Raw genomic sequence first — 72,089 nt, forward strand, 5'->3', positions numbered from 1 at the left:
GCTTGGGCTCATGCAGGGAGGAAAAAGCAATAGCCCATTTTTAAGCACTGTACTGTTAAAGTTTGGTGGCTATATGTTTTGCGTAAGCATTTGTGATAGATCATTAGTTATTTTACTGTCGTCGCAGACAGGTGATTTGTTTTAGATATACTGCACACATTAAAATTTAAATTTCCAAGGTTAGTTTCAAAGGACTAAACCTCACTGAAACCAACAACAAAGGTTTCCAGAAACGGAAATTTAGAAGTAAAGTGACATTGTAGTTTCCATTGCATAGCAGTTGGAAACCATCATTGATGGGAAACGTCAATGGAAACGAACGTAGAGGAAATTACTCCATATATACTCAGTATATACCGCATATAAACTGACATTAACCTACGCTTCAAACTGTCTATGTATTCCATAGTATATAAGTTTCCAGTTTAGTGATCTCAGTGTTTTGTACACCAGGAACAAATAAAAGATAATTGTCACATGAAAGAAGAATAATTTCAAGGAAAAGAAGTTAAACCATATTACGGAAACTTAAGATTCTACTTTGTCTCCCTCTTTAACGTGTTTGTTAGAATTTACACTCCACAGATGCCTTTAAATTACTGAGGGAACCGATAAGGCCTCCATTAGGTTTCAATGATTACCCATTGGCTTTCCATTTGTTTTCTCAAAGTGATACATACTAATACAAGCCTAACTGGGTGTGGTTATGTACCATAAATACATAACTGTACCTAAAAAAGGACAATAGTTTCCCTGTAAATATCCACACAAAGAAATATAATACAGGCTTCAACAAATTACACAGTAGACTTATAGATATAAACTATGTTTTAAGCTTTAACGTCATCTGCCAGTGGTGAAAAATGTTGGATTGAAAAAGAAAAATTAAGTCACTGAACGTTTTGCCTTTTAATTATAGTGCATTATCATTATTGATCCATTATCATATTTATAAGAACTTTGGAACTTCATAAATTTATTAAATATGGCTTTCGATATATGTCATAGAGTACCTAAATATAAGGGAATCAGTTTACAACCTGAAAAACTAAGAGATCTTGTTGGGTACGCCCTGGATTTGTCCAGGAAGAGGAGAGGTGGGGGCTTATAACCTACATGAACAATGTTGTTTGTGGAATAATTTTGTTGAATGCTACAAAGAAATGAAAACAAAATACAGATATCAAACTTAAAACCAACTAACGTTATAAACAAACCATAATGGGCTATTACCCTTGTTCGAGAAAAAGTATCCATCAGTATCCACATTAAATGGAACGATATGCCATTCATCGGCATAGCTGCCCCAAAACTGTTCCATGTCACGTGACCGGGTTTTACTCTGACACTCAAAGATAATATTAATCTGGATAAGTTTTACATGAAAATGTCACAATTCTTTTTAGAAACAGGTGCATGTTGTTTTAAAGGGGATTAGCTATCACAAGAATACCCACCATATAGCGAAATAGGTGACATCGAATCCCACCCCTTTGTTCACTTACATGATGAAAATCAATGAAATTGAACCTAATTTAGTTTGTTTCCTTTTGATTGATATGATTAAGCACCAACTCATCAACCTGGTACATAATACGTTGGCCATACTTTCAACACCCATCACTCTTTTATTAGTGGCAAAACAGCAGTTACATGTGTAAAGTAAAAGTTCATTCCGACTTCACGAGGGCTGTATGTATGGATGGTAATACTTTAGGAGAAATGCTACATCTTGGATGTCCTGGTTATGTTGTAGAGTCTCCAGCTGTCTCCACTGTAGATGACATAGTCACCAAACATCCTGACATACGTAACCACGGAACGTGTCCAACAATGATATAAAGGCATAATTTATAACATCCGGCTGTGGCAATAAATACAACATGTAAGATAAATATATTTTACAATACCCCACCGATGATTTGTCCCAACAGGAAGAACAAAATGTACTTGTGTTGGCATGAAAGCAGTTTCTACACTCTCTAATGAAACTGCAGTGTAGAGGCTGATGTGTACTATGTACAAGGTATTATGAAATTGTTTTACCGTTATGATTTACTGGAAATAATTTGCATGCAAGATGTCATTTTTAATGGATTTTATTCATTGCTGCCATGTCATGTGAATATGTAAAATATTATCCTAACATCTGGTATTTTCTACGGATATCACTTCGTTGTACAATTTATTTTGTTTCCAACTTGGGAATTTAGGGGTGTCACCTGCATGCCTATCATCACAGATTATGTCCATTGTTCTCCAAGTGCGGTCAACCTGAAAATCCCCTGTGTGTCGCCCTTATTTGTTGTTACAACATCACAAATGTCTACGTCACGGTACTAAACCTTTCAGTATACGCTAGGTAACTCTACAACATAAAGACTATCTTTTTGACAAAGACGTCGTGCAAGATAAAAGTAATAAATCAATTAGCGTGTTATCGGTTAATCCTTTCATCTGTGTTTGTTTTTTTTAACTCAGCTGATAATTCCTTTGCTGCACCTGCATGCATATATTACATAACATGTAGTACTATACCTGTTATAAGTTCACTAGATGACAAAAAACCGGGTAAAATCGTTCTATTGCATGCAATATTAATTTACTACAGAATCTTAGGGAACTACGCTGTGTGGTTTTAAAAACAATAGGTGATCAACCATCACATTGTTCTTTGATATGACTAAATATCAGGTAAAACACAGAAATAGGATCAAATTGATCAGTCATATACGATCAACGCGTCGGAAAAATCTGGAAAAAGCTTATACTGATTTCTGGAGTACTTTATTACGGGAAATACATCCACCGTCTTCATATTGTTTCACTCTTTAGGGTTGAGGAAATTCTGCCATGGTTGACAGCTGCCCAGTCCCTGGGTCCGTCACGGTCGAGGTAGCATGTGCTGCCCACCTGGCAGTCAGATCAGATACTAAAATTGCTTGTCACGAAAACCGGAAGCGCTTGATTTGAGAAATGAATGAGGCCTCGCGAGATGCGGGATTTGACATTGTAAAAACAAACAATTTACATAAACACATATTGCAGTTATCAGTGTTTTTCCGCTTGTGGAAGGGTAAGCAGACTATTGGCGTGGTGTTAACAATAGAAATGAAAAAAACAACCTAATTGACTATCCCATAAGTCTTTGTTTGAAATGTCGCCATCTTTGTTCAAACGTACACGCGCGAGCTTAGGAAAAACTTCGCTGTTGTTTTTCTAAGTAAGTCTATGAGAGTAAGGTAGTAGAAAATGGCAGTCTGTATATACTTGCTATAGTTTCTTGACACATGGCAACAAACTTCGACAATCGAAGCTTTGGAAACAAGGATCCGGGAACTCAAGCTGATCCTCAACGGAAACCCAAGACAGAGAGAAATTGGCAGGTAGGTTTCTAGATAAAATTAATTATTTACTTCTTATCATAGCAGTCAGTCTGCATCGAATTAAACGTTTTTTCGGTAGGAATCTACAGTAACGGTGCGCCTCGCATTTCGATTTCTCCCACGGTTATTACCGGATACATTGCATTTTGGTGTGAAATCTGTTAAAAAAAACAACATTATTGTTGATACCAGCTGAACATTCCGTTTAAAATATAACCATAAGACAAGAATACCCCTTGTGTTCCTGTAATGCTGAGTCTGATGTTTTATATAATTTTTAGCTCCTGTGGCAGCTCATTTTGTTGCTGGGGCACAACCAACACCATAACCAAATATTTATATTCTTCAGTCATTTTTCTGAGTGTAATTTTGTCTCAGTATTATTCCTTTCTTGTCGGACTATTTCAATTATGTATCCAGCTACATTGAACCGTGTACTGGAGCGGCGTTTATATAAGACACTTGGGCTTGTTCACCTTTCCAGGTTATTGATGGAATAAAATATATTTTAAGAAATTGTTATACATGTATCCAGCAAGGCAACAAATATAGATGGGGAAACCAGTAGTACATGATATTCCGGTGGAAAATATTACCAATCGACATATGTTCATGATCCAAAATGTAATTGTCTCATTTTGTTTTAGGCTATTGTGAGGAAGAATCATGGAAAAGTTCCTGAGTACCTTGAAAATCCATTAAAAGTTACTTATTTAAGGTAAAAAAAACTTAATTCCCAAGTTTTATTATTGCTCGTCGTCATCATAATCAAGATATATGTTGGCTCTTTATAAAGACTAGACACGTCAGTAATACAAAATACAATTAATTCGTTCTCTTGTTCACCATTGGGTAAATCAGCATCTAATTATTTCATTGTCAGGTATCTAGTACTAGCAGTAGAATTGACGCATAGCATACTATTATGTAGTGCATAATTTGCTGCATAATCATGTCTGTCATGTTAATAGAAAACTTCTACACCCTCGCAGTAATGCATATACATGTAGTTGATATACCACAATTACTTATTACTTGTTTTGATACATGATAATAATCAAACTTTATGAATGTTTGTGTCGGATTGTAATAATCTATTATTGGACGAATGAAAATTAATTTATTTCCATTTTCTTTTAATAGAACCTTTGGATAATCTGGAGGAGCAAGCAAGACGGACGATCGACGTCGGCAGATTACAGGAAAGAAAACACAGGAAAGATGCTAAAAGAAACAAAAGAATCTGATCTGTAAGTTCCTGAAACTGGATTATATAATATCATTTGTACCGGTTTATACACTTCCTGACACCAGTTTAAAACACCCTGAGTCACTGACATGATGTGCTGCATATTATCACATCGCTATATACCTGTAATAGAATAACTTTCCTTATCACATGTCATTACCCATCACCGTAATGTGCCATTATCTAATTAGAACAAGTGCTGCTCTCAAGAATAAATGTTGGACATAACTTTCGCAGTGCAAGAATTTCATTTTTCCCCCAGAAACTCCAACACCTCCTGAAGAATCTTAGCTGGGCAGAGAAAAGAACACAGAAGGTGGCTGCAGTCCTAACCTAGAATTGACATCGCCAGTGGTGTCTGAAGCTCCAGCGGCAAAATGAAGAACTTGGTAATTGCGACACCATCCAACAAGATGCTTTCCAACCACCTAAAGGTCTTAGAAATTGGATGGAATGTCTAAATGTACATTCAATTATCTCCTGTAGTCACCCCTGTTTAGGACAAGAACATCTAAATTTGTTGTTTCTGAGACAAAGATTAAAATTAATGTCCCTCAAATTAAAAAAATGTCAACCCCTCGATAATAGTTATTTGAACAAACTACTACTACTCATACAAAATTTCAAATCCATAGGGCCTGTGATGACCCACACACACACACAGTCCTCTCTCTCTCTGTGCTTTGTGTCAATGTTTAATTGTAACATTGAAACATAGATATGATATGTTTATGATGAATAAAGAGAAATCGACTGACATGCCTGATTTTGTATTTATTTATTTCTATGTCCATGTGGTGTTGAGGTAACTGTAGTTGAAATGAGTTTATTTTATATTTCAATGTATCATGAATAAAATATATGACCTAATACATTCAAAATATATAATACACTCCATTTTCAACTACACTTAATTTAGTTGAATAATCATAATTTAATATGGACATATGGTAATCCCTGAATACTAATGATTGAAACCAAATGAATCCATACAGATTCTGGATTTACTGAAACTTATGGAACATGGTAGATGTGATTAATAGAAACGAAATTCACAGGGAATCATAATTGAACTAAGTAAAATACTATCAACTCCAGGACAAGTCCTTTTTTGTGCTTCAGGTAGGTATCCTGGGTCTAGTTCCACGCATGACTGTTCAAACACAGGAGTCCATCTGTGGATCCACTACACTTTATTTCTCGATATAGCCTTACATCAACGGCCAGGCAGCATCCACGTGCTTGCTGTCCGAGGGTCAAATGGAGACTGATACAAAGAGTCCCTTAGAGTCAAATCCTGGTCAGACTGTCCTGTGTCACATGTATGGTAAGCCTGCGCTATTCCGCACCTCATCCACAATGTCATTCTTCTGGGGCCAATCGGCCATTTTCTAACTTTGGTTATGGACAGCAGACTTGCAAAAGTCCTTTGTGAGATTCTCGAGGGAAGAGTGCCCCCCCATACACACAAACATTTCCCGAGGTGTTTGTTCTGGAACTTACAGAACTTTCTGAAAACACTACGGGAGACCACAGCCACACGGAAATGTTTGATGTAACACAGAAATCCACACATATTGTGTGTTGCAATATTTTGGCTGCCCAAGACGTTTCCAATATAGTAACTATAGTAACCAACACACAACTACAGTCTTCAGAATCTTAAGAAAAGCAAAGCAATACAATTATATAATTGTTCCACAATGAATAACAACTTAACAATAAACAAGCAAAAACAATATCCCTCGATTTCTATGAAATATTCCATTTGCAATTAGTAAGCGCCATGTACAGCTTCCACCTTCCATCTGAGTCATCCCGACTTTGACATAGCAATAGTTCATATCGATGAGCTACCCAAAATGAATATGTATCAAAGGTACACTTTTGTATGCTGGTGATTTGAAAAAGCCAGTGCTCTTAAATAAATCAAATACAAACAAAAAACACTCTTTGCTTATTGATTGCATCAGAATGTTATGGCTGCCTTGATCTTCTGCCAGAACTCTTCTCTGTCCACTTCGTCTGCTGGGTATTTGATGTAGGTACCATGCTCAATTTCATCTAAGATATCCCTGCTGATCCTTCTGGTATCAGGTACATCAATGAGCCATACTACACAAAAGATGTCTCTTCCAGAGTGGATGCTCTCAAATTTGGCCATGTGGACCTCATACTCACACCAGGAACTCTCAAGGAAGCTCGGAGTTAAAAGGATGATAGTCTTCCTGCTCGACTGTATTGCGTTGACTACATTGGCAGTGATTGGCTCACCAACCATGAAGTCCCTCTGGTGTATACAGAGTCTTAATCCAAATCTCTTCTCCAGGATGTTCTGCATGTCCTGCACAACAAACTCCCTGTCCTCTTCTGCATATGAGACAAAGGCGTCGTATATGAAGTGTTCTTCTTCATCTATCTGTTTCTGGTAACCTCTGTACTTTCTTCTGGTTGTGTAGTACAAATATCTCAGCTTCCATCGGTAGCGATATATGACGCCACCTACTACCACTGACAGAAACAAAATGAGTCCCGCGGCTGCTCCAAATATCACTGGAATGACAGTTTTGCATCTCTCTTGAAGATCAAGTACAAGGTTGTTAAGCTTGTCCAAAGACGTCTCGGTTCCATCTGATAGGCTGCATTTGGTATCAGATGCGTCATCTATGGCTATATATTGTTTCAACATCCACTCCAAGTCACCCAGAGTATCGCATGTACACTTAAGGTTGGTGCCCTTCATTCTGATGTGAAATTTGTCTTTCCTTTCCTTCATAATTGCATCAATCTGATTCTGAAGACGTATTGGAACAGCTTCAAATCTGTTGTAGGACAAGTCTAACATCCACAAATGTTTCATTTGATGTATGTCAACAACCCAAGAACTCATCATATTCCAGCTCAAATCAAGGACTTTCAGTTTACCCATGCTTGCAAAAATCGAAGAGGGCAAATAACGAATCATATTTGAAGCAATTCTTAATGTTTCTACATTGCTTTGATTCATAAATATCTCCCCTTTTGTGTCATTTGCAAGGGATTCAGCGAGGTAATTCTTGCTGATATTCAATATTTGTAGACCACTTGCATGCTCCAGAAAAGTTGAGGCAATGATTTTGCAAAAGTTGTTTGATAGATCCAGAAATTTAAGGTTTTCAGTCTGATAAACTGGACCTACCCATTTTGTTAAAATGTTGGATGATATATCAAGAGTTTGCAATTTATTTGGCCAAAATGAAAAGTTCCAAATTTCTCCTTGCATATTCCTGTGACTGGCATTAACAAATAGTACGTTTGGAGCAATGGGTATTTTAAGAGTCATTGAATAATGAATCTCGTCCTTCGTTTGTTTCCTCCGGATTCCATTTGGATCTGAGAATAATTGTTTGCTTTTCGATTGTGACATTTCCACCTCAGTGACACTACCCTTGTAGTGTCTTTGAAAAGTATTCTTGCGTTTAACTGTTTCATCTGTTTCATCCACTGAAGATCTTCTTTGGCTTCTTTGAACAGTGCTCACGACAATGTTTCTCTCCGGATACAAACTGAAAACTTTATTCTGATCATACTCTCTGTCAACGCATGAACCATGGGTTACTATAATTCCTGGTAAAGGTCCGTTGAATTTATAAGGGTTATTGATATAGAGTTTACGAAGACTAACCAACTGATCTGTAGCAAATGAGTAAGCTCCAAGCTGGAGATGGTTATTTTTCAAGGAGATGACTTCAACTGAAGGTAAAACATTTAAAACAGTGTCTTCTATCTTCTCAATTCTGTTGCAGTCAAGATAAATCTCCTTTACATGTATTTCGGCGAAGAAACGGACATGTGTCCTCCGTATCTGAACACCAATGGCATAACTGCTTGTGATTTTATTCAGCCTAAGTACTCTTAACGTCGAGTTCACAAGGCCAAACATAGAATCACCAAATGTCTTAAACCCTAAATTATCATTTTCTGACATGTCTAATGTGTCAATGTTTCTAAAAGGAAGAAACGAACCAACATCAATATCTGATATTTTACATTTACTTATATCTAGGTTTCTAAGGTGAGGTGTATGGAGAAATGACTCATTTAACAAACGATTGATGGAACAATATCCCCTTTGGCCTGATATGTTCAGTGTTGTAAGGTTCTTTAATCTGACAAAGCCTTGTCCAAAGGTGCAGTTCTCGAGTCCATCAACCACCAACGTCTGCAGAGAGTCAAGATCTCCAAAGCTGTCATCAGGATACGATGAATTCGTGACCAATACGTTACTACTTATATCAAGGATTTCAAGCTTCTCCAGATCTTTAAACGTTCCTTTCGGGTATGTGGTCTTCTCCAGAGTGAGTTGGTTGCCATGGAGATTTAGACTCAGCAATGTTACAACACCTTTGAAGCTATCGTACAAACTGCTAATGTTATTCCTCGACAAATCCAGATGTTTTATATGGGAGAATCGGTGTAAGTCATCGGCGGGTTTGGTCAAGAGGTTATTCGTCATTATCAAATGTGTGACATTTGTAGGAAGAGAGGATGGTATTTTGTGTAAATGTTTGTTTGAACAATCAGCGTGGATATCCCCGTCAGTTGTCCTCGTGCAGTAGCATGGGGAACATGGTATCTTCTGAAGGCGTGCTTCTGTCTCTCTGTGATGTGTGCTGTCCCCAATGGTCAGAATGGCGAATACCACTGCAAATAAGCAAACACCATTAAACATAATATCCGCCGAGGACGTTGTTAGTACTGTGTGTTAGGACTACGTGTTAAGGGATACTTCTCAAATGACACTTCTCAACTGACCCTCTGCGGTTACACAACATATTATTGTGAGCTATTCTCAGGCTCCTTTGAGCTCAGTTCTCAGTTCCCACTGCCAGATTGCGTTGGTGTATATGTACATGTATATAGCTTAAGATCTGACAATGTTGCTCCTTTTCTTGAAGACGTTATAAGGCAACACCACATAGTATCTCGTCCACAACCTACATGCCTCTGCTGGCTGTACGAATGAAATGAGATGTCATTCCTGAATATCGACTCCCACCCCTCTGATAGGATTTCATATTGGCGCATGAACATCAGAACCACTTTCAACAAGAACGATAACTCTATTCTTGTTTGTTTCCTGTGGTACTTAATATCACCGAACACTCGTACATTGCATATTGCTGTTTTTGGTTTTATTTATTTTAAAGAATTAAACCTCTTTGAAACAACTAAAAGAAGGAGAAAAACATACCAGCTGTTCACCTTATATATTTCTAAATAGAGTTTTAGAATAACATATGTGATTTGTTTTAATGAATGTGCATTTGTTACATTTGGGAGTACACTTTCTTAGTAAAGTACAAATTCTTGTACTTTTTTGGGTTGAGTCCCATCCGGGATTCAAACCCACACCCTCAGAGTCAGGCAACTAATCGCCAGCACACAAAGTCAGACGTCTAACCCACTCAGCCAACGCTTCTTCCACAAAAATGAAAGTCGGACAACTGGTAGTTTAGAGAAATAAGAGAATTTGAGAAATGTAAATTTTCATGGCTCCAACGGCCGAAAGCTATGATTTCACAATGCCATTTTTAGAAAGTGGTCAAATGTAACGTTTGTTATATTTGGGATATTTGTGTGCTAGCGATTAGGTGCCTGACTCTGAAGGTTGGGGTTCGAATACCGGATGGGACTCAACCCAGTTTTTACTTTACAAAGAAAGTGTAATCCCAAATATAAGATATGTTACATCTGACCACTTTCTAAAAAATGGCATTGTGTAATCATTGTTTTTCACTACATTAAATACCAAAGTAGATACTCAAAAAGGACTATATAATATTTCTCAAACTGTCAGACTAAGAGACTGTGAAACATACGCCCCAGGCATGTGAAACATACACCCAAAAGAACGCCCAATTGACTGTTTGTACAGTAATTAACGCTCTCTAAACCGGCCTCCGGTATCTCGGCTCTCCTGTTGATGGCTGATTGGCTGAACGTGTATTAACAACACAGTGGATTACCATCGGCATTAAGCTCATTGGTGTTGCCTGATAAAAGGAGTATGGATAAGGATTAGGCCTAAGTAGGCGAGGTAAATTGGTTAGTGACACGTGTCACTTGTATTATAAATTAATTGTCGTGTCACAATTTGTCAGTTGCTCATCGTTTCAAGATGGCTAGACCAGTCAAGCGGGCTAGATTGGAATTATCAAAAAAAACAAACCAGATTGGAATAAACTCTTGAACAGAAAATTCAGCTGATAAAAGATTTTGATGCAATTCCTCGGCCTACTCAAAAAAGATCCTGCACTTAAGTACAAAATTGGCAGGCAAACAATTTCGGACATTTTGAAAGAGCGTCAAGTGGAAGAAACTAGATTCGAAGAAAACATCACTTCAAGAAGAAAACGTGTGCATGAACATAGTAAATTTGACAAAATTAACACACTGAAGCAAGATTGGTGTTTGACTGCCCGCAGTGAAGACATGCCCATTTCTGGCCCTATTTTGAAATAGAAACTATTCAGTTTGGTTCAGAATTCAATGTCATAGGGTTTTATGGCGCACGGAAGATCATTCACAGGTTGAAACGAGAAAAATTAACACACTGAAGCAAGATTGGTTTTGACTGCCCGCAGTGAAGACATGAAGACATGCCCATGTATGTATGTGTGTGTGTGTGTGTGTGTGTGTGTGTATATATATATATATATATATATATATATAGAGAGAGAGAGAGAGAGAGAGAGAGAGAGAGAGAGAGAGAGAGAGAGAGAGAGATAGATATAGATAGATAGATAGATAGATAGATAGATAGATATAATATTATTGTTTTGAAACGCGAAGCACTCGTACAATCTCCAAAACAAACCCGCAAGATCGTCAGGACCCATGAGAGCAGTTATCTAAAGAAACGCACGTGCACGTATTTGAATTTCTCACCGTCCATGACATTATCCTTACTAAAAACTACACATGAGTCAAACCAATTCTGCTACGCTCTTTGTACTTTCAAGATGACGATATATTGTTTTTCGTGATTTTTGAACAAAGTCACAATGCCACAAACGGTTGTAGTACTTGGGATTAATTTGCGTTCTGATTGGTTTGTCGTATTTTCGCACGTAACAAGCATCGAGACGAGTCTTCTTGGAGTTTACGGAAAGGGGCGAGTGGTGACGAATGATGAGGTATCTACTGGCTTGTCACACCCGGGTTCGATTCCCCACATGGGTAATATGTGTGAAGCCCATTTCTGGCAATATTGCTGGAATATTGCTGAGTGTGGGGTTAAACAATATACCAAACAACCAACCAACACTTTTCGACTAAATCTGCGTCTTGCTCACTATATATAGGTTGATTGCGATACATTGAACTACGACAGACAGGATCGTTGGTTGTCTGTTCCAGACTGGGATATGTTCAGTTTGGCGTCGTGTAACTGGAATATTGCTACATAATACTTTTGTGGACACAGCCATCGATATCATTCGTCACCACTCGCCCCTTTCCATAACCTCGCTATTCGGCTTGTCCCGGAATAACACGAGTTGGTCACGAATGCCATCGATGTAGGTGATAACCAGACTGACTCGCTCACTCACATTCGAACACGAGAAAACAATTGTCCTAGTCATGATGATACAACTCAAATGCTTTCTGTTGTTTCCTCGTAAGGATCGGTTGGGTGGCCTAGTGGTTAAAGCGTTCGCTCCTCACGCCGAAGACCCGGGTTCGATTCGGCACTTGGGTCAATGTGTGAACCAAATTTCTGGAGTCCACGACCGTGATATTGCTGGAATGTTGCTTAAGGAGGCGTAAGACTAAACTCATCCATCCATCGTAACATATAAGATATTTGCCAGAGGTTTTTCACTGGGTAGATTTAACTGCGATAAATTAGTAAATTCTCAAGGAAGCATGCCTATGGCCCAGATAGTCAGGATATCTTTTGATATTATTCATGAACGAGTGGATAACATTTCCTCCCTCAAGTTTCTGTGTCCTTGACATGAGGAAGATAGGGTAAAAGTCAATATATGCCATCAGAAGATATGCTATTCAAACAACCACTTGCACAGTCACAATGTATTCACTACAAATGCCTTATTTACTTTCTTTAATGACACTTGTCAGGCATGTAATAATGATTGTCTTAATTCGTTATAAAATGGGCACTGTAGAAAAAAATGTAATTCTGTTTCTACAGCTGGAACAATACATAGCGGACATAGGCGTTCCTCTCTCTATAACCCCTGTTTCCGCCCAATTTCGATCATTAAGCAGTGATTTGAACATCTGAGAAAACAAAGTGCAGAGCGGTGGTGGTTAAACCATTTGCTCGTCACGCCGAAGACCAGGGTTTGGTTCCCCACATGGGTACAATGTGTGAAGCCCATTTCTGGTGTCCCCTGCCGTGATATTGCTGGAATATTGCTAATGTAGCCGTAAAACCAAACTCACTCACTTCAAAGATAAAAGATTTGAATAAACAGTTGTATCAAATCGCACGGTGTATTCCACGTGGGCAGGGATGGTGGAAAAACCCACTTGTCACGTCAAAGGTCCGTGTTCGATTCCACACATGAGGACATTCCATTCCGCCAATTTGTGGTGCCCTTTGTCGTAATATTGATGGAATATATTGATGGAATATTGCTAACAGCGACGTCAAACCATACTCACTTCTTGGTGTCAGATTTCAAAATGGCCGACACTTCAACTGTCTTGTATTTCATCAAGAATACAAATCCCAACGTCATTGTGTTTGAGTTGTACAAGAGAGGGATGTGAAGATACTGATATAAAACAGGCTTTGAAAGTGGCAATTACACACTAACATGGCCTTGTAATAGCAAGAAGTTCTGCATGAATTTCAGAATATGTTAACGAGCGTTTGCTTCACTATTCCAGTGCGAGGTCATCATTATCTCGACATTGAACAAATAAGCCATGATTTGATTTGATTTGACTTTGGATTGAAATCACGTGATTGTCCTTCGTGTTTTGAGAATGTTCTAGTGACTGAGGGAGTGACAATGTCTAACACTCTTTGAACAGTACTTCAGTGTTTTGAGAATGTTCTAGTGAGTGTGGGAGTGACAATGGCTAACCCTCTTTGAACAGTACTTCAGTGTTTTGAGAATGTTCTAGTGAGTGAGGGAGTGGCAGCGTCTAACACTCTTTGAACAGTACTTCAGTGTTTTGAATATATTCTAGTGAGTGAGGGAGTGACAATGGCTAACGCTCTTTGAGCAGTACTTCGGTGTTTTGAGAATGTTCTAGTGAGTGAGGGAGTGACAATGGCTAACACTCTTTGAACAGTACTTCAGTGTTTTAACGGTTTGTCGGCTTAATATCGAGGTGAGTCGGAAGTGAAACAAGTCTTTCTTGCTTGCTTACCACTTCTGGGAAAATTTGGCGGCACTGGTGCGAATTAATGAAATTGTTTGAAACAGTATTTTTGTACTTGTCACAAAATGCCTTTTTTATGTTTGAATCAACACTCCATCAATTTTTATGCACAGTGATTCAATATAATGCAAATGAGTTTGTATCCAAAACTGATATTTTTAACCTTTCAGTTAATAAGAATTGAAAACGTACAAAAATGTCAGCAAAAGGACAAATACGGACCCGTTTCACAATGTGTTGTTAGAACACCAATTCGCGAACATGTATTTAAAGGGGTATTCACACATACGAGTGGTTGTTTACACATTGTTGCATGCTGCGCATTACACAGTGTAAACGTGCATTGCGGGAAATATATGATATATGAATATACTGGGACGTCAGTTAGACGAAATAAGACATGCCTATAACTTGAGTTATAGCCACACGTCACAAGTGAAATTCAGCTAATTCACAATATGTGTTATAATGATTGCGGCATCCAGAGAAAAAAATACTTACTCAACAGAATCATTATGAGGAGACGGTGCGTGACGGTTGTAAATAAGATGGCGTGATTGTGTAAGATGACGCTCTCGTTGTGAGTAGGACAGATGGAAGCTGCACTGTTCGAGACGTTTTGGACCAGGATGGTAATCAAGCAGGACGAAGATGTACGGCGATAGTCCACCCGTGACTTAGTATCAATAAGACCCGTGATAAACTTGTTTAAAGCAAACCAAGGCGTGCAAACAATAAAACTAAGACACAGTTTCGTATTTGGATTTGTTATCTCATCAGGGGAGTGTGTGCAAGGACGGTGAGTTAATTCGTTATATATGTCCGTTAATAGGGCGCTACTTCCGGTACTAAGCTGGTTTCCGGCTCCCTTTTGCGCATTAACTTGCGATATGCGAGACGGGGCCCAGCTTACTTCCGGTATCAGATTTCAGATGACAAGCGTATATTCAAGCACCAGTTCTGGTTACAAATTGCGCGAGCGCTAAATATTGACTTTACTAGACCGGACCAAATGTACAACTATGCTTGGCTGTCACAGCTGTTGGCAGTCGTAATAGTTGGCTAATTTGTGGATGGTGAGATCAGAAATTTGTTATTCCTGCAAGGATTATCGGTTACTTACTGTAAACTGACAACCATGAGACCATTCCAAAAGGTATAAAACGTTGTTTGTCACGGGAAGTTCTGAGGTCTCGCGAAGTGCCGTGACCTACTTAAGGGCCCTATTGAAGCCAAGGAGATGGAAAGGGAGTGTGGAAGTAGTACCATCAGGAAGAAACGAATCACACATGCTCGGCCCTGTATGAACATCCATGAACACATTGTTAAGACCTATTCCACATCTACACTGTCAGTCAGAGATACTGATCTGCAGACGTTGGTGTTCTAAGCTTCCAGGTTTCACTCACAATGCGTCCCAGCACCTATGACAAACGAGTTGCGTCACTTACCTACCAGGATCCGCATCTCATAGGTGCGAATCCCAGATCCTTGTGATGATCAGCCTCCATATCATCATCAAGATTAAGCATGTTTCGCCAAAGTGATGTGCGCTTCACTTGAAAGATGTTCACTTCCACCAAACAGGGGCGGTGGGCTAGCCTCATGGTTTAAACGTTTACTCGTCACACCCAAAGACCCGGTTTTAATTCTCCACATGGGTGCAATGTGTGAAGCCCATTTCTGGTGTCCCCAGCCGTGATATTGCTCAAAAACTTTTATTCAAAACCCACAAAGGTCGATGTTTGTTACGTGCGAAAATACGACAAACCAATCAGAACGCGCGTAATGATTGCTGTGCTTTGATAAAAATATTCTTAAATCGTTTATTGTATGATGGCATTGTTTAGAAAATAATGAAAAATACATATCGGCATATTGAAAGTACATAGAACGTAGCTAACAGAATTGTGTTGCCTCGTGTGATGTGTTTAATAAGGATAAAGCCATGGACGGTGAGAGATTCAAATACACGCACGTGTGGTTGTTTACATAACGGCTCTCCTATTTCCAATTGAGTGTTTTCACGTGCGAATTGCGGGAATGTTTTGGAGATTCTACATGCGCTTCCGACATTTTTAGTTAATTTAATTATTCAAATCCATAAGTTGTAAAACAAAATATTTTTTTATGACTAATCAACTTTAAACTCAATCACTGGGCTTACATTTCACTTAAGTGGGCACATTTTAGCTTCTTGGTCCCTTCATATGTTGTCAGCGTATTCATTATAAATTCCACCTGGGGTATGGCAGCAAGGTTACATGCAAGTTCAGACAACTGGTTGACACCGCGTACACTAATTCATGATAACACTCTCAACAAATTCTCCAGTTTGAGATATATGTTAAAGTTATTTTTGTGTATTTATTTTCTCTTATTACAGCTAAATGTTATTTTAATTGCCTATTCAGGAAGAAAAGAACATGTGCGATTCATAAGCCGTATTTGGGAATATATAGTGAACGGCTGGTAATAATTACATAAGAACGTGTATTCAACAAATCATCACTATCATTATTTATTTAACAGGTTAAAATCTTCTGTAATGTTTATCACTGTTGGAATTGAGTTGTCGTTCTTGATTAAAGTAGTTCTGAAGTTCATACGCCAATATGAAATCCTTCCATAGGGACACGACATTCGTAAATATACTTGAAGTGTCTGGGGAAAAAATATGCAAGCCGAAATGAAACTTATTTCAACTAACTATTTTGACTCAATTTCTTCTCCATTCGTGACCAACTCGTGTTATTCCGGGACAAGCCGAATAGCGACCCGTGCCCCTCTGGGAGGATTTCATATTGGTTTAGGAACATCAGAACTACTTCAAACAGGAACGATAACTCTATTCCTGTTTGATTCCAGTGGCACATATCACCAAAGTACTCATACATTGTATTGCTGTTTTTGTTTTTCCTTGAATATTTTAAAGAATGAAACTTGATACAACTAAAAGAAGGTGAAAAACATATTCTGACGTAATTATGACCAGTTTTTCACCTCCAATTATATTTCTGAAAAAGGTCTGATAATAACAAATGGGATTTGTTTTATTGAATATGCAAAATAAAAAACAAAAAAAAACTCAGCTACATTAAATGCCAAAGCAGAAACTCATAAAGTGACTTTAAAGTATTTCTCAAGCTGAACATATATGTAACCTTGCTGTCATACCCCAAGTGGGATTTTAAATGAATACGCTGAAAAATATGTGAATGACAAAAAAAAAGGTCAAACTAAAGTATTCCCAGCGAATTGAAATATATGGCCGGTGTTAAAGATTAAAGATTAGTTACATACAGATATAAAACTGTTGGAAGCGCACGTACAATCGCCACGACAAGCCCGCAAGATCGTCAGAAATACACTCAGTTGGACTGACTGACTGAGTATGGTTTTACGCCGCTTTTAGCAATATTCCAGCAACATCACGGCGGGGGACACCAGAAGTGGGCTTCACACATTGTACCCATGTGGGGATTCGAACCCGGGTGTTCGGCGTGACGAGCCAACGCTTTTACCACTAGGCTACCCCGCCGCCCCACTCAGTTGGACCAGTGAGAGCCGTTATGTCAACAAACGCACGTGCGTGTATTTGAATCTCTCACCGACAATCGCATGATTCTTATTCAAAACTTCACATTAGACAGCACAATTCTGTTAGCTACGCTCTCAGTATTTTCAATATGACGATATATATTTTTCATGATTTTTAAACAATAACATAATGCCATAAACGATTTAAGTAGTCGGGATTATTTGACTGAAGCATCGATATCTGATCAAGATATCATCAACCAGATTTACGTACATATCTTCACCACGTGGAGTATTTGGGCGAAATGCCAACCTCCCAAGTTGGCTTCAAAACAATCGTCTGGTCGCCTGAAATGGGAGTACTCTCCCTTACAATACGTTCCATTTTAAGGCGCTTCAGGTGATCCCTCAGAACTTCAGAACTTCTGTTTTCACATGGTTATGGTTTTGTATGGTTAAGTCAGTGAGTTGGTGATGCAAGCATGTTTTTAGCTCCGTTTCGTGAAAGAATTCTTAATATGTTTAATCCAGAATGGCATTCAGTAAAAGATGATAGTTCAGGGAATGACTCTTACAGAATATAAAAATCATTACTCTGACGAGAGAAATATCTATCGTTTTTAACATCAAAGAAATTAAGATATCCATTTATACGTTTTAGGTTAGGCTTGAACAACATAATGGTAAACGAAGGAAGACGTATTTACTTGTATGTCCTTTTTATAAAGATTTGCGTACGAAATATACAGCTGAATATTATCTATGTAAGCCACTTTCATCAACTGACCAGCAAGTAATAATAAAGCTGTCGTACTATATTAATTATGCTCTGATTAAACGTAACAATTTGATATAAAGTTTTGTAGATCCATCATATTTCACTACTTGTTACGTAATTTACTGCCTGTAACATGATTCGCTGTTTGGATCACTAATTACTACTTATTGCAACATATGTATAATGTATATGTACAACTCCAATGTATATGGGCCGGAGGCCTTTTGTGCAATGAACACCTTTGACTTTTGACAGTGGAAGTTGTCAGTTCTAGAAGAACAAGGAAACCTTACAAATTAGCAAAGGTATATCCTATTTGATGAACACGTAACAACAAACTACTATAGTGAGTGACATGTATTTTATTAGGACATCAGCAAATGATTGATTTTAAGAACATTGAAAAACAAATTGAGTACATTCCTCGATTCCTCTATTTTGATAACTCGAATCAAAAGATGTCATCAACCAGATTTTCGACAACCTCAACATGTGGAATATTTGTGCGAAACGCCTACCTCCCCAGTTGGCTTAGTCGGATATGGTGATTACCTTCAGTTGTTGGCAGTCTATAGCATGTTTTAATATTGTCTTGTCATGTAAAGTTAAACTGTTTTAAATTTAATTACTAGTTTTAGACATATACCTGTGATAAACTACATGTACTTGTTTTACTGTCCTTCGTGGCAGGTGTTTTATAATTTACCTTTAATTATCATTACACTATAACTTGATATTGTAACGATATGGCTGAAATACTGCCGATGTGACATACAATTTTAACTCACTCATTCACTGAAAGTAGTCGGTCGTCTTCGCACCTGAAATGGGAGTACTCTCCCTTTTCAAAAATCGTTCCATTTTAAGGCGCTTCAGGTGGCTTAAACCTGACTATATGGTTATTAAAAGCAATATTTCAACAGTAAAATATATTCATGAAAGGTCCTTGTTTTTTTAATCACTAGATCATCTCAGTTACAAGGGACCAGAGCCACTGAAGTCCACATTGGAACACGTTTCATGTATGTGACCACCACGTGACACAATCCAACATGACAGCCACTGAAATACTATGTAAAATATTTCTATGTTATTATGTGCCAAATGCCAATTTATTTAAGCAAAGAATACCGGTATTCACACCTCCATTGTTGTCTATGGTGTTATGAACATGATACAAAATGATTTGTTTGAATAAAATAACATTCAAAGTAACAATACCCACTCGATCTGTCTTTGAATCTTTGATGTAAAACATGGTGTGGTCCCAACATGTTGCACATCAGCTCCATGCTCATGGACTTCACCAAAGTGGTAAACGTCTGAGACATGCATCACTTCAGGCTTTCCTCCTGCACAAAGTAACACAGCATGATATAACTGCAATATTGTTAAAAGGTGCCCTTAAATACAACTCACCTGTCCTTCTTTTCTCAGGTTTTGAAACCAGTGCAATGGGTCCTTTCATTTTAAGGACTTGAAGTCCAGAGAGGTCAGACGCAAAACATCTATCAGACGACCTCGGGTCACCTTCATTGGAATATACTATCAACTCCAGGACAAGTCCTTTTGTGCTTCAGGTAGGTATCCCGGGTCTAGTTCCAGATGACTGTTCAAACACAGGAGTCCATCTGTGGATCCACTACACTTTATTTCTCGATATAGCCTTACATCAACGGCCAGGCAGCATTCATGTGCTTGCTGTCCGAGGGTCAAATGCAGACTGATACAAAGAGTCCCCTAGAGTCAAATCCTGTGTCACATGTATGGTAAGCCTGCGCTATTCCGCACCTCATCCACAATGTCATTCTTCTGGGGCCAATCGGCCATTTTCTAACTTTGGTTATGGACAGCAGACTTGCAAAAGTCCTTTGTGAGATGCTCGAGGGAAGAGTGCCCCCCCATACACACAAACATTTCCCGAGGTGTTTGTTCTGGAACTTACAGAACTTTCTGAAAACACTACGGGAGACCACAGCCACACGGAAATGTTTGATGTAACACAGAAATCCACACATATTGTGTGTTGCAATATTTTGGCTGCCCAAGACGTTTCCAATATAGTAACTATAGTAACCAACACACAACTACAGTCTTCAGAATCTTAAGAAAAGAAAAGCAATACAATTATATAATTGTTCCACAATGAATAACAACTGAACAATAAACAAGCAAAAACAATATCCCTCGATTTCTATGAAATATTCTATTTGCAATTAGTAAGCGCCATGTACAGCTTCCACCTTCCATCTGAGTCATCCAGACTTTGACATAGCAATAGTTCATATCGATGAGCTACCCAAAATGAATATGTATCAAAGGTACACTTTTGTATGCTGGTGATTTGAAAAAGCCAGTGCTCTTAAATAAATCAAACACAAAGAAAAAACACTCTTTGCTTATTGATTGCATCAGAATGTTATGGCTGCCTTGATCTTCTGCCAGAACTCTTCTCTGTCCACTTCGTCTGCTGGGTATTTGATGTAGGTACCATGCTCAATTTCATCTAAGACGTCTCTGCTGATCCTTCTGGTATCAGGTACATCAATGAGCCATACTACACAAAAAATATCTCTCCCAGAGTGGATGCTCTCAAATTTGGCCATGTGGACCTCATACTCACACCAGGAACTCTGAAGGAAGCTTGGAGTTAAAAGGATGATAGTCTTCCTGCTCGACTGTATTGCGTTTACTACATTGGCAGTGATTGGCTCACCAACCATGAAGTCCCTCTGGTGTATACAGAGTCTTAAGCCGAATCTCTTCTCCAAGATGTTCTGCATGTCCTGCACAACAAACTCCTTCTCCTCTTCTGCATATGAGACAAAAGCGTCGTATATGAAGTGTTCTTCTTCACCCATCTGTCTCTGGTAACCTCTGTACTTTCTTCTAGTTGTGTAGTACAAATACCTCAGCTTCCATCGGTAGCGATATATGACGCCACCTACTACCACTGACAGAAACAAAATGAGTCCCGTGGCTGCTCCAAATATCACTGGAATGACAGTTTTGCATCTCTCTTGAAGATCAAGTACAAGGTTGTTAAGCTTGTCCAAAGACGTCTCGGTTCCATCTGATAGGCTGCATATGGTATCAGATGCGTCATCTATTGCTACATATGGTTTCAACATCCACCACAAGTCATCTAAAGTATCGCATGTACACTTAAGGTTGTTGCCCTTCATTCTGATGTGAAATTTGTCTTTCCTTTCCTTCATAATTGCATCAATCTGATTCCGAAGACGCACTGGAACAGTTTCAAATCTGTTGTAGGACAAATCTAACATGCACAAATGTTTCATTTGATGTATGTTAACAGCCCAAGAACTCATCATATTCCAGCTCAAATCAAGGACTTTCAGTTTACCCATGCTTGCAAAAATCGAAGAGGGCAAATGACGAATCAAATTGGAAGAAATTCTGAATGTTTCTACATTGTGTTGATTCATAAATATCTCCCCTTCTGTGTCACTTTCAACGGACTGAGCGAGGTAATTCGCGCTTATATTCAATATTTGTAGACCACTTGCATGCTCCAAAAACGTTGATGCAATGGATTTGCAAAAGTTGTTTGAAAGATCCAGAAATTTAAGATTTTGAGCCTGTTGAACTGGGCCTACCCATTTTGTTAACATGTTGAATGATAAATCAAGAGTTTGCAGTTTATTCGGCCCAAATAAAATGTTTCCAATTATTCCTTTGATATCCCTGTGACTGGCATTAACAAATGTTGCATTTGGAGCAATGGGTATTGTAACAGACATTGAATAATGAATCTCGTCTTTCTTATGTTGCTTGCTGATTCTATTTGGATCTGAGGATAATCGTTTACTCTGTAATTGTGAGAGTTCCACCTCATTGACACCACCATTGTAGTTTATGTGAAACACATTCTTGCGTTTAACTGTTTCATCTTTTCCATACACTGAAGATCTTCTTTGGCGTCTTTGAACAGTGCTCATGTCTGTATTTGTCGTCGTGTACAAACTGAAAACTTTATTCAGATCATGCTCTCTGTCAACGCATGAACCATTGGTTACTACAATTCCTGGTAAAGGTCCGATTGTTGTATAGGGGTTATTGATATAGAGTTTACGAAGACTTACTAATTGATCTGAAGCAAACAGGTAAGCTCCTACCTGCAGATCGTTATTCTTCAAGGAGATGATTTCAACTGAAGGTAAAACACCTAAAACGGTGTCCTCTATGTACTCAATTCTGTTGCAGTCAAGATAAAGCTCCTTTACATGTATTTCGGTGAAGAAACGGAAATGAGTCCTCCGTATCTGGACACCGATGTCAAAACTGCTTGTGATTTGATTCAGCATAAGTTCTCTTAAAGACGAGTTCACAAGGCCATACATAGAGTCACCAAATGTCTTAAACCCTAGTTGATCATTTTCGGACATGTCTAATGTGTCAATGTTTCTCAAAGGAAGAAACGAACCAACATCAATATCTGTTATTTTACATTTACTTATATCTAGGTTTCTAAGGTGAGGTGTATGGAGAAATGACTCATTTAACAAACGATTGATGGAACAATATCCCCTTTGGCCTGATATGTTCAGTGTTGTAAGGTTCTTTAATCTGGCAAAGCCTTGTCCAAAGGTGCAGTTCTCGAGTCCATCCACCACCAACGTCTGCAGAGAGACAAGATCTCGAAAGCTGTCATCAGGATACAATGAATTCGTGACCAATACGTTCCTACTTATGTCGAGGATTTCAAGTTTCTCCAGATCTTTAAACGTTCCTTTCGGGTATGTGGCCTTCTCCAGAGTGAGTTGGTTGCCGTGGAGATTTAGACTCAGCAATGTTACAACACCTTTGAGGCTATCATTCAAACTGCTAATGTTATTCTTCGACAAATCCAGATGTTTTATATGGGAGAGTCGGTGTAAGTCGGGTTTGGTCAAGAGGTTATTCGTCATTATCAAATGTGTGACATTTGTAGGAAGAGAGGATGGTATGTTGTGTAAATGTTTGTTTGAACAATCTGCGTGGATATCCCCGTCAGTTGTCGTGGTGCAGTAGCATGGGGAACATGGTATCTTCTGAAGGCGTGCTTCTGTCTCTTTGTGATGTGTGCTGTCCCCAATGATCAGAATGGCGAATATCACTGCAAATAAGCAAACACCATTAAACATAATATCCATCGAACATGTTGTTAGTACTACGTTGTAGGACTACGTGTTAAAGGACAGTTCTCAAATGACACTTCTCAACTGACCCTCTGCGGTTACACAACGTATTATTGTCAGCTATTCTCAGGCTCCTTTGAGCTCAGTTCTCAGTTCCCACTGCCAGAATGCGTTGGTGTATATGTACATGTATATAGCTTAAGATCTGACAATGTTGCTCCTATTCTTGAAGACGTTATAAGGCAACACCACATATTATCTCGTCCACAACCTAAATGCCTCTGCTGGCTGTACGAATGAAATGAGGTGTCATTCCTGAATATCGACTCCCACCCCTCTGATAGGATTTCATATTGGCGCATGAACATCAGAACCACTTTAAACAAGAACGACAACTCTATTCTGGTTTGTTTCCTGTGGTACTTAATGTAACCGAGCACTCGTACATTGTATATTGCTGTTTCTGTTTTTATTTATTTCAAAGAATTACACTTCTTTAAAACAAATAAAAGAAGGAGAAAAAAATAATTATTACCAGCTGTTCACCTTATATTTCTAAATAGGGTTTAAGAATCACAAATGGGATTTGTTTTATTGAATCTGCAAATAAAATAAATTTCTTTTTAACTAACATATGTTATATTTCGGAGTTCACTTTCTCAGTAAAGTACAAATTCTTGGAATATTTTGGTTGAGTCCCATCCGGGATTCAAACCCACACCCTCAGAGTCAGGCAACTAATCGCCAGCACACAAAGTCAGCCGTCTAACCCGCTCAGCCACCGCTACTTCCACAAAAATGAAAGTCGGACAACTGGTAGTCTAGACTGCGGACTTTGTGTACCCCTTTGAGAAATGTAAATTTTCATGGCTCCAACGGCCGAAAGCTATGATTACACAATGCCATTTTTAGAAAGTGGTCAAATAGAACATTTGTTATATATGGGGTATTTGTGTGCTAGCGATTAGGTGCCTGACTCTGAAGGTTGGGGTTCGAATCCCGGATGGGACTCAACCCAATTTGTACTTTACAACGAAAGTGTAATCCCAAATATAAGATATGTTACATTTGACCACTTTCTAAAAATGACATTGTCTAATCATTGTTTTTCACAACATTAAATACCAAAGTAGAAACTCAAAAAGGACTATATAATATTTCTCAAACTGTCAGACTAAGAGACTGTGAAACATACGCCCAATGCGAAAGATTAAGTTGATTAGCACAACAAAGACCGCCCAATTAACTGTTTGTACAGTAATTAACGCTCTCTAAACCGGCCTCCGGTTTCTCGGCTCTCCTGTTGATTGGCTGAACGTGTATTAACAACACAGTGGATTACCATCGGCATTAAGCTCATTGATGTTGCCTGATAAAAGGAGTATGGATAAGGATTTGGTTAGTGACACGTGTCACTTGTATTATAAATTAATTGTCGTGTCACAATTTGTCAGTTGCTCATCGTTTCAAGGTAGCTAGACCAGTCAAGCGGGCTAGGTTGGAATTATCAAAAAGGAAAAAGTTTATGATTACACATTGGTAAACAAAGACGATATCTGCTTCCACGTTGATAATACTGATTGGGAAAACGTACTGTCATCACCTGACATAAATGTGAGCACAGGTGCATTTGTGAAAACCGTATCTCATATCTGCGATTCCAATATACCAAATGTCAGAATGAATAATAACATTCGCAAACTCATAAGGAAACGAAATCGAGAACATAAAATAGCGAAACAAAAAAATGGTGAAAATGACTGGGCTACTTTTAGATCACTAAGAAATCAAGTGACTTCGGCAGTTAGAAAAGCCAAGAAAGATTATACAACAAAATTAGACACTCAAATACACAATAATCATAGCACTAAACTATGGTGGCGTTTAGTTAAAAACTATATGAACAAAAAATCTGAAAGTACCTCCTTTCCCGTTATAACGAAGTCTATCAAGAACCAGAATCAATAGCAAACGTTTTAAATAATTACTTTATTGACCAGGCAACAATCGCTGACCCTAATAAAGATCTTCCAAATATGACCTTAAACAATAAAAGTAAATCTATGAGGAATTTATATCTTACAAAGCAGGATGTTGAAGATGTTCTATCATCGTTAAACATTACCAAAGCGAGTGGACCAGATGGTATTGGAAACCGCTTCCTACGTTTGGTATCCCCTCCTTGTCACTAGCATTAACTAACCTTTTTAACAAGTCACTTCAAACATCAGTTTTCCCAGACATATGGAAAGAATCATCAGTCATACCAATCCACAAGAAAGGTAATATTAACAACTGTTCGAACTATAGACCCGTTGCCTTAACATCTTGTTTATCCAAGGTCTTTGAAAAATGTATATTTAAATATGTCTTTAACTTCACGAGAGATAACAATTGCCTCTCAAATGTACAATCTGGATTCATGCGAGGAGATTCAACAACTTACCAACTCACGCATTTGTATAATTTTATTGCTAAAGCTATAGACAACGGAAAAGAAGTAAGAGCTGTATTCTGCGATATAAGCAAGGCATTTGATAACGTTTGGCACAAAGGGATTATCCATAAACTAAAATCATGTGGGATATATGGGAAGTTATTGAACTGGTTTGGAAGTTATTTGCAAAATAGAATGCGAGTAGTTATTCAAGGTTACAAATCAGAATTAAAACCGACAATAGCCGGAGTGCCCCAAGGTTCAGTCCTTGGGCCTCTTTTTATTCTTAATATACATAGTTGATGGAATCGAAAGTAATATACGCCTTTTCGCAGACGACACATCACTCTATGTAATAATCTACGATGCCCATACGAGTGCATTTATTCTTAACTCAGATTTAGACAGAATATCTAAATGGGCGGAAACCTGGCAAGTAAAATTTAATCCAAACAAACCTGAAACTATCCAGTTTTCACACAAAACCAAACCTTCTATGAAACCTCCCCTCACGATAAAAGGGAACCCCCTATTGATGAAGTGCTGATCCATAAACACTAAGGCATTATTTTTCAGGAAAATCTCCTTTGGCATTCCCGCATTAATGAAATGATAAGGAAAATTAGCCCTATGATTAATTGCCTTCGTAGTGTTAAATATAGACTATCACGTAAACTCTCGAAACAATGTATCAATGCTTTCTGTTGTTTCCTCGTAAGGATCGGTTGGGTGGCCTAGTAGTTAAAGCGTTTGCTCCTCACGCCGAAGACCCGGGTTCGATTCGGCACATGGGTACAATGTGTGAACCCAATTTCTGGAGTCCACGGCCGTGATACTGCTGGGATGTTGCTGAAAGAGGCGTAAGACTAAACTCATCCACCCATCGTAGCATATAAGATATTTGCCAGAGGTTTTTCACTGGGTAGATTTAACTGCGATAAATTTGTAAATTGTCAAGGAAGCATGCTAATTGCCCAGATAGTCAGGATATCCTTTGATATTATTAATGCTTGAGGAATGAGCGACTGGATAACTTTTCCTCCCTCAAAGGCTCGTTCACTTTCACTTTAAGTTTCTGTTTCCTTGACATGAGGAAGATAGAGTAAATAGAGATTATTAACCGAGTATGTTTCCGTATCATTAATATCATATATTAGGAATAAAAATGGTATATTCCTCGCATAACAAGGCTCGCATAATACATAATTTTTATTCCTAATATATGATATTAATGATACGGAAACACACGAGGTTAATAATATCTTTATCATATAATGTCATTCTTACAATTAGTCTAAAAAAAGAAGCAAATCGTACGTGAATTTATATGAAGAGAATCGAGCATTCGCGTAAGAACACTTAGCGGCACACCAAGGTGAAGGTCGTTGATGACGGCAGCAAATGGTTGTGACTAGTCGCTAATACAGTGCAAACATAACTCATGCTTAAAATAAGATCTTTCTGTCTTAAAAGAAGAACAAAATCGGGCAGGGTTTTTCAGGCAGTGTTTCTATTTTCAATGCGGGTAATCACCTCATCAATATCAGTTTCTGATACCTGACGGAATCGATTCGTCGTCTGTATTGTGATCGATAGATCGAAATCCTAGGTTGGTACCTTTCTTGGACGATTGCCTTTCAGTCGTGCCTCATAATCAGTACCTTTAATTTGAACGAAGTACTCCGTTTCATGTTTTCCAAAGTCATTTACTGCAGTAACGATTCCAGAACCTCTGTCATCAATTCTTACAGAATCATCAAATCACACTCCGGCACAGCGATGACTTAACATAACATCACTGCCACAGGCTAATTTGCATATCACGTGACCGGACTTTTCTCTTGTTTGTAATCAAACGCGCATATTCATAATAAGAAGAGACTTGACTCACGAAAGCTTTCCGGCGCTCTCTTCATAATGTTTTACATTGTTACATATATATTCTTCCACAACTGCGACAGTTAGGTCTATGACAGTACATATTTAGATATCAAACTGGCTGCATCGTTTGCTCTCCGTCGGCTTCGATGACAGCACGTGGAGCCGTACAACCTATGTAAACAAAGGATCGCTACGCAAATCGAAATAGTGTTACATGTTTTTGGATATTTTCTCAGTGAAACTAATTCATTCTATTAAAGATGTTTAGCTAGATGTGTAGACTCGTCAAAAATAAAAGAGTAAAAATAATCTGTACATTATATTGAATGGACGGTGCAAGATGTGACGAATCGTCACATTTTTCTGGCCTGTGGCAGAGGTACTATGCTGGCTTGCCGCATGGAACTCTGGGTAGGAGAGTGTCATCAATTTTGAGAATGTAAACAAACATGGCTGCCCCCAAACAATGTAAACTCGCGACAACGTCATCAATGAAATGTTAAAAATGTTTTAGGATTCGCATGGTGTGTATGGAGTTTTGTGAAAGTAGTTCGTGGAATGACGTAATTTGCATAGTTATCAGATTTGGATACCAAGTTTATTAGATTGATTTATTGCACCGATAACACCCTCCATTAGATGATAAAAGTCAATATATGCCATCAGAAGATATGCTATTCAAACAACCACCTGCACAGTCACAATTTATTCACTACAAAACCCTTATTAACTTTTTATAATGTCACTTGTAAGGCATGTTTAGTTTAAACCACGTTGTCGCCAAAAAAATACACATACTGAACTGTTTGTTTGTTTCGGACTTTATTTCAGCTATGAGACCACACAATCCTGTGATCGACATCATGAGCATTAGGATACTGGCACATGTATCAACTTGGTCAGTGAGCTTGGGCCCCGATCGACAAAGCGTTCGTAACGCTACGACCTTTCGTAACTCTATAGTTTATCATAGGCTTACGAATGCCGTAACGCTACGAATGCTTTGTGGATGGGGACCCTGGTCAACTTCTCCCGTTAGTTGCCTTTTATGGCAAGCCGGGGTTGCTAAAGACCACTTCTTACTTGGATCATTACTGAGGCTTTCTCTGTGCGGTGAGGTAGCTTAGTGGTTAATGTGTTCGCTCGTCACGCCGAAGACCATGGTTTGGCTCCCCACATGGGTACAATGTGTGAAGCCCACTTGTGGTGTCCCCCGCCGTGATATTGCTGTAATATTGCTAATAGCGCCGTAAAACCAAACTCACTTACTCACTCACTTGAAAGAAAAAAGGTTTGAATAAACAACTATCAAATCGCACGGTGTAGCCTATACCACGTGGGCAGGGGTGGTGGGAAAACCCACTTGTCACGTCAAAGGTCCGTGTTCGATTCCACACATGAGGACATTCCATTCCGCCAATTTGTGGTGCCCTTTGTCGTATTATTGATGGAATATTGCTAACAGCGACGTAAAACCATACTCGTTTCTTGGAGTCAGATTTCAAAATGGCCGACATTTCAACTGTCTTGTTTTTCATCAAGAATACAAATCCCAACGTCATTGTGTTTGAGTTGTACAAGAGAGGGGTGTGAAGATACTGATATAAAACAGGCTTTGAAAGTGGTAATTACACACTCATAATGGCAAGAAGTTCTGCATGAAATTCAGAATATTTTAACGAGCGATTGCTTCACTATTCCAGTGCGAGGTGGGGCGGTGGGGTAGCCTAGTGGTTAAAGCGTTGGCTCGTCACGCCGAGGACCCGGGTTCGATTCCCCACATGGGCACAATGTGTTAAGCCCATTTCTGGTGTCCCCCGCCGTGATATTGCTGGAATATTGCTAAAAGCGGCGTAAAACTCAAAACAGTCAGTCAGTCCAGTGCGAGGTCATCATTATCTCGACATTGAACAAATAAGCCATGATTTGATTTCAGATTTGACTTTAGATTGAAATCACGTGATTGTCCTTCGTGTTTTGAGAATATTCTAGTGAGTGAGGGAGTGACAATGACTAACGCTCTTCGAACAGTACTTCAGTGTTTTGAGAATGTTCTAGTGAGTGAGGGAGTGACAATGACTAACACTCTTTGAACAAGACTTCAGTGTTTTGAGAATGTTCTAGTGAGTGAGGGAGTGACAATGGCTAACGCTCTTTGAACAAGACTTCAGTGTTTTGAGAATGTTCTAGTTAGTGAGGGAGTGACAATGTCTAACCCTCTTTGAACAGTACTTCAGTGTTTTGAGAATGTTCTAATGAGTTAGGGAGTGACAATGGCTTAACACTCTTTGAACAGTACTTCAGTGTTTTGAGAATGATCTAGTGAGTGAGGGAGTGACAGTGTCTAACACTCTTTGAACAGTACTTCAGTGTTTTGAGAATGATCTAGTGAGTGAGGGAGTGACAGTGTCTAACACTCTTTGAACAGTACTTCAGTGTTTTGAGAATGTTCTAGTGAGTGAGGGAGTGACAGTGTCTAACACTCTTTGAACAGTACTTCAGTGTTTTGAGAATGTTCTAGTGAGTGAGGGAGTGACAATGTCTAACGCTCTTTGAACAGTACTTCAGCGTTTTGAGAATGTTCTAGTGAGTGAGGGAGTGACAGTGTCTAACACTCTTTGAACAGTACTTCAGTGTTTTGAGAATGTTCTAGTGAGTGAGAGTGACAATGGCTAACGCTCTTTGAAGAGTGCTTCAGTGTTTTGAGAATGTTCTAGTGAGTGAGGGAGTGACAATGTCTAACACTCTTTGAACAGTACTTCAGTGTTTTGAGAATGTTCTAGTGAGTGAGGGAGTGACAATGGCTAACGCTCTTTGAAGAGTACTTCAGTGTTTTGAGAATGTTCTAGTGAGTGAGGGAGTGACAATGTCTAACGCTCTTTGAACAGTACTTCAGTGTTTTGAGAATATTCTAGTGAGTGAGGGAGTGACAATGTCTAACGCTCTTTGAACAGTACTTCAGTGTTTTGAGAATGTTCTAGTGAATAAGGGAGTGACAATGTCTAACGCTCTTTGAACAGTACTTCAGTGTTTTAACGGTTTGTCGGCTTAATATCGAGATGAGTCTGAAGTGAAACAAGTCTTGCTTGCTTACCACTTCTGGGAAAATCTGGCGGCACTGGTATGAATTAATGAAATTGTTTGGAACAGTATATTTGTACTTGTCTCAAAATGCCTTTTTTATGTTTGAATCCAGACTCCATCAGTTTCTGTGCACAGTAATTCAATATAGTGCAAATGAGTTTGAATCCAAAACTGATATTTTTAACCTTTCAGTAAATAAGAATTCAAAACGTAAAAAAATGTCGTCAAAAAGACAAATACGGACCCGTTTCACAATGTGTTGTTAGAACACCAATTCGCGAACATGTATTTAAAGGGGCATTCACACATACGAGTGGTTGTTTGCACATTGTTGCATGCTACGCATTACATAGTCTTAACGTGCATTGCGGGTATATATGATATATGAATATTTTGGGACGTCAGTTAGACGAAATAAGACATGCCTATAACTTGAGTGAAATTCAGCTAATTCACAATATGCTTTATAATGATTGCGGCATCCCGAGAAAAAATACTTACTCGACAGAATCATTATGAGGAGACGGTATCTGACGGTTGTCTGTGAGATGGCGTGATTGTGTTAGATGACGCTCTCGTGGTGAGCAGGATGGATGGAAGCTGCAGTTTGAGTCGTTTTGAACCAGGAAGATAATCAGGTGAAGATGGGATCAATGAGGTCACGTGATAATGTTGTAGAGAGCAAACAACCCAAACCAACCAAGACACAGTTTCGTATCTGTATTTGCTTTCTCGTCACCCTAGCCCCATAAACTGTCAGTAGGCAAGTATCACACTGAGGAATAGGTCCTTAGCCCAAAAAGCTTTCAGTAGGCATGTGTAACATTATGGAATAGGCATTCGGCCCACAAACTGCCAGTAGGCAAGTGTCACAGTGTGTAGGGGTCCACCGCCCCACAAACAGTCAGTAGACAAATGTTACAGTATGGAATAGACAAGCTGTCAGTGGACAAGTGTTACATCGTGGAGGAGTCCTCAATCCCACAAAGTATCAGTAGGCAAGTGTTACAGAGTGGAGGAGTCCACAGCCCCACAAACTGTCAGTAGGCAAGTGTCACAGTGTGGAGGAGTCCACAGCCCCACAAACTGTCAGTAGGCAAGTGTCACAGTGTGGAGGAGATCTCAGCTCCACAAACTGTCAGTAGGCAAGTGTCACAGTGTGGAGGAGTCCACAGTCCCACAAACTGTCAGTAGGCAAGAGTAACAGTATGCTGTAGGCATCAGGCCCACAAACTGTCAGTAGGCAAGTGTAACAATGTGGAGGAGATCTCAGCCCCACAAACTGTTAGTAGGCAAGTGTTACAATGTGGAGGAGATCTCAGCCCTACAAACTGTCAGTAGGCAAGCGTTAATATGTGGGGGAGATCTCAGCCCCACAAACTTTTAGTAGGCAAATGTTGCCGTGCGGAAGGGGCCTCATCCCCACAAACTGTCAGTAGGCAAGCGCTAAATGTGGAGGAGATCTCAGCCCCACAAACTGTTAGTAGGCAAGTGTTGCCGTGTGGAGGCGGCCTCGGCCCCACAAACTGTCAGTAGGCAAGTGTTACAATGTGGAGGAGATCTCAGCCCCACAAACTTTTAGTAGGCAAATGTTGCCGTGCGGAAGGGGCCTCATCCCCACAAACTGTCAGTAGGCAAGCGCTAATATGTGGAGGAGGTCTCAGCCCCACAAACTGATTCGATCCCCGACCGCGTCATACCAAAAGGCGTTAAAATAGTGTACTTGTTGGTCCCTGCCTGGTCCTCGGCATTAATGGGTACAACAAGGACTGGTCGGCTCGGAGTCAGTATAATGTGTCTGAGTGGGGTATTCATGCTTCACTGCGGCATGGTATCTCAGTGGGCTAGCACTATCAAACCAGCTTAAGTCTGGTCTAGTACAAGCAGCCGCACATACACATACACATGCATGCACGTCGTCATATGAGCAAAATATTCTCAAGCACGACGTAAAACCCAATTTCACCTCACCTCACAAGCTGTCAGTAGGCAAGAGTTACAATGTGGAGGAGATCTCAGCCCTACAATCTGTCAGTCGGCAAGTGTTACAGTGTGGAGTAGTCCCTAGCACAGGCCCTCGTGTCTTTAAAGATTAAAACAGTATTGTTTGTTAGATGACCCCCTACTCGAAACCGTTGACAATACAATACATCATGACAAGGACGAACACGGAAAGGTCTTTCCGTTCCCCGATATGAACGCCCACTTCTTTCTTCCGCCGATTAACAAGAGGTAACGCAGCATGGTTTGACCCTATATATTGTAAGTAATGTTTGGGCTTTTAGTTCTATAGTAATTGTTGTATTAAGGCTTTGATAATAAGTTTAGTTTATATTCATTTATAAATATTATTTGGGATGGGGGAACGGGAGGAGATCACAGCCCCTCAAACTGTCAGTAGGCAAGTGTTACAATGTGGAGGAGATCTCAGCCCCACAAACTGTCAGTAGGCAAGTGTTACAGTGTGTAGGAGTCCTCAGCCCCGCAAACAGTCAGTAGGCAAGTGTGGTGGAGAAGATGCCCTGCTTTGAAATCTGAATAGTATCAGGGTAGGGGACACGCGTCCTTTATTTACAGTGGATTGGGGTGGAGTCTGTGCAAGTACAGTCAGTAAGCTTCATTAAATTAGGGGCGGAGGGGTAGTCTACTGGTTAAAGCGTTCGCTCGTCACGTCGAAGAACCGGGTTCGTTTCTTTACATGGGTGTGTGAAGCCCATTTCTGGTGTTCCCCGTCGTGATATTGCTGGAATATTGCTAAAAGCGGCGTAAAACTAAACTCAACCACTATACACTAAAAGCCAGGGATGGAGGGAGGTGACGGGGAGAGTGGAAGTGGTGGTGGTGGAATTGGGTTTAACGTCGTGCTTGAGAATATTTCGCTCATATGACGACGTGCATGCGCGTGTATGTGTATGTGTGGCTGCTTGTAATAGCCCAGACTTAAGCTGGTTTCATAGTGCTAGCTCACTGAGATACCATACCGCAGTGAAGCATGAATATCCCACTCAGACACATTATACTGACTCCGAGCCGACCAGTCCTTGTTGTACCCATTAATGCCGAGCGCCAGGCAGGGACCAACAAGTACCATATTTTAACGTCTTTTGGTATGACACGGTCGGGGATCGAACCCGCGACCTTCCGCTCTCCGGGCGGACGCTCTAACCACTACACCACGGAGGCGGTAGAGAGTGGAAGTAATACAAGCAGTCAAAACGAATCACACATGCGCGGCCCTGTATGAACATCCATGAACACATTCTTAAAACATATTCCACCTCACCACTGTCAGTCAGAGATACTGATCTTCAGACAGTGGTATTCTAAGCATCCAGGTTTCACTCACAATGGGTCACAGCATCGCTGACAAACGAGTTGCGTCCCTTACCTACCAGGATCCGCTTCTCACATAGGTTCCAACTCCCTGATCCGCTCTCATGATCAGCCTCCATATCATTATCAACAGTGATGTGCGCTTCACTTGAAAAGATGTTCACTTCCACCAAACAGGAGCGGTGGGGTAGCCTTGTGGTTAAAGCGTTTAATGGTCACAACAAAGATCCGGGTTCGATTCCCCACATGGGTACAATGTGTGAAGTCCACTACGTGTGTCCCCAGATTTTGCTCAAAAGCCTTTATTCAAAACCCTCATAGGGTGCCAAAGTGGCATCTAATATATTGTTTCATATGTAGTGTCTGAAGGCAAGAAATCATGCAAATACAATTGTCAATATTCTGCCGCACTACCTTGGCTAAATAGATTTTTGTAAATGTCCTGATTCATTTCAGAGCATGAGGGTATTATTAGGTTGCAAGAGACGTTTTAACCCGGAATATCTATGTCAACAGGGTGTTTTTTTAATGTCGGTTATATAAATCTCAGTCTATATTGCCACACATCTGTTTTAAATGAATAATTGTGATTTATGTCACAAACTTTTCACCATACAGTTGTATAACGAATAACGAAAGTTGGCTTGTACAGCCCACCGTAACATGGTCTGGGTGGGGTACATCCTGGGCTTTAGAGCGTGCAGTCCCTGCAATCGCTGCAGGGGTGGGTCACGTGACGATCCTCTTCAACAATATCCGGGCCTTGCAGACACGATGTCGGACTCCTCTTCCATATAACACAGTATTTGTTATATTTCACAGGTATGTTGATACATACTTACTGCCACCCAAAACTATATACTGTTTTCAAAATGTATTCCCGATTGAGAACAACCCCGCCATCGTCAAATAAATCGTACGTCGAAGACCCGGGTTCGATTCCCCACAGGGGCACAACGTGTAAAGCCCATTTCTGGTGTCCCCCGCCGTAATATTGCTAAAAGTGGCGTAAAACCATACTCACTCAAATCGCGATGTCATGAAGAATTGCAGGATTCGCTTACTGAAACACTTGCCTTCAAATATGTGCTTTTAGGAACTGTACATGACACGCGTTGTGTTGGGTGGGTTGGTCTCTTACATTGAGCATAAATGTTGGGCGCGTGTGTGTGTGTGTGTGTGTGTATTGTACATGCTTCTACATAAAAATCATCATCCCCCACCCAGCCATAAATTATGAAGTCCCTCAAATTTCATACCATATTTCCTATATAATCAGGGGCGTAGCTACCATTATAAAAAAAAGCCCGGGCTTACACGTGATGGTTGCTAAAAAGGTTGGACAAGCCCTCAATACTGTCTAAATCTAAAGCTTTGCAACCTATCGGGCTTACACGAAATAATTGGCTTGTTACGCGCTGATAATCGTCTGCTAAATCACGGAGAGTGTGCAGAGATATGGCTGGATTTTGTTATTTAAGTAATGCCACTCCGTACTGCTTGCTGTTCGTTAGTGTTTTCGGGGCGGTGGGGTAGCCTTTTGGTTAAGGCGTTCGCCCAGCAAAGTGCCATCGTATCCCAGTTGCGTTTGTCGATGCTCATGATGTTGATCACTGGACTGTCTGGTCCATTTCAGGCTCTATTTACAGAAGTGTCCAAGTGTCCATAACAAAAGGTTTATTCGAAGTAAAGCAAAATTTAATTACAATCATGGTTCACCAGCAGTTGACAAAATATGCATGTTTTATTCATGCAAGCAAAGTGGTCGTGAATAAATATGATTACAGTAACATACTTAGAATCCTAATATATTGTATATATTATTTTGATGTAAAAGACAAGATGAATACACACATCATTGGATTGAATCTCAAACATCAGTTTACTAAAATGGTGATACACAATACACTGTTCTAAGTAAAGATGCTAATACGTTTGGGCCAGTCCCATTCGAATTCTAACCCACTCGAAGTCTGACAATTGATAGTCTTGAACATTGAGTGAGTTTAGTTTTACGCCGCACTCAGCAATATTCCAGCTATATGGCAGTGGTCTGTAAATAATAGAGTCTGGACCACACAATCCAGTGATCAACAGCATGAGCATCGATATGCACCATTGGGAACCGATGACATGTGTCAAGCAAGACAGGGAGCCTGACCACCCGATCCCGTTAGTCGCCTCTTACGACAAGCATGGGTTACTGGAGGCACATTAGAACCCGGACCTTCACGGGTTAGTCTCAAACAGATATTTTGTGTACCCCTCCGATAACTACTGCACTATGTACTTTACAACATGATAAAATATGGTGATAGTCAGCAAATGGTACCATAATTTTAACTTAGTGAATATAGTTTTACACCACTTTTAGCAATATTCCAGTAATATTAAATCGGGGAACACTAGGAATACACTTCACTCATTTTACCCATGTGGGGAATCAAACCTGGGTCTTCAGCGTGATGAGATAACGGCTTTACAACTGGGCTTCCAAACTCTCCTTGCTCACGTGAAAAGCCTCAAAATAATTTTGGTAATGCAGGAGGACATTGAAACACCACGGCTAAGCAATTTCAGGGTGAATATATTTTTGAGATCATTTCGGTATTGAATATTCTCAGAAAGTGCAAACTGTCATGCATTAATGCTAGTTGGGGTTAGTTTAAGTTAGTTGGTGTTTGTAATTGCAAGTGTGGGTGCTATTCACTACCGAAATGTATCCTGTATATTCACCCTCATGTGATTCAAGTTTCATTGATGTGTTTCGAATATCAAGGGCAGAGTCTGGAAGCCTTATGTAGGCACTTTAATACAGTAGGAAAAAAATAATTACAGGCATTCTGGGTACACATTTGCAAACTATTACACCATCGAAGGAGAAAATGGAAATTCAATATATAGATTAAATACCAACAATTTTCATTTCTTTACCAAAAGAGTACATAAAATTCTTCTGGTCCATGTCAAAGAATGAAAGCTGTTGATGTGATCAGTTACAAGGTCAGCAATTTTTCAGCTACATGACAGCAGTGTGTAAGTGTATTGTCTGGTCCCGATCAGTGATTGACATCATGAGCTGCAATCAACCAAGACATGTCTCTCCACTCAGTCCCGCCAGTTGCCTCTTACAACAAGCATGGGTTGCTGATCAATTCTAACTTGCATCTTCACGGGTCAGTTGCACATGAAACGGAAACTTATTAAAACATACTGATGTGGGAAAAAGTAAGTTGCAAACACGTATTTTGCACAAGAACATTTCTGAACAATCAATACCATTTACAACATGAAATAACAATATCCATGCTATAATTTGTGCTGTATATACATTGTTTCATTCCACATTGCTCCATATATATAATAACAGCCTTAATGTGGAATATCACAATTCATGATGAAGTCATTGTTCTTGGTATACAGCATTTGGTACATCCTGTCCAGTTCTCCAAGTCAAAAACAACACAGTCACACTTTTGACCTGTGGCTTTCTGTAAACATCCAGACTTAGATAGCCAAGTCTATCTTCTCCAAACACAATATTCAGCAACCACTGGACAGGAAAATGATCTAAGATCACACAAATATGTACCACCCAATCCTGATTAAAGTGGATGTGTGGTAATTATATTTTGACTTGCATCGGCAATATTTCAGTCACCAGGCAAAGACAACACATCATACATTATACAATTTAAGGAGGAAAATGTACATGAACAATGAAATTGCATGCAGAAATTGTTCTGGGTTTGTTATTAACCTCTTCCAAGAGCAAAGAACTGCCTAAAGGGAAAAATAGTAAACCGAAAAAATACCCAAAGAAAATATCTGAACATGGACATTAACCTGAATTGTGTATTTGGCAACAATTGACAAAATAACATTAAATAAATGGGTTGAAAATTTGTGAACAAGAAGCAAGCTTTAGGCCCAGATATTTGTTTCAATGTTTGTGTACAAAATATACTCAACAAATAAAGATAAGGACCACGCCAGTATTGAAGTATGATATGGATCATAATTTGAACTATTAAATACTTTAATATTGAAATTGGGGTGGTCCTTACATTTACATAAATATACTCAACAAGAAAGTTAAGGGTAGATATTGTTGTCAAAATGTGTAAAAACCTTTTTATCTCGTGTTGAAAATGCTTCAATCAGATCGATCACATATTGTGCATAATATACAGTGAAATCACCGCTACACTTTTTACAAGTTGGCTGATAAAAGTAACAACATGACTTTCACTCATGCTATTGAATATAGACACTGCATGATATTTATAACAAGAGATTACACATTACAATCGCATTCATCCTCAGAAAACAGTGAAATAATTGCATACCACATAACATTTAATTTGCCCTATATACAATTGTTTGATCAGCATTCTGGAAGAATACAACTTTGTTCTTTTGACAGTGTAAGAATCTACACTAACACTCTACGTAATAAACAAAAAGTTGTTATCCAAGAAGTTGTATGCTTCATTAATACAATGTACAATTGAATATTCAAACTACTACAATTTAACATTTGTCATGTTATGTTTCAAGAGTACCTTTTGGAGCAATGTAACTAATCTATTTACAAAAAACAAGACAATCCAGTGATCAACAGTATGAGCATCGATCTACACAATTTCGATACGATAACATGTGTCAACGAAGTCGGCGAGTCTGAAACCCAATCACGTTAGTCACCTCTTACGACAAGCATGGGTTGCTGGAGACCAATTCTAACCCGGATCTTTACAGGTCACAAGACACAAAAGAATACATTTGCAACATACTATACATGGTAGATGCTTGAATCAATGTAATGCAAAACATGTACGGTTACATTGAACACACATTGCTTTTAGGAAGTGGTCTAACGTAACATGTTGTATTTGGGGTTAAACTTTCTCAGTAAACGTTACCTTTGATCACTTTCTCAAAAGGCAGTGTGTAATTAGGTTTGGCCATAGGAGCTATGGCAATTAGCCTTGTCAGAGGATATACAGAACACATAATCTATACTACCGATTGGATGAGAAGGTGAGGGTTGGCCAGAAACTAAAAACCCAAGTCCAAGATTCTGTTATGGTTACATTTACAAATGCTGTGTACAGATTGATGCCAGTCGTTTTCAAAGCAAATTTAATTCTAATCAAAACAAGTCTATGTGTATTTTACAACCTTGTTGTATCCATAAATAACTATATTGTCAAGCATAAAACCACCAATTTTTAATAATATTTTGTAAGTTTTATATGTATATATAGGACATTGATAAAATTTACTGTTTTCACTGTAGCCATAATGGTTTGCGGGTAAAGACAGCTACTAGAAGTGTCCAAGTGTCCATAACAAAAGGTGTATTCGAAGTAACTGACTGACTGAGTTTGGTTTTACGCCGCTTTTAGCAATATTCCAGCAACATCACGGCGGGGGACACCAGAAATGGGCTTCAAACATTGTACCCATGTGGGGATTCGAACCCGGGTCTTCGGCGTGACGAGCCAACGCTTAACCACTGCCCCGTATTCGAAGTAAAGCAAAATTTAATTACAATCATGGTTCACCAGCAGTTGACAAAATATGCATGTTTTATTCATGCAAGCAAAGTGGGCGTGAATAAATATGATTACAGTTACATACTACTTAGAATCCTAATATATTGTATATATTATTTTGCTGTAACATTCAAAGATGAATACACACATCATTGGATTGAATCTCAAACATCAGTTTACCAAAATGGTGATGATACACAATACACTGTTCTCAGTAAAGATGCCAATACATTTGGGTCAGTCCCATTCGAATTCTAACCCACTCGAAGTCTGACAATTGATAGTCCTGAACATCGAGTGAGTGAGTTTTGTTTTACGCCGCACTCAGCAATATTCCAGCTATATGGCGGCGGTCTGTTAATAATCGAGTCTTTACCACACAATCCAGTGATCAACAGCATGAGCATCGATATGCGCCATTGGGAACCGATGACATGTGTCAAGCAAGTCAGCACGCCTCTTACGACAAGCATGGGTTACTGAAGGCTCATTCTAACCCGGACCTTCACGAGTCTTGAACAGATATTTTGTGTACCCCTCCGATAACTACTGAAATCTTTACTTTACTCAAAGTATAATACCATATGAAATACATGTTAAAATATGGTGATAGTCAGCAAATAGTACCATAACATTCTTTGTATTTAATTTTAACTTAGCCCGCAGATAGTGAATATAGTTTTACACCACTTTTAGCAATATTCCAGTAATATTAAATCGGGAATCACTAGGAATACACTTCACTCATTTTACACATGTGGGGAATCAAACCTGGGTCTTCAGCGTGATGAGATAAAGGCTTTACAACTGGGCTTCCAAACTCTCCTTGCTCACGTGAAAAGCCTCAAAAAGTAATGCAGAAGGACATTGAAACACCACAGCTAAGCAATTACACTGAACAAATTTCAGGGTGAATATATTTTTAAGATCATTTCAGTATTGAATACTTTCAGAAAGTGCAAGCTGTCATGCATTAATGCCAGTTGGGGTTAAAGTTAGTTTAAGTTAGTTGGTGTTTGTAACTCCTAGTGTGGGTGCTCCTATTCACTACCAAAATGTATCCTGTATATTCACCCTTATGTGATTCAAGTTTCATTGATTTGATTTGATAATAAAAACTACATGGTGTTTCGAATATCAAGGGCAGAGTCTGGAAGCCTTATGTAGGTACTTTAATACAGTACGAAAAAATACTTACTTTATATTACAGGCATTCTGGGTACATATTTGCAAACTATTACACCATGAGGGAGAAAATGAAAATTTAATATAAAAATTAAATACCAACAGTTTTCATTTCTTTACCAAAAGAGTACATAAAATTCTTCTGGTCCATGTCAATGATTGAAAGCTGTTGATATGATCAGTTACAAGGTCAGCAATTTTTCAGCTACATGACAGCAGTGTGTAAGTGTATTGTCTGGTCCCGATCAGTGATTGACATCATGAGCTGCAATCAGGCGAGCCACATGCATCAACCAAGACATGTCTCTCCACTCAATCCCGCCAGTCGCCTCTTACAACAAGCATGGGTTGCTGATCAATTCTAACTTGCATCTTCACGGGTCAGTTGCACATGTTGGACAAAGCAAGTTGCACCATAACATTTCTGAACAATCAATAACATTTACAACATGAAAAAACAGTATACATACTATAAGTTGACTTGTGCTGTATATACAATGTCTATGCAGATGAAGTTTCATTCCACATTGCTCCAATTTTAACAGCCTTAATGTGGAATATCACAATTCAAGTCTATCTTCTCCAATGCAAGAAATCTTCAGACACCAGTTTCAAAACAAAACAATCACTGAAATATGCCACAGTCCACAATATTTCAGTGACCACTGGACACGAAAATTATCTAAGATGACACAATCACACAAATATGTACCACCTAATCCTGATTAAAGTGGATGTGTGGTAACTTGATATTTTGACTTGCATCGGCAATATTTCAGTAACCAGGCAAAGAGAACACATACATTTTAAAATTTGAGGAAAATGTACATGAACATTAAAGGACCAAGGATTATACTGAGAACAATTCCAGTATTGCCAGCAACAGGCCCTTAATACAAAAAAGGATGGAATTGCGTTGCGTCGCATAGCAAAAAGAAATTGCATACAGAAATTGTTCTGGGTTTGTTTTGACTGATATTAACCTGTTCCAACAGCATTTCTCAATTTAGAGCAAAGAACTGCCTTAAGGGATCCTTGTCACAAGAGTAATTTGTAGTAAACCCAAAAAATAGCCAAAGAAAATCTGAACAAAGACATTTATCTGAATTGTGTATTTGGCAACAATTGACAACATAAGATTAAATAAATGAGCTGAAAATTTGTGAACAAGAAGCAAGTTTTAGACCCAGATATTCAAGAACTTTTTCCATTATTTTTATTGTCAAGAATAAAAGCACCACTTTTTTAATAATATTTTGTAGGTTTAATATGTGTGTATATATAGGGGACATTGATCATATTTACTGTTTTCACCAAAATATATAAATGCATAAATCTGCTAGAGTCAATATTTAAGCTCAATATTGCAGTACAATACACCAAATGGTTGAGGCGAGGTGAAATTGGGTTTAGAGTCGTGCTTGAGCATTTTTCCCTCATATGACGACGTGCATGCGTGTGTATGTGTGGCTGCTTGTACTAGCCCAGTCTTAAGCTGGTTTTATAGTGCTAGCCCACTGAGATACCATGCCGCAGTGAAGCATGAATACCCCACTCAGACACATTATACTGACTCCGAGCCGACCAGTCCTTGTTGTACCCATTAATGCCGAGCGCCAGGCAGGGACCAACAAGTACACTATTTTAACGTCTTTTGGTATGACGCGGTCGGGGATCGAGCCCGCGACCTTCCGCTCTCCGGGCGGACGCTCTAACCACTACACCACAGAGGCGGTCCACCAAATGGTTGAGCAAACAAGTGTGGTTTAACCACACTTCAGAACACTGCATGTCATCCAAATATTGGAGAAATGCCTAAAATGATATATTTCCTTACAGCTTACAACACAAGCACGGAAACTGGGGTAAACCAGGATTCAAACCCTGTCACAGGTATGACGCAAAACCATGGGACTCTGCATAGCAATGTGCATCACCTTTGATGACAGTCACCCAGTCTGACAAACCAATGCTATTGGTCACTGAAGTCCAGATTGTGGTGTGCCTGTGGTGTGTTTGTTTGAAGCGCAGTTTTTATAGAGCTGAAGTACCAAGATCAGGGAATGCCTCAATCCATGCAGACAATATACTGACTGAGGCGACCACTAATTGAATGTGAGCAAGTGAAATTGGTTTCACGCTGCTTTTAGCTTCAGCGTGATGAGCGAATGCTTCAACCAGACAATCTGCTGCAACAAACGACACCACGGACTGCTGCTGCAACAAACGATACCACGCACTGCCGCTGCAACAAACGACACCACGCACTGCTGCTGCAACAAACGACACCAGGGACTGCCGCTGCATGAAACGACACCACAGGGGTGGAAATAACCCATTGCCCGACGTCCAAGTCCAGTGTTTTTTTCTGTCGGGCAAGCAAATTGTATATCACAATGTACCGGTGTCCAGTTGACTTTCCAATGTTTATTATGTTGTTTATTTAAAAGATCAGCAAGAAAACGGTTGGTATAGTGGGAAATAATCAGGGCAAGTGTCTTTACATGTGCCACTGTACCGGAGTACACTAGCAATTTTAAACTTGTTTCCACCCCTGCACCATGTACTGCCGCTGCAACAAATGACACCATGTACTGCCGCTGCAACAAATGACACCATGTACTGCCGCTGCAACAAAGGACACCATGTACTGCCGCTGCAACAAAGGACACCATGTACTGCCGCTGCAACAAATGACACCATGTACTGCTGCAACAAATGACACCATGTACTGCCGCTGCAACAAATGACACCATGTACTGCCGCTGCAACAAATGACACCATGTACTGCCGCTGCAACAAATGACACCATGTACTGCCGCTGCAACAAATGACACCATGTACTGCCGCTGCAACAAATGACACCATGTACTGCCGCTGCAACAAATGACACCATGTACTGCCGCTGCAACAAATGACACCATGTACTGCCGCTGCAACAAATGACGTCAGGGACGCTGCTGCAAAAAATGACACCATGTACGCTGCCGCAAAAATGCAACAAATGACACCATGTACTGCCGCTGCAACAAATGACACCATGTACTGCCGCTGCAACAAATGACACCATGTACTGCCGCTGCAACAAATGACACCATGTACTGCCGCTGCAACAAATGACACCATGTACTGCCGTGGCAACAAATGACACCATGTACTGCCGCTGCAACAAATGACACCATGTACTGCCGTGGCAACAAATGACACCATGTACTGCCGCTGCAACAAATGACACCATGTACGCTGCTGCAAAAAATAACACCATGTACTGCCGTGGCAACAAATGACACCATGTACTGCCGCTGCAACAAATGACACCATGTACTGCCGCTGCAACAAATGACATCAGGGACGCCGCTGCAACAAATGACACCACGATTGACACCATGGTAGGGGGGTCATCAATTTTGTAGACATGTAGGCGGGGGAAGGTTGTCAGCAATGTTTGTGCATAAAATATTTAGGTGAGGTGAAGTCGGTTTATCGTCGTGCTTGAGAATATTTCGCTCATATGACGACGTGCATGCGTGTGTACGTGTATGTGCGCCTGCTTGTACTAGCCCAGTCTTAAGCTGGTTTTATAGTGCTAGCTCACTGAGATACCATGCCGCAGTGAAGCATAAATACCCCACTCAGACACATTATACTGACTCCGAGCCGACCAGTCCTTGTTGTACCCATTAATGCCGAGCGCCAGGCAGGGACCAACAAGTACCATATTTTAACGTCTTTTGGTATGACGCGGTCGGGATCGAACCCGCAACCTTCTGCTCTCCGGGCGGACGCTCTAACCACTACACCACGGAGGCGGTCCATAAAAAATTGAATATGTATGCTTCAAATATGGGGGACGTCGAGAGTCATTGATTTTGTACAGAGGGGTTACTTTGTCCATGTAATTTAGGGGTGGGGGTGTCATTCACATTGTTTCTCCATAAAATCATTACACACGCACACACACACACCATAACTACTGTTAACCTGAATGTTTGAGAATATCAGAACTGATGTGGCCTTATCTAAAGCATTGCCCTTCTCCCAATCCATGCCCATGAGGTCTGTAATAGATTAAACACACATAAAATTGTCTTTGTATGTTAATGATATTTAGTAAATTTAAATTTTAGTCTACAACCTATGTCAAGTACTCAGGTGACCGCTAAACATGTAAGATATATAAACTCACAATTTTTATCCTTTTAAAAAGTTGACATGATTTTCTCACTTCAAGGAACTGCTTGGGAACCATAGGTAATGCCTGAAAAATGAAGAAACAATAAAAATTCTAGAGGGTATGTCACTTGTCTTGTGAGATACATAATCTACTCAATGCAATTTAAAAGCATAATGGATATTACTTTGTGTATTTTAAGTATAGTATGTCATTTATGGACTTACATTTATAAAATAATTGCTACATCATTGTTGTTTTAGATGAATGTATGAAAAAATGTTGCTTACCAAGATAACAGGGGACACCACCACTGCAAATATCTTCTGCTTCGACGCGTTAAATGATCACGTAATGCAGTGGATTTAACAAGTTTCGCGCGAAAAATGTCGGTTCACATTACCATTATAGAAATGATTGTCACTTTGACTATTTCATTTCCTAAAAGGCAATGCTTTACACTGCTATATAACTCCAACAAATTGGATTTAACATCTCTAGTGTAACTGATATCCATTGATGCTTACCAAGTGCCTTGCTTTTCTCCCATATAATGACCTGAAATAAATTGAAAATGTACATGACACATTGTATTTTTTATTGCTCTTGTATTAACAGAAAGTTAATTACGATTGTGGTCACCAAGTTATGCTAGTTAGTACTCAGAATATGCTGATTAACTGAAATTAGTTAAAAATTTAAACTACAGACAGCTTTACTTGAAAGAGTGAGTATGGTTTTCCGCTGCTTTTAGCAATATTCCAGCAATATCATGGTGGGGGGCACAAGAAAAGCACTTCACACATTAACAATGACAAGCACACGTTTTGCTATTAACCTTTCCCACCACACCCAATTGAAACTGAAGCAACATTGAAACTCACATTTGCCATCAATTCAAGGCAGAAACACTTTCTTCCTCCATGGAACTGCTTGCTTAATCCTGTGTGTTAGATTTTGTAAAGGTAATGGCTGCAATAAGAACAAACATTTATAAACTTACACATTCATTTGTGGACATAATAGCAATAGTATAGATATTACCTGATCTTTAGTCGAAGGTTAAAAGTTGTCATGGCATTTATGGACAGCCATTTGAACCAGCTTGATATTATATATTTTGATGAAACAATTGAAAACAAAACAAATGTGGCTTACCCAGATGACAGTGGCCAACTCCAATTGAAATATCTTCCCACTTGACGCGATTAAATAAACACGTGAAGACGCGATAAAATAAACACGTGAAGACGCGATAAAATCCATCGAAAACCCTCGCGTGAAGAATCATCGTAGTCAAGTTTAGGCTGTAAGAATAAAAAACCTATCCCTAACCCTAGCCCTAACCTAACCTAACCCTAGCCCCTAAACTAACCCTAACTGGCTAACAAAATATGAAGAAAAGGTCACGTACCTTCACCTTTCTTCTTCTGTTTGATTTACTAACTAAGTGCTTGCTATATTCTAAGATGTAACCTAAGTGCTTGCTATAATAAGATGTATAACAATGTATGAAGGTGACTGTACTTCAAAATAGTATTTCAAATTGTACTAAGGTGTTTTGAGCCGATACTCCACAGTAACAATGTATGAAGGTAACAGACTGTACTGTACTGTCAAAATAGTATTTCAAATTGTACTAAGTTTCAACTGACAGACTGACTGTAATTTGACTGTACTGTGTGTATCAGGTTGACAGACTGTACTGTACTGCCATAGCATTGGGGCATTGTGTATCAGGTTGACAGACTGTACTGTACTGCCATAGCATTGGGGCATTGTGTATCAGGTTGACAGACTGTACTGTACTGCCATAGCATTGGGGCATTGTGTATCAGGTTGACAGACTGTACTGTACTGCCATAGCATTGGGGCATTGTGTATCAGGTTGACAGACTGTACTGTACTGCCATAGCATTGGGGCATTGTGTATCAGGTTGACAGACTGTACTGTACTGCCATAGCATTGGGGCATCAGGTTGACAGACTGTGTATCAGGTTGACAGACTGTACTGTACCATAGCATTGCCATAGCATTGGGGCATTGTGCATCAGGTTGACAGACTGTACTGTACTGTACATCAGGTTGCCTGTACTGTACTGCATTGGGGCATGTGTGCATCAGGTTGACAGACTGTACTGTACTGCCATAGCATTGGGTTGACAGCATTGTGCATCAGGTTGACAGACTGTACTGTACTGCCATGTACTGTACTGCCATAGCATTGGGGGCATTGTGTATCAGGTTGACAGGTTGACAGACTCAGGTTGACAGACTGTACTGTACTGTCATAGCATTGGGGCATCATGTATCAGGTTGACAGACTGTACTGTACTGCCATAGCATTGGGGCATTGTGTATAAGGTTGACAGACTGTACTGTACCATCACTATAGGATTGGAAATGTATCAAGTTGAGACAGACTGTACTACATTATCAGGGAATAGGATCATCACTGCTCAGCTGACAATATTTTAATCAGTAGCCTAAGTGCTTGCTATATTCTAAGGGGTTTTACTGAATAACCTAAGTGCTTGCTATATTCTAAGGGGTTTTACTGAATAACCTAAGTGCTTGCTATATTCTAAGGGGTTTTACTGAATAACCTAAGTGCTTGCTATATTCTAAGGGGTTTTACTGAATAACCTAAGTGCTTGCTATATTCTAAGGGTTTTACTGAATGACCTAAGTGCTTGCTATACTCTAAGCAATTTTGTTGAATAGTCTTAGTGCTTGCAATAAGTATGTGTTCATGTACATGTTCTTGTTGGTGACAGGCACAATGCAGGGCTGATGGTGGGATGGTCCAATGATGACCGCCAGAAAGCTGATCAGGAAAATACTAGACATGTTTGCGAAATCCATGAAAAACAACTGTTTTATGTTTTACCAAACAAAAAAGAAACTTCACATGTATTTGTCCCAAACATACCAATATACAACAAAGTGTTGCTGGTGGACATATCTGGTTTATGGACGCAGTGAGGAATCACTCAAACAGGATTGGGCATTAATGTGTGCTTCGTGCACACTCCCATCAACAGTAGCATGATAAGGTCACCTTTTTATTTCAAAGGGACAAGCCATATATATTGGAGCTTCTTTAGTACCATGTATGCCCCTTTCGAATAAATCCACTTTCAAAATAATTCTAAGTGTGAAGTTTCTTTTTTTGTTCAGTATTCATGTTTTCTAAATTTTGGAAATATTTCCTTTGGCTTCCAATCCCACCATATTTTGATGAGGAGCATCATTGGTTCGGAGGATCCAAATGAACTATTCCCAACTTACAGCTTTCGATAAATGCAGCTGTTTGATCACTCTACCACCTGCTGCTATGTTATGTAGATGTGTCGTGTAGATGTGTAAAGTAAAAGACTGCCTACCTTTTCTGCCGACTTCAGTTTCCAGTCTGTTCTCAGTCCACAATGAAACAGTCACAAAATTTGTCCACAATGTGTCCACAATTTGTCCAATCCAAATGAATCTTGAGTTCCTGGTGAAAGTTCAGACACTATCTTCAAATCACAAGAAAGCATCTTTCCCAATGAAACTGACACTCTTTCCATGACCTCAGTCAGTGCGTGTGTCGCCCAACAGTGGTATGAAACAGCAACCCGAGCACCTGAAAAATGCAACAAGCTATGGTTATTGGTTATGCAGATATGGTAAAGTTTTGTTTAGCATCACAGTATAGGAAGGTTTGGAGCAAATAATGAATAAGGTGCTGTTTGACCAACATCTAATTTCTGAAAAGAACATTTTACAGAAAAAAAAGAAATCATAAAAAATGATAAGAAAATATAAAGAAATGGAGCCCAGAAACTTTCTTCCTTTCAGCCCAAAACTGTGGTAATCTGGACTTGCCACATATTCTAGACTTGCATGGGCTATTCTGATTGGACTTTATTTTTTCTGGGGTCTGTTATGACTATTTTACTGATCGTGATGGAACATTTTCAAAGCACATTTTATGAACTCAAAATTATCAGATAGGTAAACAATAATAAACTATTACTGATTGAAACTTTATACATATATGAACAATTCGGAAGTGGCGATAACTGAGTTAGTTGTTGGGAAAGCAACAATAAAAGCATACAAAAGTGTTAACAGCAAAGCTTTCACTACTGAGATGGCCAAACTGATGTTAAGTACAAGGAGCGTCAAAGCAAATTATCCTGCATTTGGAACAAGATCAAATTCTTGTAAATGTGATACCAAGTTTCGCTATCTAAGAATGTGCTATCTTAATAGGCAAGTAGAAAGTAATCATAAACATGTGTAAGTTTGTTTGTCACATCAGTCACAATGATAAACAACTGAATTATTATCAAAGGAGCATTTTCTTAACTTTGGTGGGGAGGTTGATTTTTCTGAGTGATTAAGTTAAATGTTAACTGACACACATGCCTGACAGAAAAATATGACTTTTGCAGATTTACATGTACAACTGGTATATTCATTTTTATAATACAAAGCACTGTACATCACAATGTATTAATTACCATTACACTATGAGGAAAGAATCTGATTGTGTTCAGGGTCTAAAACATAAGAAAACTTGACTTGTGTGGCTTGAAAACTGAAAGAGTAATTCTAAAAAATTATTACTGATCACATTGTGGGTGAAAAAAAGTCTTCAAAATGATTTTTTTTTTGTTTCAGAAGGTTTCAGTTGGTTCCAGGTTGGGAGATCCATAGACCTGTATGTAATTTACCAGCAGACATGTAATTGGGGTCCTTAGTTGTATACTAAGGACACCAATTACATTTCTGCTGGGAAATTACATCAACTGATCTCAAACACCCTACCAGGATGAAGATGTGCTAAGCATGAATAATCTTGTTTAATATCTCAATCAATTCTAAATAGGTTTCTTTCAATAGACCCACATCCAAATTCAGATTATCTCATTAAGAATGCATCAAGAAACTTAATCTGTTTCGAAAATCACTATATCACCATTGTCAAAAAGGAAAGTGAATTTTAATAACAGGTGTATGGGAAATATTCACATGCATGTTGTTTTGTAATATCAGTGATTTTGACTTAGTTTATATATTTAGATACCTATTTTTAAAACTTGTGAAGAGGCTACTTTTGATTTTTGTTTTGTCAGTATTATAGTATCAAATCATTCATATGCATCCATTTAAGAATTATATCATATAGTCAAAGTTATGTTGGTAACAATATTTTACGACTAAATGAATGAAAGGTTTGGAACTTGGTGGTTTCAGACCAAAGACCTTACACAAGCAGGTCAGATGAGGACAATTACATCCTACTACAGAGCCAGGACTACATTTCTTCATTCCTTTGACAAATTTTTTTATGACATTTAAAATTGAACAAAAAATGTCTTCCTTCTACAAAATATGAAAATGTGACAAGCATTTGGCTTTCAGTTTGATGTCATGACATTTTACCCTTTTCTTGGACTATTAATCTCGATTTAACTGTTAATGTTTCAGATGAGTACTATTTAATCCAATTTATTATAATTCTACAAGTTTACTCTATTTAATTGATGCTTACATGGTCATAGTTCAACAAATTGATTCAGTAATAAATTCAAATATTTCTGCAATTGAATGATACAACGGATTAACGGATTTCCACCATTACAATTTACATTCTTAATCTTGTCACTCAGTAAAGGAGAGGTTAAGTTCCATCCGCCACACCCTTGAAAAGACATTTCACAAAGGTTATTTCTATCAGGTTATTTCGTGTTCAAGGATACCGTTACAGTTTACTGAAAGTGCCGATGTTTTCGACACATGGGGGGCAAAACGCGTGGTGGCGCAACAGGGGCGGATCCAGAGGGGGTGCCCCCAAAAAAAAAAACCCCACCCAAAAACCAAAAAAACACCCAAAAACAAACCAAACCCCAAACAAAACCCAACTATTTTCCCTTAGGAGCATTTCCCCACCTAACACTCAGACTTCATAATTTATGTGCACCCCCTTCTCCAAAATCCTGGGTCCGCCAATGCGCAAAACAACGACGCGTGACATGAACAGTACGATATCAGTTTCCGTGAAAACGGTAAAACTTAGTGGCAAAATCTGCAATCCGGAACAATCCATCAATGCTCCAAAAACACGCCGTTTAGCAACTACGAATTCATCTCCTGCATGCAAAATTAGGAAGTAACTGGGCGAAAGGTTTCGGATATTATTTGAAACACTTCCGCTCATATTCAACCACCACGGGTTCTGTTCTGTATCGATTTACGTTTAAAACAGTCCTATCCAGGCTACTTATTTTTTACGTTTAAAACAGTCCTATCCATTGCCGCTAAATATTTTCAATTTAATATATTTTTTAGGGGATGCGGACAAAGTTCTACCAACAGGTGACCAAAGGCTGAAATTAATAGAATGACCATGACATATTTTAAAATTCTACGTGAATGTTTGATACGTGTAATAAAAACCTAATCCTAAACCCTATCCCCGCGAAATAGACCTAATAAATAGAACACATTTCTAGCAAGGGTTACTGGCGGAACTTACAATCTTTTGAATTATCATTCATAAAACATTTTTCATCCTTTTCTCCACGTGGTTAGTTACATTCATACATCTTACAAGAACGAATACTGAGTTTGTTATTAACAGGTTTCCCCCCATTGCGTTCCTAGCCGTCAATGGCGTCATACAAAGTTCATACAAAGTGCATTGAAAACGTTCCACGTAAGCAGTACTGCTCAACATTAGTGTTTTAATAATGTAGTTATTAAAAAAAGAGTACATATTTTCACACCTCACAATGATTGTGATACCATTTACCATCTGAAACAAATAACAGGCCATCGTATGAAATTTAAACATTCATTAAAATAATTGTGATTTCCTACCTTTATCCGCTGATATCAATTGTCCGTTTCCAGTCCATTAAAGATACACTCGCACAAAATTTGTTCAAAACCATTGTGCTGAATCCAAATGTAACTGTTGCTCCTCGCGCAAGTTCAAACACTGAATGGTTGATCCACAACAACACTTGTGCGATGAAATGACGTCTGCTCTTGTCGTCAGCGCGCGCTGATGTCGTCTGCCAAAAAAGTGTCAATCACATCAGAATGCACGTGAAAATCGAGAGTTGAATTTAGAACAATGTTCGTTGTATCGGGAACACGTTCGCGTGTTGCGTGGCTGCAAGTGTTTTGTCATTACTTGATAATGAAAGGTTCAGGGGTTATGATATCACATTAAATTAATCGATGTGACAAACATGAACACTTTTTTTATAATTAATATAAAACTACATTCACTAACGCAAGTTAACACATATCATACCATAACAACGGTAAAGACTAATAAACATGTTTACAATGTTGCTTATTTTTTGTCTAAACGTTTTCGTCTTATCCTGAGGCATCATCTTGCACACTGTGAATTAAGACGTTAAATATAAATACGCTATGTAATACTTATTTCTTAAAATAAAACAAAACACACACACAAAGAATTTCAGATGAGTGGTGGGGTAAGCCTGCATCTTGTTTATGCCTTCTCTCGTCACGAGGAAGACTCGCTTTCCATTCCCCATGGGAGCAGTGGGGCAGCCTAGTGGTGAAAGCGTTCGCTCGCCACGCTGAAGACCCGGGTTCGATCACCTACATGGGTACAATGTATGAAGCTCATTACTGTTGTCCCTCCAACCCGTGGTATTGCTGAAATATTGCTTAAAGCGGCGTTAAACTAAACTCACTCACTCAGTCTGTTCCCCCACATGGGCGCAGCCGGTTTCTGCTGTCCCCCGTCTGGATAGTGCTGTTGATCCAGACTCACTCGTTTAGTTGGTGTGGTAAAATCGTTCCCTCCTCACGGCGAAGACCCGGGTTCGATTCCCAACAATGTGTGTCCCCCCGCCGTGAAACAGTATTTGTTGATCCTTTCAGGAAGCATATTCGATTATTTTCAAAAAGGGTGATCTTGATATGAATAATTGTGTAAATGTTGAGAGGGTAGTATCCCCACAGTTGACGTGCATGAATAGAATAACGTTATTGTACTGTTTCTATTTTCAGATGCTCTTCGGTTCCTGATTTTGATGAACACTGCAACATCATGTAATAAAGTAACAAATATTCTGTCTCGACTAGTTTTTATTCAAAATACAAGTTAACGAAGTATTCCTTCTGGTCGCTGCGACATTTGGTCTGAAACAGGAGGTGGAGAAGCCTTTGATTCCTGACAACTGCTTCAGTGATGTTCGTTTGTCAATGAACTTTTGACAGGGACAACATGCCTTGCTGTAGAGGTGATTTATACATACATACCTGGTGAGACGATGAATGGCTGCTTCTCGATTCGGGCGGAACTCATCAAGGGAATACATACAACTGCAATGACCACAAACTATGCATTAGTGAAAATTTACGTTTCGGATCAAACGGTGTACTCGCTAGTGTAAATATAGCTTCAGGCAATTAGGGGGCGGTGGGGTAGCCTAGTGGTTAAGGCGTTCGCTCGTCACGCCGAAGACCCGGGTTCGATTCCCCACATGGGTACAATGTGTTAAGCCCATTTCTGGTGTCCCCCGCCGTGATATTATATGCTAAAAGCGGCGTAAAACCAAACTCACTCACTCACTCAGGCAATTAAATTTTGCACGACATTTGCACATGCTTTTTCAGCAATCAATCGTCGATGTAACATACAGTGAGTTCGAATCCGCTCTGCTGCATACTACCTTAAACCAATCCTAACACTACAACACCAATGACAAGCGGGGGTTACGGGCGGAAGTCTTACCTTAACCTCTTTGGTCATGTGCACAAGGCGTCCGACTTCGGATCATCAGGTCTGTGGTTCGAATCCCAGCACGGGACCCGGGAATTTTATACAGCGACTAAAACATGAATACAAAGGACCAGCATTTAAAAGTGAATGGTACTTTTGCAACCCAATATGGTCACTAGCGCTTGTAGCCATCACCCAAGTCGCATACAACTATTAACACGGGAAAACTGGACAAAGCAGGGACTTACAGGACGCGAATTCCTGCGTCCTATATGCATACAAATTGACAATGGACGCAACAAAATATATTTTGTAAAAATTCCAATCAAGTGACAATTAGGTATCACTGAGATTGCTACTAGCTGGATTGATATTTGCAATTTAATTACTGTAAGAATGTGATGATCATGATATACAATAACAGTATTAATAATAATTTTGGTGACCAGGAACCTCAAACACAGGACTCCATATAAATCCCTGACAAAGTGTTACCAATATATTATTACAATATGTGAAAAGTGGAAATATTAGACTGACCGCGTCCTCAATCTTAAACCTGTCAAGGGTCACATAATCCTGCACCAGTATCTCTTAAGCTAACAGAACCAAGGTTCAGTACGTTTATCTGTATTGTATGTGTATATCCCATGCTAAAATCCCGTCCCACAAATACCTTCGTGGCATACTCGCGACTCGCCAACGGTGATTTGGTCCAACTAAATGACAATCTCAAGTTCACAATAACAACGTTATTGTAAGTTTTATCTGTAAACAAGGGCGGTGGGGTAGCCTAGTGGTTAAGGCGTTCGCTCGTCACGCCGAAGGCCCGGGTTCGATTCCCCACATGGGCACAATGTGTGAAGCCCATTTCTGGTCCCACGTCGTGATATTGCTGGAATATTGCTAAAAGCGGCGTAAAAACTAAACTCACTCACTCACTTTATCTGTAAACGCGATTATATGCGATAGCGAGAATAGCGATATAATACGGATGACAGTCACAAATTAGGGAGTGGCTGTCAAGTAAATTCACTTTATGTAACTTTACTTTCTTCTAGTTCGATAAATCTTTACCATTGCTATTCTATGTTAACTTTAATCTTATTGGACATTTCTTTACTATTTGGTACCCGTGGCACTTCCTTCAGGTTGATGTTTAGGATTGTTATTTAATACTGATTAACACTACGCCGTTTTGTGACTATCATAGAATATATAGAGTGTCGCGCATTTTAATTATCGTTTTACGTGTGAATACTATGCTGTTTTGTGACTATTATAGTATGTATAGAGTGTCGGGTATCTAAACTATTGTCCTTCGATATAAACACGATGCTGTCTTGGACTGTTATAAAATGTAGATTGTATGAACGCCCACTGGGGATGATGGGTAGAGAACTGTACTGTGTTCATCGGAATGTGTATCGTGATTAATGTACTATGTGTCGTGTGTAACGACTGACTGACTGAGTTTAGTTTTACGCCGCTTTTAGTCATATTCCAGCAATATCACGGCGGGGGGCACCAGAAATGGGCTTAACACATTGCGCCCATGTGGGGAATCGAACCCGGGTCTTCGGCGTGACGAGCCAACGCTTTAACCACTAGGCTACCCCACCGCCCCCGTGTGTAACGAATCTACATGTGATGTTTATGTACTTTGATATCTGATTGCATTGTGTACATGTTCTAATAATTAATTGTAAATCATTCTATTATTGACTTATTATGTAAAAATCGTTCAGTGACTGCTGTGTAATAAACCCCTTGTTTATTTACTCAGGTGTTGTGTTGTGTGTGTGGGGTGGTGTGTGGTGTGTGTGTGTGTGTGTGTGTGTGTGTTTGGTCCCCAACACTCGCGTTTGAATACTACGTTACTGGTTAGCTTAATTTTACTGTGAATGTTTTGGGAATTAAGTGAAAAACATGAACCAGGGTTTTCGGTTACTTAAAGCTTGAGCAATGATTGACATTTGGGTACGATGACTTCGACCTGTAGCCCCCTCCAAAATTTTGCATCTCTATTGCCTCAATAGAAAACAGGTACTCGTCCAAGGTGGTAATATACATACACATTGTGCTTATGCGCCCTTACTGTGCCCTATCCATTGTCGCTCAATTATAGTATGACCAGATATTATCGAGAATTTTAGGAATATGTTTAATTGGATTTCCAGTATAAACTACATTGACCAGCTATCAAGTGCTTGGTTTCATTCAAGAGAGACAACTCCGTTAATCCCTTTTCATTAGTTCGTGAAAGAGTTATCCCCCTTTGTTTATTTGCTAGCAGACAACATTTTCCGTGATCCTCAGTATGGATGATTTAGAGAAGAGGAAGTTGATTTTAGAGTATTATGTTCTGCTAATATTCGCATTTAATACGCGAGTAATGAGTGAAAAAATTTAAAATTTACAATCTTTTAATTCTCAATAATTTCTTGTTGTACTGTATATAGTTTCGGCGCAGGGATTCGGGACACAAAACAGCCAACCCAAAATCTAGCCAAGCCAAATTTTAACGAGTTCAGTTTCAAACCGCTTTTAGCAATATTGAAAGAGGGGGACACCAGAAATGGGTTTCACACATTGTACCCATGTGGGGAATAGAACGCTGGTCTTCAGTGTGAGGAGCGAGCGCCTTAACAATACTGCTACCCCCCACCGCCCTAGATGTTGAACGAAGGAGAGCAATTGATTAATTTATTAATGAGTTAAGTTTTACGCCGCACTCATGTATTAATATTTGTCGCCTTGTAGGGCTGGCAGTGGAAGCATCTTTACGTTTGAAACTTTTATAGTTTCTTGAATACTGTCGTTCGATGTAATAAGAGAAAACTAAAATCGCAAACCTTACAACTAACATTGACAGAATTCAAGCCGTTAACATAATCAATTCCACATTACTTCTACATTTGAAATTGAATTTCCTTCCACCATACGTTTAACACATGCAACATACCATCAAATAAACAGCTGTGCTCTTTTGAAAGTGTCGCCAACGCTAATCCGGTGTTGCTCCCTCCATTCACATACGATGTGTTCACCTGGGCCCCGTTTCACAGCGCAGCGACTGTCGTACCTCCTATACTGTTGGGATGGTGGGGTAGCCTAGTGGTTAAAGCGTTCGCTCGTCACGCCAAAGACCCGGGTTCGATTCCCCACATCGGTACAATATGTGAAGCCCATTTCTGGTGTCCCCCGCCGTGATATAACTGGAATATGGCTAAAAGCGGCGTAAAACCAAACACACACACTCACTCACTCCTATTCTGTAACATAGACTTAGGACAGTCGTAGCTCTAAGGTAGCTTTGTGAAACCGGGTCCTGATGTCTGTACTGATCTGAACTTGGCCTGAACTTGGCCTTTTCTTTAATTCAGAAAAAAAACTAAACATCCTTTAATAGGAATTACAATTGCCACAAGACAAATATAACAGTAACAAAGTTCACAGGATAAAATCTTTTATTTACAAAAGGTCATCCCTGCCTCACTACGTGATATATTCCACACCACACATAGTGAGTCAGGAGACTACAATCAACAGGAGACGACCAGAGTCACCCACTCGAGAAACATACTTTCTACAAAATAACAGTAAGTCTTCACACAGTTGTCGATACGCATGATGGGAACAACACTTCCAGACATAGGCAACAAGGGCAGCCATGTTACGACGTAAATTGTAATAAAAACGCAAATTGTAATAAAAATTGACGTAAATTGTAATACGCAAATTGTAATAAAAATTGACGTAAATTGTAATAATTTTCGTTGCGGTAAAATGTAATAAATATTTACGTAAATTGTAATAACAGTTTTAATTACTCGTAAATACGCGGGTGTTTGTTTTTCGTTGCATTTCATACATCAAATAAGCTTGTTAGGGCGATAACTCAAGAAAGAAATGATGGATATGGTTCAAATTTGGTACCAAGGTATATTGGCGAGATTCACCGACACAAGTGAAATGGAGTGACCTTGAGATACTTTTCAAGGTCACAGCAAAAATCTGAGGGCGGTTTTGCCAATATAAAGATTGTTAGCGCGATAACCCAAGAAAGAATTGACAAATCTTAGCTAAATGAAGAAAATGATATTCGTCCTGATATATAATCGATATAAGATCTCTTACTGTCCTCTGTATCATGTCTTTTCGCAAATATCTTTTGGGGTTTTGATATGTATAAATATAAAGTGGGGTGGTTTCTAACGGGTATATCAAATCAAATCAAATCAAATTAGACATTTGTATAGCGCTACATATCCAGAGTCCTGCTCATGTGCGCTTAGTCGAATGCTCGTTTGAAGGGGATGGTTTTGCGACAAGATCGGAAACTGTTGATATTTTCCGATTTTCTGACATTTTCAGGTAATCAATTCCAGAGTACAGGACCCGGTCTGCTAAATAATCTGACTCCGTATGTTGTGGTTCGGACAAATGGAATAGCCTAGCTGAATAGCAATGAAATGCATCACAAATTAAACTTCAGGAAACAAAATAAGCAAGAAACATTTTTGTATGTTTGAGATTGGTAGAGGTCGGCTAGAATCAAACTTAGATATTAAACTGCACAAAAGGCAAATTGAAACTACAATCGCTTGTTCAAATGACTCCCCCCTTCGGTTTACTGAAAGAACTCGAGTAAGAAATGATGGATTTTGTTCAAATTTGGTACCAAGGTTTATTGACGAGATTTACCGACACCACTTGAATTTAGTGACCTTGAGGTCATTTAAAGGTCACAGTGAAGGTGTAACAGTTTTGCACATGCCAAGTTTGGTAGCCGCGAAATTAGGAAAGTATTAATAGATTTTGATCCAATTTTATATCAAGGTGTATTGGCGGGAATCCCCCTACACCAATTGAAACAAAATATGCAAAAAACATGTTGTATGTTGGTAAAAGTCAAACTTAGATATTAAACTGCACAAAAAAGCAATTTTAAACTATAATCGCTTGTTCAAGTGACTCCCCCTTCATGTTTACTGAAAGGGCCTGTTTTGGAGACACTACCCACCCCCTTTCAGTTGACGTCATCATAAGGATATAACTCATCCTAAAGTTTTCACTTATTCATACATGGTGTCAAGGGTTCAAACTAAATACTGAATGGTCACACAAGTGTCAGCTCTCAATATGTTGTATATCTGGACACAATGTTTTTGAAAATTTAAAATGAGGGTGTCCTAAAAAAAAAAGTCCCCGTCTAAATGTAAATCAAGCAATCCAAATCTTTGAATGTTGATGATGACGGGAAGTCATCCAATACTATGCTGAACATCTTTTATATGATACTATCTGAGGGTATACCATTATCCAAGAGATAGCGCAATAGTGCAGTTGTAAGTCGTCTGCCTATCACGCTGAAGGCCCTGTTTCGAGGAGGCACCGAGGTTCGGTTCCCGAGATGGGCACATTTGCGTAGTATCCTTGGACAAGATACTTAGATCTACACTGTCTCAGTTCACCCAGCTGTAAAATGGGTACCCGTGAGTATGTGCTGGCAATGTGAGTGTTTAGTTCATTGCGCCTAACAGGCAGCATGGCTGTACAGTCCCCAGGGAGTTGAAAAAGTATCGGAAACTACGATAGTGTCATATGATCGGGGATAGTAATGTACGTAGCGCCGTGAGCAGGCAATGTGCCTGGATGTGAGCGCCATATAAGCGGACTATTACTATTACTAGATACCAAATGGGAGATCGTTTTCCATTTTCTGCAAATTTGCAAGAAACATAATACCCAAATGTTGTGATGACTAATATTTCGTTAACCACATTACCCACATGAAAATTTGGATATGACTTTGCTAATGATTCCTTCATAATAAAATGGAAGCTTTTTTTCAAACATTGGACATCGAGAATATAGTTAGTTTGACTACTTTTTCAACGCCCCTCGTAACATACTTAAAAGAAATGAGAACGTCTAACGAAAAAAGCATTTCGATCTCTGAATACTTCTGAGCTATTTAAATACAAAAAGCAATGAATAAAGTAAATAATCTGAAAAGAATAGCCAAGGGAAACTTTTAATCTATTTTTGATAACTATTTATCACCTCAGTCTACTCAATCAGGTGGTTACTACTTCATCGGGGCCCACTCCCCTTCTTGTCACTGATGATTCTGGGATACCTTCAGTTTTTACAGATTTGAATAAAGCTCAAACATTAAATGAATATTTTGTATCTGTTTCAAATGTTACTGATGGCGGCAAGACTTTGCCACCTGTTAGCCATCGCTGTGTTAACAGTATAACAAATGTCATTGTAACCGAAAAGGAGGTATCTGATAAGACCTTACCAGCAAACAAATCTAGTGGACCTGATGGCATTAACATGAAAGGGGTAAAACGAATTTGTACATCTATAGCTAAACTTCTTTGTTTGTTGAATAATATATCACTGAGTGACTGTATTTCCTACATTGCGGAAAACAGGTAATGTTACTCCTATTTTGAAGGAGATGCATCCCTCCCAACTAATTACAGACCTACATGTATTAGTTTATTATCTGTCCTTTGGAAAATCCTTGAAAGAATAATGGTAAAGCATGTGCACGGCCATTTCCATGAACATAACATTTTAAGTAAATTCCAGTCAGGTTTTACTGCTAGTCATTCTACTACATCTCAACATAGACAATTTGCTCAGTCCTAGATAATCACCACCTTTACTGTATGCTGTTTTGTGATATTTCAAAAGCTTTTTACAGGGCATGGCATAAAGGTTTATTGCACAAATTAGAAAATGATGGTGTTCGTGGAAACGTACTTAGTTGGTTAACTAACTATATATCTGGGCCCGGTTGTTCAATACTCGGTTATCTTAACCGCCGGTTAACTCCTAAAGCCCGGTTAAATCCTTAACCGGCCGTTAAAGTAACCGAACGTTAAATATGCGTTGTTCAATACATGGTTAGTCATGCCGTTAGCTAACGTCGCCGTCAAAGTTTAACAGTGTGGTTAACGTCACTGGTTAGCTTCCATATATCCCATAGTTCCGTTTTCTGTTTACTTCCGGTTTACCAAAAATGAAAACGCAAAATGTCGCCTGCACCCCAAGGAAAAAGAGAAGTCGAAATTTCTCTGCTGACGAAGAGAATGTAATCCAGTCAATGGTTGAGGCCAACTCTATAGTTTATCATAGGCATGCGAATGTCGTAGCGTTACGAACGTTTTGTATTGGAACACAAGGTTCCAGCCGTTTTCATAATTTATATTTCAAAGACATATGATCCAGGCTCTGTGTAGGACTTACTTCAATTCCAGCAACAGAAAAGACATTTTAATGAAAAACTATAGCACAGCTATAGATAAAATATGATGAATCCATGAAAATAATGTTAATATTAGAAGCATGTTGTCCGTGGATAGAAAATGTATAAATATTACACACAGATTTGCGCTTAGACGGCTACAGTCTTAATGAATCTTTGAATTCCCACAATACCTATCGCTCACTTTTCACTCCTTAAATTGTCATGACTGTATGGCCAAGTCGTGAAGATGATATCATTTATTAATTATTTGCCAAGTCTGTCAAAAATTGTATTGTATGAACACACATTGACATTGCCAAATCTTTTAACATCAAACAATATAGATGTTGTGTAATAATTACTATAGCTTTTATCTGAAATATGCATTCAATATCAATAGAAACTTAATATCTTACTAGCACCACGTGCAAGTAATCAAACTGTAATCGTACTATAGGCCCCAGGGCCAATCCTGCTGAATACATTCGATCTATTATCCGACCTTACTTTTGACAAGAATCTCATGAATAATACTGTGCAATATCGTCATGCAATATCGCCTTCACAGACGCATATTCCGGAAAGATGTCTTGAAAAACATGAAGCTGCGTCTAATTTATAGATAAACATAATTTCCTCGATACTCATTAATCAGATGAACCTTCATTTAGCTCAATTCACAAGTGACTGCAGAAAATGCATAATTCTTGTTAATAACTTCAGGGTCGGAAAACATATATTATATTTCATAAGTGCATTATAGAACGCTGTAGTAGATAAACATAATTTCCTCGATACTCATTAATCAGGTGAACCTCCATTTAATGCATAGATAGTTCTTTTCAATGTCTTCAAGGACGGAACACATGTATTATATTTCATAAGTGTATTATAGAACGCTGCAACGATTCGGCAGAGAAATACTATAGTGCCATAGTATTCCTTTATGAACCTATCAGTGTATAACATTAGCATTCAGATATTGTTATAAAATAAGTTAAAAATTCCAAATATTATTGTGTAATATGACAAGAGATAGTGTTGTGTTCGCTGTGACAAAAAGGTTTCGATATTCAAATATAACATTTAATCAAAGTGACTACGAAGTAGGCCTGCATATCACTCACAACAGAAATAGATACATAATAATGTTATGTTTATTTTCCTACATATCAGTTGCGAGAGCAATGTTTATGCTAACTAAGTTTTCATCAATTAATACAGCATTTTTAAAAGATGATTTGCTTCAATTAAAACATTCGAAGAATGAAAAGGAAATTAGGCCAATTGCTGAAATGATTAGTAAAAATATAATTAAAATCCATCTATGGGAAGGGATGCCAGACGGACATATCAAAACAAACTCGGATAATTACTTGGAGTATGGATTTTCAAAAATAGCATATTAATTAACAATGATATCAGTTTTAATAAAATCACTAATAATTCTGAAACGTTGCCGGTAAGCCTGGAATCGTGTTCAGATGTTTTCATAAATACACTCACACGGACGCCCAAGTGCACTTTGCGCCCTATTGGATAGTGTTTACAAAATCACGTTTCTCGAAGGCCGGTATTGAAACGCCAATTACATCACTTGTATGTCATATTCAGCGGCGACAAATGAATCACTGAATTCTAAGGCTGGGACGGGTACTCGGGTACTCGAATCCGGGTCGGGTACAGCTGGAATCGAGTCCTATTTGTAGGAATCGAGTATCCGGAAAGGGAGAGAGCTCTGTAATGACAAGGGCAGACAATAGCTTGTATTTTTCATTTTTGACGTAACACACATTTACATCATTGAGTGAGTGAGTGAGTGAGTGAGTGAGTTTAGTTTTACGCCGCACTCAGCAATATTCCAGCTATATAGCGGCGGTCTGTAAATAATCGAGTCTGGACCAGACAATCCAGTGATCAACAACATGAGCATCGATGTGCGCAATTGGGAACCGATGACATATGTCAACCAAGTCAGCGAGTCTGACCACCCGATCCCGTTATTCGCCTCTTACGACAAGCATGGGTTACTGAAGATCCATATTCTAACCCGGAAATTCACAGGTTTTTACATCTTTGGTATTGTCCGATTAATGGAGCATAGCTTTAATGACTGTAATTTATCTGTGCATGAGCAGCGAGTAGTTAAGTTACAGTAGCAGCAGGAACAAAACGTTCGTTATACTCTACATTGGTTAAACAGACGTAAATTAAATAGCTGAGGTCAGTTTTAATGTCTTATTACCAACTGTTCAAGTTTTCTACAATAATCTCTGTCAAATCGTGATTGAATATTCAGAAAGTTGACCCGAATGTATTTCTTACATTTCCGGGTACTCGATTCCGACTCGGGTAAGTACATGCGGGTACTCGATTCCATTGTTTCCTACTCGTCCCAGCCGTACTGAATTCCTCATACATTTTAGAATCTAATTACAATTGGTCTTTTTGGCACCAATACCAAGTGTCTAGATAAAGTGAAACGAAAGATATTGGGGGTGGAAACAACTGCTGTGCTCGAAAGACACCTGTTTGAAATGTAAACAAAGAAAATTTCAGACTTTACACTGTGTAGCATTTTCTCAATTTTTCAGACACCCATTTGCATGGAAAGAGCATAGTAGCGAGAAATAGGAAATTAAAAATAGATACAATACAGGAATGTGATGTGTTTACACGAAACTGTCATGTTTCTGTGCTGCGTGACGCCATGACTGACGCAAAATCACGCAGAACGACAACGGTAATAATCGGCAATTCTGGCTTCTTTTCTTTCTTAAAATGGGAGTGTATTTGGCAATTTCTCTGAGGTGAAGGTCGGTAGAATAAGAGTATACACAATCACCATATCCCGCCGATTACACTTTCAGTATCATAATGTAATCGTTCGGATATTTTTTCATGAAACTAATTTAATTATCTACATGTAGCCTTGTTCAATATCATATCATACGTGGGTATAGGGTGTACGTGTTATATTCTTTGAAAGTGTTTGTTTGAATAATATTTACAGAAGAAATTCACACATTTAGTGTAGTAAAGCATATATAAACCTTTCCACAAGTGTTAAAAGATGAAACGTAGGCATCATGTACTTGTACAACATGTATTTTAGTTCCTATGATGTGCATAGATACAGTTTCGTATGTAACTCTTCGTCAGAATAATTTCCAATATCGAAGTCCAGTCCACGATACACCCTATCCTTTCTTTGCTGAACTGGCATCATGAAAGCAGTGTTAGCCATGAACGCCATTTACGAGTTAACCACACTGTTAAAAAGTTAGCGGCGGACCTTAGGTGTGTTAACTTAACGTCACGTTAACAGCCTGTTAAAAGTTAACAGAGTTTTGAACAACAAGATAACCCTCTGTTATTTGGTAACAGTCGGTTAAATGTACTTAACAGGGCCCGGTTGTTCAATACTCGGTTATCTTAACTGCCGGTTTAATCCTTAACCGGCCGTTAGGTAACCGAACGTTAAATATGCGTTGTTCAAAACATGGTTAGTCATGCCGTTAGCTAACGTCGCCGTCAAAGTTTAACAGTGTGGTTAACGTCACTGGTTAGCTTCCATATATCCCACAATTCCGTTTTCTGTTTACTTCCGGATTACCAAAAATGGAATCGCGAAATGTCGCCTGCACCCCAAGGAAAAAGAGAAGTCGAAATTTCTTTGCTGACGATGAGAATGTAATCCAGTCAATGGTTGAGACCAACTCTATAGTTTATCATAGGCATGCGAATGTCGTAGCGCTACGAACGCTTGTATTGGAACACAAGGTTCCAGACGTTTGCATATATATTTCAAAGACATATGATCCCAGCTCTGTGTGGGACTTACTTCAATTCCGACAACAGAAAAGACATTTTAATGAGCAACTATAGCACAGCTATAGATAAAATATGATGAATCCATGAAAATACATGTAATATTAATACTAGAAGCATGTTTTCAGTGGATAGAATATTTACAAATATTACACACAGGAGTTACGCTTAGACGGCTACAGTCTTAATGAATCTTTGAATTTCCACAAGACCTATCGCTCACTTTTCACTCCTTAAATTGTCATGACTGTATGGCCAAGTCATTAAGATGCTATCAATATCATTTATTGATTATTTGCCAAGTCTGTCAAAAATTGTAATGTATGAACACATATCGCGAAATCTTTTAACATCAAACAATATAGATGTTGTGCCAATAATACCATTAGCTTTTATCTGAAATATGCATTCAATGCCAATAGAAACTTAATATGTTACTAGCACCACGTGGAAGTAATCAAACTGTAATTGTACTATAGGCCCCAGGGCCAACACTGCTGAATTTAATCGATCTATTATTCGACCTTACTGTTGAAAGGAATCTCATGAATAAAACTGTGCAATATCGTCATTATCTGAACGCCTTCACAGACGCATATTCCGGAAAGATGTCTTGAAAAACATGAAGCTGCGTCTAATTTATAGATGAACATAATTTCCTCGATACTCATTAATCAGTTGAACCTTCATTTAGTTCAATTCACAAGTGACTGCAGAAAATGCATAATTCTTTTTAATGACTTCAAGGTCGGAAAACATGTATCATATTTCATAAGTGTATTATAGAACGCTGTAGTAGATGAACATAATTTCCTCGATACTCATTGATCAGATGAACCTCCATTTAGTTCAATTCACAAGTGACTATAGAAAATGCATAGATAGTTCTTTTCAATTTCTTCAAGGACGGAAAACATGTACACATGTATTATATTTCATAAGTGTATTATAAAACGCTGCAACGATTCGGCAGAGAAATACTATTGTGCCATTGTATTCCTTATATAAACTACATCAGTGTATAACATTAGCATTCAGATATTGTTATAAAATAAGTTTAAAATTCCAAACATTATCGTGTAAAATGACAAGAGATAGTGTTGTATTCGCTGTGACAAAAAAGGGTTTCGATATTCAAATATGAAATTTAATCAAAGTGACTACGAAGTAGGCCTGCATATCACTCATAACTCACAACGTTTCGCGAAGGCCGGTATTGAGACGCCAATTACATCACATATATTTCATATTCAGCGGCGACAAATGCATCACTGAATTCTAAGGCTGGGACGGGTACTACGGTACTCGAATCCGGGTCGGGTACAGCTGGAATCGAGTCCTATTTCTAGGAATCGGGTACCCGGAAAGGGAGAGAGCTCTGTAATGACAAGGGCAGACAATAGCTTGTCTTTTTCGGTTTTGACGTAACACACATTTACATCATTGAGTGAGTGAGTTTAGATTTACGCCGCACTCAGCAATATTCCAGCTATATATGGCGGCGCTCTGTAAATAATCGAGTCTGGCTGAGACAATCCAGTGATCAACAACACTGGAGCATCGATGTGTGCAATTGGGATACGATGACATGTGTCAACCAAGTCAGCGAGTCTGACCACCCGATACCGTTATAGTTGCCTCTTACGACAAGCATGGGTTACTGAAGATCAATATTCTAACCCGGAAATTCACGGGTTTTTCCATCATTGGTATTGTCCGATTAATGGAGCATAGTTTTAATATTCAGAGGTTGACCCGAATATTGAATTTCTTACATTTCCGGGTACTCGATATCGATTCGGGTAAGTACATGCGGGTACTCGATTCCCTTTTTTCCTACTCGTCCCAGCCCTACTGAATTCCTCATACATTTTAGAATCTAATTACAACTGGTCTTTGTCACCAATACCAAGTGTCTAGATAAACTGAAACGAAAGATATTGGAGGTGGAAACGAATGCTGTGCTCGAAAGACAACACCTGTTTGAAATGTAAACAAAGAAAATTTCGAACTTTATACTGTGAAACATTTTCTCAATTTTCCGACACCCATTTGCATGGAAAGAGCATAGTAGCGAGAAATAGGAAATTAAAAATAGATGCAATACAGGAATGTGATGTGTTTATACGAAACTGTCAAGTTTCTGTGCAGCGTGACGCCCTGACTGACGCAAAATCACGCAGAACGACAACGGTAATAATCGGCATTTCTGGCCGCTTCTTCTCTTTCTTAAAATGAAAACGATAAAAACATGTAACAAGACACAGATAGTCAGAATCATTCTGATTACTTACATCTCATATTTATGTACAAACGATTCCTGAATCAAGGGAAGGGTCCTCGCATGTCTGCCGCCATTTTTTAAGAAATCTCAACGGTAGTGATGTCATACGTTAACATTGTTGTACATATTTGGCAATTTCTCTGAGGTGAAGGTCGGTAGAATAAGAGTATACACAATCACCCGCCAATTACACTTTCAGTATCATAATGTAATCATTCGGATATTTTTTCATAAAAGTAATTTAATTATCTACATTTAGTCTTGTTCAATATCATATCATACGTGGGTATAGGGTGTACGTGTTTGATTCTTTGAAAGTGTTTGTTTGAATAATATTTACAAAAGAAATTCACACATTAAGTGTAGTAAAACATATATAAACCTTTACACAAGTGTTAAAATATGAAACGTAGGCATCATGTTCTTGTACAACATGTATTTTAGTTCCTATGAAGTGCATAGTTACAGTTTCGTATCTAACTCTTCGTCAGAATAATTTCCAGTATCGAAGTCCAGTCCACGATACACCCTATCCTTTCTTTGCTGAACTGGCCTCATGAAAGCAGTATTAGCCATGAACGTCATTTGCGAGTTAATCACACTGTTAAAAAGTTAGCGGCGGTCCTTAGGTGTATTAACTTTACGTCACGTTAACAACCTGTTTAAAGTTAACAGAGTTTTGAACAACAAGATAACCCTCTGTTATTAGTTAACGGTCGGTTAAATGTACTTAACGGCTGGTTAAAAGATAACCGAGTTTTGAGTAACCGGGCCCTGATAGACGACAGTGTGTCTCTGTTAATCGAACATTATCAAAAACTAAATGTTACTGCAGGGGTTCCTCAAGGATCTGCCCTTGGTTAATTTGTGTTCCTTGTATATATCAATGATTTACCTGGAAATTTACAAAATATCACTATAATGTTGGCCGATGACACATCAATCGGTGTTGCGGGAAAATATGAAAAAATCCGAAGAAGCAACTCTCAACTATGATTTAGCCCAATTGAATAAATGGGCAGAAAAGTGGTGTGGTGTGTTCTAACGGTTATATCTAGCATACTTTAAGACATAGAGGGGGCTTGGTGGTGGTAACGGTTATATCTCAAATACATGTAGAGGCGGGAGGCCTAACGGGTATGAACAACAATAAAAACTTTCATGCATTTATGACCCACATTTTCGAACCTTTTATCAGTCTCTAAAAGGGAGCTGGCAATAGATTTTAATGAGCTTCGTCCTTCAAGCCTGAAAACCTGTTAATATGGTTGATTAATCCTTTGTCATTTATCAAAAAAAGTAGTGAGGTTGTGCTTTAAATATTGTTATAGATTTCTAACATATATGGACACTATTAGGACGTTGGTAACTGTCATCAGACATTATTTGACGACATTTCTCATGGTTTGAATATAGCCGACTTCATAGAAGATAAATATCAGTTTACAACACAACTGCCTAAATCTTGGTATTTTCGGAACCAGAGAAGGGATATGCCGATATTTAGGTCGTTAACCTATCATAGTATGGTCACGAATATAATTTTCTATTTATTACCGAAGTCTTTAATTGCGGAAATTACGCGATCATCTACTTTCCAACAAAGGCAGGCTCCCCGTCATCGTTGTATTTAGAAGGCGGCTTCTTAGAAGCAACGTGACGTCATAACATTGTTCATGACATCATGTCACCATGACAAAGTGATATTTTACCCGGTGCATATCGCATGAAAACAAATTATCTCCGATATGTTTGCCCTCGTATGTTATAAGCATTGTTATTATCATTCTTTGAGGTTAATGCCACCCGTTGAATTCTTTGTTGTATTTTGAGCGGTGAAACTAAATAAATGATTTCTTTGGTCTACCCATAAAAATTAAGGTGTCAACTTCCACTGTATACCTTACAGAAAGAAGTTTTGACTTTACTTTGATAACGAGCACATCTGATCGATTCCTTGAAGCAAATGATGCAATTCAATATCATTTCTACATTTTATTTTAAATGCATTAATCAAATACAACAAATGAGTAGACAGATTGACTGCTATGTGGCAAGGAATAACCAGGCGCCAGCGATTTATGATATCCTTAGCAAATGTAACTTAAAATTCCCTCTCATAAAAATACAATAATATGTAGTAATATGATGAAGAAAATAATACCAACCAGGTTAAACTATGACAACGCAATATCTGAATGTATGATCGAAACATAAATCATAATGAATCACATATGATCAAAACATAAAATTGACTTCAAATATATCCTTGCGTCAACATTGAAAATAATTCGAAAATTAAGAAGAAGAAACGTACATTTCAAAGCGTAAACAAACAATATCCTGTTATTTTGGGATATGCTATGAAGAACTTCAAAATGTAATAGAAATAACATTAAATTATTGAAAGCTATTGCTCGTAAAATATGTCCTTGCGTCAACATTGAAAATAACTCCATAATGAAAAACAATCAACTTTATGAAATCCTAGGTTTCCTGTTTTGCTTCCAGATCCATTGCTGAAGTGCCGAATTGTGGCATTTCCCCAAGACAAGAGCAGATTCACTTTTGGTAACACCAACACAATATCCGTGAGATTTGAGCAACACGTGACCTTCCAGACTGATCACCTCCCACTCCTGGTTCCCTCTCAGACCGTGGCACTTCTTCGTCACAACATTATCTCCATATCCTGAATCTAAACATTGTCCTCCAATTCTAATCTCACGACGATCTGTGAAATCCCATAGTTGATTTCCTTTCCCATGACAAGAGTACAACAAAACATTGACTTTATCCCCATTCTGTCTGCCCCCCGAGTCGAGACAGTCGATACCAAGCTCAACATTACGTATTAGACCTGTGTAAATACCGTTCCCTGGGATGAACTGATATGGATTAACATTTGTCAAGTAAAACTCAAATGGATGACATTTTAGTGAATCTCTGAGAGCTATCCTATCAGAAATGTCACCATAATCCGCAATGCTACCGTCATAATTGTCAGTGTAATGTTTGTACTTGTCCAACCATACGTTGGACACTCGAGCTATGTTTCTTTTGTACCTGATGTCACTTTCTTCTGATGGTCGATGAGGATGGTACATGTGCGCTACATTCGAACAGGGAATGATCTCCAGTCCACCTCCACAGAGCCACGTCTTGATAGATAACTCGGTATTCTCCCCGCCCCAGATTTCCAAACCAGGATCAAACATTCCAAGTTTCTTGAACCAACTCCTGCTGACGGCAATGACACATCCAACCATGGCTGGAGACCGAACTGGATCAGTCTCCCGTGTTCTCTTCTTCCACTCCTCTTCTGACATGGAGGACCAGGTGAATAAAAGATTTGGGAAGGTTAGAGTGGGTATTAAAAGACTCTTTCGCTTCCCCCATTCGTGGATTTTGACGATTTTGAAGCTTCTAGAATCTAATGAGTGAAGGGTAGGGGTAGTTATTATACTCTGATTTTCGGCAATCCTTGTCACCAGTGGTTCCAGCCAGCCAGGAAAACATTCACAGTGTGCGTCCATGAACACTGCTACAGGAGCAGTAGACTGTTGAAAGCCTATCATCCGCGCTCTTATCAAACCCTGCCGGGACTCAGCTCGCAGTAGCTGCACTTTCCTGAATCGGGAGACATATTCCTCTAACGGTTCCTTCAGAACCTTGTCTGTGGACGCATCGTCCACTAAGATGACCTCCTTGATGAGATGAGGTGGAGTGTTGTCCATGATGCTGTGGATAGTCCGTAACACGACTGACCAGTGCTCGTTGTAGAAGATAATGATCACACTGGTTTCAGGGAGACTGAGGTCTGTGTACAACGAGTGACATCCTTTAAGACGGATATCAGGCAGAGATCTCTGGAGAGGTATGAGACTACTGGTATAACTGGAGTACTCCCTCTGCTCCAAACTCCTCTGGAACTTCTCGGCTTCTTCTTTGGGTAGTTTCGACACATCTAACAATAATCCTGTCCCACCGACTCCTGGATGCGTCAGATTCATTTGGGCAAACACGAGTTTCACATTGGGATCGTCGGGATGGTGAAGACTTAACAAGGGATCTGGCAATTCACGAGACAAGTCATTGTGATTCGCCCTTATACTATACATCAGAGCGACAATGACGCTTATTAATAAACAAATAAAGACCATTCGTCGTTTCCTTAGCTGTCTGCATGGTGAGGCCATCGTGTATAATTTCAACGCAACATGAACGTTCAATATGAAACACAGTATCGATCAAAGTTCGCAGGTTGATTCGACACACGCCTGGGATATCGAACAGTCATGAATATTCAATAGTTCGGTCTGAAGTGTCTCCACGAAGCAACGTTTGTAGGTATGGGGCATTTTACACGTTTCGCTCTGTATAATCATTGTAGTATGCATGGACAGCTTTCTCAACAAACTGTCCACCGTCAATGACTGTGAGAATAAGAAATAACTTTCACATATGATAACAGATTGTTATAAAAATTGCAAATATTTACACAAAAAGATATATCTTGCTATCTCTCCCAGTATGTACTGTTGTCCTTCAGGTCAACAGTTGGCTTGTAATTGGATGTGTTTGTGGGGTTGGGTGCTGTCAGAAAAGAATAAATGAGGAAATATTTTAATTATCAAACAGACAAATTTGTCAACCTCAAGCCATACAAATGTTAGGCATAAAGTTTGTGAAACGTTACGTTGGATTATCAGACTTGACCATATTCGTAAACGAAATATCTGAATAAGTTGTAAGCTGGAAGTTCGGGCAATGATATTGGCGAAACTAATA

At 39.0% G+C, this 72,089-nt stretch overlaps 2 protein-coding genes and 1 long non-coding RNA gene across 3 annotated transcripts; 1 reads left to right on the top strand and 2 right to left on the bottom strand.

Annotated features, from left to right (window-relative positions):
- Window positions 1-6,080: 6,080 nt before the first annotated feature.
- Window positions 6,081-31,521, bottom strand: LOC124261208 (toll-like receptor 4). Its single transcript, XM_046695531.1, has 4 exons — window positions 31,403-31,521; window positions 20,788-23,477; window positions 8,300-8,479; window positions 6,081-7,429 (listed from the first exon to the last, which is right to left on the bottom strand). Exons 1-4 carry the CDS (start codon window positions 31,413-31,415, stop codon window positions 6,605-6,607), a joined length of 3,708 nt encoding a protein of 1,235 aa, XP_046551487.1. The 5' UTR covers window positions 31,416-31,521; the 3' UTR covers window positions 6,081-6,604.
- Window positions 31,522-34,952: 3,431 nt separating this feature from the next.
- Window positions 34,953-53,529, top strand: LOC124261231. Its single transcript, XR_006894277.1, has 3 exons — window positions 34,953-35,056; window positions 42,820-42,873; window positions 53,199-53,529. It is a non-coding gene; the product is annotated as an uncharacterized LOC124261231 (long non-coding RNA).
- Window positions 53,530-69,775: 16,246 nt separating this feature from the next.
- On the bottom strand, window positions 69,776-71,418 carry LOC124261209 (polypeptide N-acetylgalactosaminyltransferase 5-like). The gene has a single exon (XM_046695532.1). The coding sequence runs from the start codon at window positions 71,309-71,311 to the stop codon at window positions 69,776-69,778; it is 1,536 nt and encodes a 511-aa protein (XP_046551488.1). The 5' UTR covers window positions 71,312-71,418.
- Window positions 71,419-72,089: the final 671 nt, after the last annotated feature.

This window comes from Haliotis rubra, unplaced genomic scaffold (assembly GCF_003918875.1).
Source record: "Haliotis rubra isolate DU_JTF1 unplaced genomic scaffold, ASM391887v1 Scf791, whole genome shotgun sequence".
NCBI classification, from domain to species: Eukaryota; Metazoa; Mollusca; class Gastropoda; order Lepetellida; family Haliotidae; genus Haliotis; species Haliotis rubra.

Excerpts from the sequence above, each read along its gene's own strand:
- LOC124261208 (XM_046695531.1), bottom strand. Across the intron at positions 8,480-20,787 it reads AGTTCTGGCAGAAGATCAAG|ATACGGAGGACACATGTCCG; the intron begins GCAGCCATAACA and ends ATTGGTGTTCAG. Across the intron at positions 7,430-8,299 it reads CATTTGCTACAGATCAGTTG|AATCAGATTGATGCAATTAT; the intron begins GTTAGTCTTCGT and ends ATACGTCTTCAG.
- LOC124261209 (XM_046695532.1), bottom strand. The coding sequence starts at position 71,311 with ATGAATCTGACGCATCCAGGAGTCGGTGGGACAGGATTATTGTTAGAT.